Source organism: Phyllostomus discolor, chromosome 14 (genome assembly GCF_004126475.2).
Source record: "Phyllostomus discolor isolate MPI-MPIP mPhyDis1 chromosome 14, mPhyDis1.pri.v3, whole genome shotgun sequence".
Classification (NCBI taxonomy): Eukaryota; Metazoa; Chordata; class Mammalia; order Chiroptera; family Phyllostomidae; genus Phyllostomus; species Phyllostomus discolor.
This window is the reverse complement of record NC_040916.2, coordinates 46,574,526-46,646,047: the sequence shown is the minus strand read 5'-3', so window position 1 is coordinate 46,646,047 and position 71,522 is coordinate 46,574,526. Positions and strand designations below refer to the sequence as shown.

At 42.6% G+C, this 71,522-nt stretch overlaps 2 protein-coding genes, 1 long non-coding RNA gene, 1 other non-coding gene and 1 pseudogene across 4 annotated transcripts in view; 1 reads left to right on the top strand and 4 right to left on the bottom strand.

The window, feature by feature from the left end:
- Positions 1–21,701: 21,701 nt before the first annotated feature.
- Positions 21,702–40,642, bottom strand: LOC118498096. Its single transcript, XR_004900628.1, has 3 exons — positions 40,631–40,642; positions 32,813–32,818; positions 21,702–22,045 (listed from the first exon to the last, which is right to left on the bottom strand). It is a non-coding gene; the product is annotated as an uncharacterized LOC118498096 (long non-coding RNA).
- On the bottom strand, positions 35,439–45,420 carry S100A10 (S100 calcium binding protein A10). The gene is made up of 3 exons (XM_028502771.2): positions 45,268–45,420; positions 38,871–39,013; positions 35,439–35,797 (listed from the first exon to the last, which is right to left on the bottom strand). Exons 2-3 carry the CDS (start codon positions 39,000–39,002, stop codon positions 35,636–35,638), a joined length of 294 nt encoding a protein of 97 aa, XP_028358572.1. The 5' UTR covers positions 39,003–39,013; positions 45,268–45,420; the 3' UTR covers positions 35,439–35,635.
- LOC114489280 lies at positions 36,375–36,514 on the top strand. Its single transcript, XR_003683849.1, has one exon. It is a non-coding gene; the product is annotated as a small nucleolar RNA SNORA7 (small nucleolar RNA).
- A 17,289-nt stretch (positions 45,421–62,709) lies between the features above and the next one.
- Positions 62,710–64,085, bottom strand: LOC114489106 (annotated as a pseudogene).
- Positions 64,086–68,611: 4,526 nt separating this feature from the next.
- Positions 68,612–71,522, bottom strand: part of S100A11 (S100 calcium binding protein A11) — a 5,395-nt gene continuing 2,484 nt past the window's right edge. The window contains exons 2-3 of the mRNA XM_028502881.2: positions 70,408–70,560; positions 68,612–68,920 (exon numbers count right to left, since the gene is read on the bottom strand). Of these exons, the coding sequence (XP_028358682.1) occupies positions 68,768–68,920; positions 70,408–70,560 (306 nt within the window). The 3' untranslated portion in view covers positions 68,612–68,767. The remainder of the gene's footprint in view (positions 68,921–70,407; positions 70,561–71,522) is intronic.

Here is a 71,522-nt window from a genome sequence, read left to right as displayed (position 1 = left end):
AGATCTGTTTTCCTTTGAATCATGAAACAACTAAACCTAGCAAAAGGCTTTTGTGAGCTGCTGTTTCTCCCATGTCCTGCTTCTTCACACATATGTATTGGCCATAAGTTGGGCATGCTTAAACACGTGACTCAGCACTTTATTGTTCGCTGGGGTTAAGCACATGGGAGGACATTTCAGTTAGAAGTGTTTGAACCACCACAGGCATTGTAGTTTCAGGATGGAAAGTCTGTACCAGATGTGACTCCTCTGGGATTTACTAGCTGATTGAAATCAGTAAAACTGCATCAAGCAAGCTGAGAAGCAGGTTACACGCTGTCTCCTAACAGGATGTACCACAAGCCTCAAGTGGTAACTGTGAATTAATAATGCTCGATCGTCATCAACTACCCATGGCATATTGAGCAGAAGCAGAATATAGACATACCCTCTAAGAACAACATGCTAATAAAAGTCAACCTCTCAGTCCTTAATAAGACCTAGTTATGTCATTTCCAAGGCACTGTGCTAGGTCCTAAGCAGGGAAACACTAAAAAGCACAGCCCTTGCCTTCTAAGAGTTTCTAATCTTGGTGAGAGAGACAACAAACAAAAAACGAAACAGGGAACAAAAACTAGCAAAATCTGATGCACACGGTAATATTAAATGAATAGTACCAGCAGTGGCAATGCGTGTGCAGGGAAGGGAGAAACCACCATGGGCTACAGTGAAGGGAGGTGAAATTTGAGATGGGACGTGATGGATGGGTGGGAAGAGGAGAGAAGACAAGAGCGAAAGTGCAGAGGTTACATCTCAGCACTGGAACTCTGTCTGTGTAGGTATGTTAGGACAGGCCGAGGGAGGGTCAAGATGAGACACGGTGTGCAGTGCTGTTAGCACATAATTAGACCGTCAGCAGCACACAGCCTAGTGATTGTGGCGCCAAATAAAACCAGGAGAGCCATGTAGCGTCCAAAGGGGGCTATTTAAAAATTCATGGTAATGGCCCTGCCACGCTAGGAAAAGACAAGAAAAATACAGAACACAGTCAACTCAAATCATGCAGTAAATTACAAAAGTTTATAACTTAATTCTATCAGGCATGAAGGAGCTGATGAATTGGCATTGACTTTACAGTTACTTGGGAGCCAAATGGAAGGTCTCCTTAACCAGAAAAAAACTAAAAAGAAAACATGCACTAAATCCACAAAGTCGGTATTAACATATTTAAAGGCATTTAATTAATTTGTGAAGGCACCTCTTAAAAGTGATTATTGAGTTTTGCTTGATTGATACTAGAAATACTGGGCTTTTAAATTTAACTTTAAACTAAATATTAATCCTAAAAATCAAAGTAATGTGAATAGTTTTTTCCGTGCACAAGCACCACTGTGGAGAGCACCAGCAGCCTCACCTTGTTGTGGGGAAGGTCTCAGTGGCAGACCTCTGGGTCAGGAAGGCCCTGGCTGCTGCTGGAAGTCAGGGCACAGCGTGGAGGGTGTCCACGGTAAGCCAAAGGTGGTGCAGGCAGGCGGTGGGGAGCGCCAGGTAGAGGGCTGTCAACCATTGGGATTGCGTTTGGGGGAGGAACTTTAGTCCCTGGAGGCATGAGGAGGAAAAAGAAACATTGGCAGTGTGGGATCAATAATGTGAGATGCCAGAAATTCTAAGTGGCAGGAAGTTCTGTCTCATATGGTAAACAAACACAGGGAAAAAGAGAACTTCTTTTAGGGGAGACTATGTGGAAATCCAATGAAATATTTTCCTTTTACTTTGCATCTAACAAAGCATGTAGTAATCAATAAAATTGGTATTGTTCCCTTTTTTACATTGGACATTAATTATTAACCTGGACTTTTAAATAGAATTCAGCTTGCGCTGAGAGTGGGCTAAAATTCAAAGGCCTGGTGTAAAGCACATTAGGATAGAAGAGCTTTTAAAAAATAACACTGATTTGGGTCCCACCCCAGACTAGTTGAATCAGAATCTCTGGGTGTGGGCACCTGGCATCAGTGTTTTTTAAGAGGTCCCCTGGATTCTAGGCACATGCAGGGCTGGTACCCACCAATGTGATGGAAACCAGGTCCTGAACTGGAAGAGGAAAGACCAGGTTTGGAGTCCCAGTTCTGACACAGCTCACTGTGTGTTCCGGGGAAGTCATTTTAACTCTCTGGGCAACAGTTGTCTTCACTAAATAAGATGGGGCTAGATGACCTCAAGGCCCCAACTAGCCCTAACATTCTGTGATTCATAGAGGAGAAGCCGCTTTCTTCATTAGCTCAGATACTGATTTACCCACAACGACAACCCAACCAGCCACTTACTCCAGAGGAATTTCACTGAGGAAAGGAGGTGCTAGCAGTCACTCCAGAGAGATAGGTCAGGCAAGTAAGTAAAGGAGAAAACAAACAATAGTAACAGCAAAAGTAGGCTCGTTCCCCATGGCTTGCTTGTATGTTTGTTTCTAAAGTGAACTTGAATCCCGGCCTGGCAGCTCAGTTGGTGAGAGCATCACTCTGATATGCCCAGGTTGTGAGTTCAATCCCAGGTCAAGGCACATACAAGAATCAACCTATGAATGCATAAATAGGTGGAATAAATAACAAGTCGATATTTCTCTCTCTTTCAAATCAATTAAAAAAAAGAAAGTGAACTTGAACTCTCAGGTGGAGGCTTGTGTCTTGTATTAGTTTTCTGTTGTAGTAAAAAATTACCACAGACTTAGAGGTTTAAACAACATGTACATATTGTCTTAAGTTTCCATGGGTCAGATGTCTGACATGGACGGTATCCCAGGGCTAAAATCTAGGTGTCCACAGTCTGCGTTCCTTTCCAGAGGCTCTAGGGGAGGGCCTGTCTCCTTGCTAGTTCGGGTTGTCGGCAGAATTTAGTTCCTTGCTGTTGTAGGACTCTGATTCCGATAATTTGGTGGCTGTCATCTGAGGGATGTTCTAGGGACCACCACTTTCCTTGACCCATGGCCCCCTTCCTCCATCTTCAAAGCCAGCAATGGTAGGTTGAGTCCCCCTTGAGGACCCTGCTAACCTCTCCTTCTCTTCTCTCTGCTCTCTAGCCCAGCCAGGAGAGTTTCTCTGCTTTTAAGGACTAATGTGATAATACTGGGCTCACAAAGATAATCCAGGATACTCTTCCTATTTTAAGGTCCTTAACCTTAATTACATTTGCAAATTCTCTTATGTCAAGCAAGACACCGTTCACAAGTTCCAAAGATTAGGATGAGGACCTGGGGGGAAAAGTGGAAAAGAAGGCATAATTCTGCCTACCCTGTACCTCTAGGTAATGATTTTTTTAAACAAGATAAGAATCAGGAGTGGAGCTGGTGGTATAAGGTAGGTCTTAGGTATATCTTCAGAATCACCACATAATATCGACCCTGGGGGGATGGCACATATTGATCTGATATAGAAGGTTTCCCAGAGTAGGTGGAGGGGGATCCCAGATGCTGAGAATGCTAGGTCTGTCCTTTCCTTTTAGTTCAAGGATAAGAAAATATCATGTTTAATTCTATTAGCGTATATTCTGTGAGATCAGGCATCAATGCCTGAAAATACCCTCTCTTCTGGGCCAAAGTTTTTAACCTCCATCCATGGGATTCTCTGCTTTTCCAGGGGTCCTTTAGAAAGAAAGTCTGGCCCTGTTGGTTATGCTTAATTTGCTTCCAGTGCATCTTCAACAGTAACAACATTAGGGAATAGAATTCAGGGCATTAACAAAAATGAATGAGAGAAGACACTATAGACTCAATAAAGATGAAAATAAATTATATTTTTCAGATCCCCCACATACTTAGGATCTGAACTTCAGGGCAGATGGTGTTGAGCTCTCAATATAGGAATGGCAAAACTGTATTCATCCAATAAGCATGTCTTGGGCACCCACTGTGTGTAAGACAAAACCAGTCCAAAGATTTCTGAGAGGAAGTGACAGGGTGTTGTCCTAATCGACAACAGTCATGGAGCCAACTCCGTGTTCTTTTGAAAGGGCTGGCCTTGTTGATTTGGAGTCTGTGCAGCTCCCACAATTGTTCAATGATAGACAGGAACCCAGTTCTCCCAGGACTTACATCCCTTTAGTCAATTAATTATTCAAAAGATTGTTTCCACTTTCTAGCAGGAGGAAAAAATACACTGTCCTTTGACTTTTTCTTTGCTTTCTTAGGCACAACATTTTTTTTTCCTGGTAGAGAAAGGAAACAGGTTTTGTTTTGAAGAGGATGAGAGTATTGCATTCCAATGCTTCCCACTCTGGTGGCTGATTCTGATAAGCAGAATTTGGGAAATGTTGTTTAAAAAAAAGATTTTTTTCTGCCTCATCTTCTATCTTTGATTTGAGCAGTCTCTTTTCCCAGAGGGAAACATTTCAGTTCTGGGTGTTGCTGTGTGCTGGACTGGAAAGAACACAGACAGGAAAGATAAGCCAGCCTGGATCTAAGCCCTGTCACTCCTTGGTTACGTCTTATTCTGTGGGTCACTTAATCTCTAAAGTTTCAATTTCTTTATGGGAGGATGAGTAATATTCACTTGTATCAGTCAGGGTTCTTAGTTTATAACAACAGAAAACGACTGCACATTTAATTGCACACTTAAGAATAAAGGATTTTCCTGAAAGAATATTGGATAGCTCATGGAATCTTGAGAAAGGAAAATGCACAGGAACAAGGGCATCCAGGTAGCTGCCAGATCCACAAGGGAGTATGTTACAAAACTGGTCTGGTGGAGACAGCGATGCCTTGTAGCTGGACATTGATGCTGCTGACATTGGGCACTGGATGCCAGGTGGCACCCTTGCCCTCTCTGCTCATGGAGACTCAGGATTGCTGCCCTCCTGCCCTGCCACCCATACAGTGGGTTCTCCATAGCCTCTGCTTTTTAGTACCAATAACTTCCAATTCAGTGTGTCTGCTTGGAGAACTTAGGTCATCTGCTAGTTCCTAGCAGCAAAAGAGTCTGGGAAAGCAAGTATTAGTATTTCAGCTTTAATAGTGAGAGGTAGAGTCTTCCCATCCACCAAAAACTCCTAAGGCTAGAAAATGTCTAAACATAGGAAGAGGATCCAGATGCCAGATAGTGCCCACTCCCCCAGCCCGCAAAACTACTACAGTCCGTCCTCTTGGTCGTTCAGCATTGACCTACCTCAATTTTTCTATATTTATATTTGCAAAAAAAAAAAAACCATTTCTCTGACACAATCGAATGCACCCATGATTCGTATAATTTAAATACTCTTACCCCTCCCCCAAGGAGCATACATCAGTTACATCAATTACTGTGTTCATCTCCAAATCCAGGATCTCTAGATGGTGTCCACTCCTTCAGGTCAGATCCCATCTCTATGTTTTAGGATATATAGTCTGAGTTGTAAAGTTAATAATCACCAGCATCTTCTATACAAAAGAGAGAAAGAGAAAAATTGGTTTAAGTGTATACTTACATATATGACATAGCAAGAAAGAAAATATAGATAGGTACTATATTCCGTATTTCTGCACTAGGTCACAAGGCCAAAGTAAGTATTTTGGATTTCCCTCCTTCATTCTCCTTTCCCCATCCTTTTATCTTGGCAGACTGATGTTCTTTATACAGTGGTATGACCCAAACCTCTACTCCAGGGGGTCCAAGCCCTTGGCAATCCTATCTGCGTCTCTTCATTCTGACCATTGGACGTGGCAGTACTGAGCAGTTACCCCAAAGATCTCTTCTTCCCAGCCTCATTATGTGGCAGCATTTGTGTTTTCTCTTGCTATTCAAGATCAGTTATTTCTAACAACACTGTAATTAAGAACAAAGCTCGTTTCTCTAGTAACATTAGGATCCACAGGGCAGGCTGAGATCTACTTTGGCTGAGGCCCAGAAGCAACAAGTGGGCTGAGTGGGATATGAACCAGCTTCCCCTTGCACGGTGCCTCCCTCGAGTTGCAGGATCATCAGGGGATGCAGAGGCAATTTCATGGGACAAGGAGGGTCTGGCAGCTTTGGTTGATGAGGAAGACTCAGTGAGAGTTAGGTTTTTGAATGCTCTGAGTGGGCCAAGTGCTATCATATCTCCCAATTCCATTGGGGCTAAATTATTTCTGCTCAGTGCCCTAAATCTCACACAAAAGATCTTGCAGGGCTGTGGACTGAACATATAATTTGGTGATCCACAGAATTAAACTTTGTTGTTTTTTTACTATCTCAGTCTTGTAGTCCTAAGAGATAAGTTTTATGTTTAAGTTGTTAACATTTTTTGTGGTAAAATACACATAGGAGAACTTTATTATTATTGCTATTATTTTTATTCTCACCCGAAGACATTTTTTCATTGCTTTTAGAGAGAGAGGAAGGAGCATCAATTGGTTGCCTCCAATAAGTGTCCTGAGTGGGGGACTGAACCTGCAACCTGGGTATGTGCCCTGATTGGTATGAAACCTGTCAACTTCCGGTCCATAGGACCATGCTCCAACCAACTGAGCCACACCAGCTAGGGTGAGAAATTTATTTATCTGTTTATTTGTTTGTTTGTTTATAATCCTCACCTGAGGATATGTCCACCATTTTCTTTTTAGAGTGAGGGGGGAGAGAGAGAGAGAGAGAGAGAGAGAGAGGGAGAGAGAGAGAGAGAGAGACATCGATGTGAGGTAGAAACATTGACTGGTTGCCTCCCATACATGCCCTGACTGGGGATCAAACTGCAAGCTAGATATGTGCCCTTGGGAATCAAACCTGCAAAATACTGGTGTACAGGATGATGCTTTAAGCAACTGAGCCACCTGGCCAGGGTGAAAACTTTATTTTTTTAAGTTATATAAAGTTTTGAATTTTAGTCCATGTTGTGCAGGTAAAATGTAAGAATTTGAGCTTATTATTTTCTGTCTTTATTCTGTTCAGGGACATTAGAAGAGACCACTGCACTCCACAGTCCTTGGAGAAAGGCATTCCCCATACTGTTCATCTTGGTCTGTGACTGCTTTGTCTCTCAAATCTTCCCTCCAGTGGGTTCTTCCATGTAACCATATGTAAGAATTTAACTAGCAAAGATTCTTCATAGTTCCTGCTTCTCTGGGCACTAGCTTCTGATTCAGGTCTGGATCAGTCTATCTGATGAATGGCCCGGGCCTTCTGCTAACTTCCTAGTTGTAAGGGAGTCTTGGAAGGTGAGTACCTGGCTTTCCAGCCCTTTAAAGGGAGACACACAGCCTGCCAACCACACTCATAAAAGGAGATTCCTCAAACATATGCAGGGAGTTCAGGTGCTGGGCAGCCTACAAAGTGTCCAGAATCTACTGTACTTCCTTATGAGGTTCTGAGGAAAATTAACAAAGATTTGAGATATATATGGCATCTAACATAGCACCTGGTACATATTATATCCCCATGTTATTTCCTACCATCTTCCCAGTTAATAAAATCAATATGACTGAGTCATGAAGGATGGGGCTCTGAATATGTAGTTAAACTTAAGCACTGAAATTATAATTTATGAGTTAGATCAAAGTTTAATAGGCAGGTTAGGAAAGGTTATATTAAGTCATAGGCTTTTGATACTTAGAAAACTTCTGATATTTTTGATATAAATGATGACATTTTATTCATTTTACTCAGTTGAATTTTGTTTTTTTAATTATATTTTATTGATTATGCTATTATAGTTGTCCTGATTTTTCACCCTTTGCCCCCCTCCACCCAGCATACCCTACTCCCTCAGGCAATTCCCGCCCCATTGTTCATGTCCCTGGGCCATGCATATAAAGTCTTTGACTGCTCCATTTCTGATACTGTACTTTACATCCCTATGGCTATTCTGAAACTATCTATTTTTTAATCCCCTCACCTCTTCACACATCCTCCTCCTTGCCCCTCCCATCTGGCAACCTGCCAGTAACTAACTTCTTTTCTCTTCCTTTTAAGACTCTCTCTTTATCTTTAACCTTTGGCCTTTTAATAATGATGTGTCATGGACAGAGTGGGCCTCTTTGCATCCATCATAATTGGGACTCTGTGTTTCCTGACTTGCATGTCTATTTCCTCACCAAATTAGAGACATTTTCTTTCATTATTTTTCAAATAGATTTCCAATTTTTTGCTCTTTCTGGCACTCCTATGATGCAAATGTTGGACCTCTTCAAGTTGTCCCAGAAGGTGCTTATACTATATTCATTTTTTTTTTATTCTTTTTTTTCTTGTTGTTCTGCATGGTTGTTTTTTGCTTCCTTATGTTCCAAATCATTGATCTGATTCCTGGCTTCATCCATTCCACTGTGGTTTGCCTGTAAATTGTTCTTTATTTCAATTAGTTTATCTTTGTTTCTGACTGGGTCTTTTTCATGCTGCTGAGGCCCTCACTAAGTTCCTTGAGCATCCTTATAAACAGTGTTTTGAACTCTGCCTCTGATAGATTGCTTATCTCCATTTTGTTTAGCTCTTTTTCTGGAGTTTTGATCTGTTCTTTCATTTGGGCCATGTTTCTTTGTCTCCTCATTTTGGCAGCCTCCCTGTGTTTGTTTCTATGTGTTAGTTGGAGTTGCTTTGACTCAGTGTCTTGGTAGTGTGGCCTACTGTAGTAGGTGTGCCATAGGGTCCAGTGGCACAGCCTCCCCTATCACTCAAGCTGGGTACTAGAGGTGCACCCTTTATGTGGGCTGAGTACACCCTCAATCTTGTAGTTGAGCCTTGGTTGCTGTTGGCAGATCAATGGGAGGGATTTACCCAGGCCAGTCAACTGCAAGGACTGGCTGTGATCACTGACCACCAACCTTCACCCTCCATGGAGGATCAGCTGTGCAGGGGCAGGATGGTGGTACTCTGACATGGTCTGTAGCTGTCCACTGAGTGTGCTGGGCCTAGGGTTTCCTGGGTGGTGCAGGCCAAGGACAGCCCCCTCCTGTGTTTTTCCTGGGGCATTCTGCTTGAGCTGTAAAGCAATCTGAGATGGCTGCTATTTGTGCTGGGCTTGGAGGTTTTCAGGTGAAGCCAAGCTGTGACTCTGATCTGATTGCCACTAGGGCTCACTGAAGTCAGCTGTTGCTTGTTTGATAGGATTTAGGAGCCAAGATGAGCCATTCTTATGGAAAAGCAGCTTTGGTGGGTCCATGAGTTGAGTGGGGTAGAGCCTCTGTGGATTTCCAAGGTGGGTGACACAGTTTTAGCCAGGTTGATGGAGTCTCAGATATAGCACCAGCCTACCAGCTCAGTGAGGGGGAGGGCTCAACAAAGGGACAATGGCCTCCCCTCACCCCTGTGTCAGACACTTCATTCTCTCCCTGTATACCACGGGTGCCCTTCCAGCTGCCACCCCTGTGGTGGAGCTCAGAGTGAGCGAGTCTGAGTAGGTAAGTCTGTGTGTGTGTTTCCCCAGAGGAACTGCATAGGGCTCCAGCAGACTCCTTCACCGCCTCAATCCCTTTTGGTTTTCGCAGCTAGAATTTGTGGGGGGTTTTCTTCCTGGCACTGTAATACTGGGCTGGCAGCCTGGTATGGGTCTGGGACTCCTTGTTCCTATGATATCCCTTCTGAATTTTTATCCATGCCAGTGAGGGGCCAGGCTGTTCCATGTCTGGGCCCCTCCTGCCAGTCTGGATGCATGTGGTTTCTTCAATTTCATAGTTGTCAGACTTCCATTCAACTTGATTTCTGACATTTCTGAGTGATGGTTGTTCTATACTTTAGTTGTAATTTTGATGTGGTTGTGTGAAGAGGTGGGCCATGTCTGCTTACATTACTATCTTGACCAGAAGCTTAAATATTGGCATTTTAATTGAAAAAAAGAATTACTATACGGCTTTTCTTTCTTTAAACTTTCTTTAGTAAAACCAGCTCACCTATTTTTATATGGTTCATGTTATAAAAAGGACATAAAAGGTTAAACAGAATTTGTATCCATCTTCACCCATAAAAGTTGTTTAGACTGAACATAAATTCTCTATTGTATCAATTTCTCATTGGCAGGAAGTCTGCTCCTCCTTGCTGTTTTATCTGGGTGTCTGAGTTAGTTCTGTGTGTTTGGTTGAAACTTCTGAATACATATAAGAAAATCAGCAGAAATGAGAAAATATTGTTATGACATCCCAGGTGAATCTGAAATCAGAATGAAACTGTCATGAATTTTCTAGTCACAAGCTGCATTGAAATTGGAGGCCCCAGAGGCAAAGCAACATTTATTGGCTTCGGAATATTATCTTCATCCGTTGCCTTCAATAAACAACAAAAGAATGCTACCACTCAAGATTCACTCTGCATGACTTGTGATTCCTTCACATGTGTATACATGCATTAATTCACTCATTAAACATTTATTGAGTTCCTGGTATGTACTCAATATTATGTCAGGCTCTGGGAACGAAATAATGAAAAGACTTGGTCTCTGACCTTAAGATGTTCATAGTCTCATAGGTAAGACAGATGTTTAAGCAAGTAACTGTAGTGGAGTGTAGTGATTGATATACATACAAAGAAAGTGGTGGCTCAAAGAGGCTTCACAGAGGAAGGGAGGCTTGAGCTGAATCTTGAAGGAGAACATAAGTGTGCCCCAGGAGCAGGGGAGAAGGCCTTTCAGAAAGAGTCATGGCCTGTGTGCAGGCATGAAAGCGTGAAGTACAGCCTGAATCTTTGGAGAGCTGCAGGTAGGTAGGAGTGTAGAGTGGGAGGGGGATGGCAGGAGAAGAGGTTGAAGGGTTAGGCTGAAGCCAGAGCTTGGTGCGCCTTTGATGCCTTGCTGAGGAATGTCTACTTTATCCTAACGGTATCGTACTAAAGCACCACTGATGGGGCAGGTTTAAATTTAGAGCAATTATTCTAAAAGCAAACTGTATGATCAATTGGAAGAGGAGGCAGGGGTGAAACAGTGAAAATAGAGGCAGAGAGTCCAACAGGGCAGAGAATATGGCAGAGGTCTGTGAGAGGTGTGGGAAGCTGACAATATCCACCTTTGACTCCATCTCTATTCGACATGACGAAGGTATTGTAGCTGTACTCATGAGGAGTCCCAATTCTTATCAGATCACTTCAGTTTCCTAAAATGAAAGAATACCTATGCAGGGTGATAGAGGCAGCTAGCTGATCACCAAAGATTCATGTTCCCCTTTCATGGTGTAGATGTTCAGGAAGTAGATAGATGCCCAGCCAGGAGCTACATTAGCAAGCCCTGACCTCACAGTCTGGTCGGGCCATGTGGCTAGTTCTCCGCAAGGAATGCGAGTGGAAGGGCTGAAGTGGTGGAATATCAGATGTGAGCTCCTTCACACCGTCTGCCCTCTCTCCTCACCTCCTGCCCCTGGCTGCCTGGAAGTCCAAGTCGCCACTTGAAGGAGAGCAGCCAGACTGACTTGGACTCACTGTGCTGTTTGACTCGGATACAGCCTGTCTTCTGTTGCCGAATTACAGGAATCTATTAGACTTTGAGGTCTTGTTGCTAATGGTTAAGGTTCTAAATCAGTTTATAAATTATGAATTATTTTGACAGTGATACTATTCATAGACCTATGTAGTTCATGTCCTATGTATTGAAAGCTAACTCCACGGTTGCTGGAGTTGGAGGTTGGTCTACTCTGTGTTCCACAGAGTGACTCAGGTGGCAGCCAGAAGGAAGTTGAACCATATCATCTCATGCTGCTTCTCTGAACAGTCCTGCCAGTTTGGCTAAGTTATATGTAACTTGTTTTGAGTACTGTTTCGGTTCTTCTTTCCTTTTCATTTCTGCAAATATTTTTGAACTTTTCGTGTGCCAGTGTTAGTCCTAAAGTTTTATTTTGTGCCTGGAACTGTGCCAAATGGCTCTGGTGAGCAAGCAGGAGATGGTCTCTGCCCTCCTGAAACTTAGAAGGTACTGGTCGAAGCAGAGAACTAAAGAACCTTTTACAAAAATAATATAAGTGCTATCTTTAGGATGCCTTGAGAGCAGACAGAAGGAGCACAAAACCTGAACTTGGGAATTTGGGAAGGCTTCCTAGAGGAAGTGGCATTTGAGCAGACATATCAGGGTTGAGTAGGAATTACTCAGGTGAAGAGTAGGAGACAGTGTTCTAAGAAGAGAAAGTATGTGCAGAGGCCTGGAGGAGAAAGAGCAGGAAGGAACTAAAAGAGGTTCTGTGCACTAGGAGAATACAGTGCAAGTTGGGAAGCGATAAAGGCTAGTAGTGTTGGAAGAGGAGGCAGGGGCGCAACGACGAAGGGAATTGTAGACCAGATAAGTGGACTGTCTTAGGTTGGGGTTCAGCAGAAACTGAGGCAAGAGTTTGGGTGGAAGTAGTTTATTTGGAAGGTGGCTCCGGGAAGCATGGTGAAGGAATGGGGAAGTAGGACAGAGCAGGGAAGAAAGCCCATAAAGGCTGTGTCCACCAACCAGCAGGGCACTGCTCTGAGCAGCTGACGCTCAGTGCTACTGCAGACTCCTGAGAGACTGTGCGGGACTTGCCTCTTAGTTATCACATCGACCTAAGGGATGAAGCACATTCGTCCAGCACTCATGTCCCTCATTGGTTGAGGTTGTTACTGGCTCCTAAGAGAATGCTCTAAGACAGATGGAGAGACTGGGGAACTACTGCATGTACAGGAACAGTTTGTCAGTGATGTCCAAGGGGATGGGGACAGGGCACTCACAGCATCCCACAGGTGACTAAACTGCGTCCTGAGAACAAATGCAATTTATTGCAGGGTTTTCAGGAATGCGTTTTAGAAAGCTCACTTTGGCTGAATGGAGAGGATTGATTGGAAGGAAGCAAGACTGAATTAGACAGATTAGTTAAGTTACTTTAATAAAATTTCCTTTCTGCTTAAATAAGCCTGAGTGAATTTTGTTATACGAAAACAAGAACCTCAAAAACGTCAGCTTTTTATATTTGTGGGGTTGACTAGGGTGGGAAAGATGCTGAGTATAGTTTTTTTTTTTAAGACTATTTGCTTATTTTTAGAGAGAGAGAAGGGAGGGAGATAGAGAGGGAGAGAAACATCAATGTGTGAGAGATACGTTAATGGGTTGCCTCTCGCATGCCGCCAACCGGGGACCTGGCCCACAGCCCAGGCACACGCCTTGACTGGGAATTGAACCAGTGACCTTTTGGTTCACAGGCCATCTCTCAGTCCACTGAGTCATACCAGCCAGGGCTGATTTGCTAATATGTTGTTGAAGATTTTTATATCTATGTTCATAGAGATATTGGCCTTTTTTTTTTTTCTTGTAATGCCTTTAGAGTAAAGCTAACCTCATAGAATGAGTTAGGAGGTACTGCATTTTTGCTGGGCACATTTTTGGCCCAAACTATTAGAAAAAAACCTTTCATTTTATTTTTTTAATTCAGTTTTTGTTTATGTGTATTTAGATACTTGTTTTTTGTATTATAAAGGAATTTTTGCATTTATTTTTGAACATGTATGGTGCAAGAAATTTTATGTAACAAATAATTACAAAACACAAGAACATCTGTGTTTTGGTATTTCAGGTATTATCATGTATAATGCACAACCTTATTTTTCCATAAAAAATTTGGGCAAAAAAGTGCTCATTATACATGGCAAAATACAATATTCCTTTTACTTCTGTCTTCTGAAAGAGATACATGGAATTGATATGATATCTTTCTTCAGTATTTGATAGAATTCACCATGAATCCATCTGGGTTTAGTGCTTTCTGTTTTAGAAGGTTATTAGTTATTGATTCTGTTTTTTTAAAAAACAGACACATGCCTATTTAGATTATCTCTTCTGTGAGTTCTGGCAGATTGTGTCTTTCAAGGAATTAGTTCATTTCATTGAGGTTATCAAATTTGTGGGCATAGAGTTGTTTATAATATTTCTTTATTATCTTTTTGATGTCCATGGGATCTACAGTGATGTCCACTCTTTTATTTTTGATATTAGTAATTTGTATTCTCTCTCTTTTGTATGGATATTTTCAAGGAACTAGCTTTTGATTTCATTGACTTTCTTAAACATTTTTAAATTTTATATTACAGTTGATATTCAATATTATTTTATTGAATATTAATTCACGTGTACAGCATAGTGGTTAGACAATTATATAATTTACACAGTGATCCACTCAATAATTCAAGTATCTAACTGGCACCATACATAGTTATCACATTATTGACTCTATTCCCTATGCTGTACTATACATCCCTGCGACTATTTTGTAACTATCAATTTGTACTTGTTAATCCCTTCACCTTTTCTACCCAGTGCCCCAGCTTTACTCCACTCTGCAACAGTTTGTTCTCTGCATCTATGAGTCTGTTTCAATTTTGTTTGTTTATTGTTTAGATTCCACATATAAATGAAATAATATAGTATTTGTCTTTCTCTTTCTGACATTTCACTTAGGATAGTACCCTCTAGGTCCATCCATGTTGTTGCAAATTATGTTGTTTTATTCTTTTTAATGTGACAACTTCTTTTATCCACTGTCAATTGATGAGCACTGGGGTTGCTTCCGTATTCATCTATTGAAAATAATGCTGCAATGAACATAGGGGTGCACATATCCTTTTCAATTAGTGTTTTGGGTTCCTTAGAATATATACCCAAAGGAGGAATTGCTGGTTTATAATGCATTTCTATTTTTAATAGTTAAGGAACATCCATACTGTTTTCCACAGTGGCTGCACCAATTTATAATCCCACCAAGAGTGCACGAGGGTTCCCTTTTCTCCACATCCTCACCAACACTTGTTTGGTGATTTATTGATAATAGCCCATTCTGACAGGTGTGAGGTGGTATCTCACTGTGGCTTTAATTTGCATTTCTCTGATAGTGATGCTTAGAATTTTTTCACATGTCTATTGACCATCTGTACAACCTCTTTGGAGAAATGTCTATTCAGATCCTCCACCCATTTTTTCAATTGGATTGTTTAGTTTTTTTTTTTGGTTTTGAGTTGTATGAGTTCTTTATAACTTTAAATATTAACCCTTTATCAGATTTATTATTGGCAAATATTTTCTTTAATTCAGCGGGTGTTTATATGTTTTGTTGATGGTTTCCTTTGCTGTGCAAAACCTTTTTAGTTTAATATAGTCCCATTTGTTTATTTTTTTCTTTTGTTTTCCTTAACTGAGGAGTTATATCAGAAAAACATATTGCTAAGAGTAATGTCAGAGGTGCTGCTGCCTATGTTTTCTCTATGAGTTTTATGGTTTTGAGTCTTACATTTAAGTCCTCAATCCATTTTGAATTTATTCTTGTGCATGGTATAAGAAGGTGGTCTAGTTTCATTGTTTTACATGCATCTGTCCAATATTCCCAACACCATTTGTTGAATAGACTGTATTTATCCCACAGTGTGTTCTTGCCACCTTTGTCATATATTAATTGACAATATAGGCATGGGATTACTTGTGGTCTCTCTATTGTATTCCATTGATATATGTGTCTGTTTTTACGCCAGTGCTATGTTGTTTTGATTACTGTAGCCTTGTATAGTTTGATAGCAGGTAGTGTGATTCCTCCAACTCTGGTCTTCTTTCCCAGGATTGCTGTGGCTATTTGGAGTCTTTTATGGTTCCATACAAATTTTTGGATTACTTGTTCAAGTTCTGTGAAAAACACCATTGGTATTTTGGTAGGAATTTTGTTGAATCTATAGATTGCTTTGGGTAGTATGGGCATTTTAATGATGTTATTTTTCCTATCCACATGCCATTTATTTGATTCTTCTTCAGTTTCTTTCTTCAATGCCTTAAATTTTCTGAGTACAGGTATTTTACCTTTTGGATTATATTTATTCTTGGTATCTTATTTTTATTGCAATTATGAATGGGATTGTTAGTTTTTCTTTTGATAATTCATTATTGGTTTATAAAAATGCAACCAATATCTGAATATTTATTTTGTGTTCTGCTACTTTACTGAGTTAGTTTATTAGTTTTAGTAGTTTTTTAGTAGAATCTTTTTTAAACAATATTTTATTTATTTACTTTTACAGAGATGGGAAGGGAGGGAGGAAGAAAGGGAAAGAAACATCAATGTGTGGTTGCCTCTTGTGTGCCCCCTACTGGGGACCTGGCCCACAACCAGGGCACAACCCTGGCACAACCCTGGCATGTGCCCTGACTGGGAATTGAACTGGTGACCCTTTGGTTCTCAGACCGGTGATCAATCTACTAAGCTACAACAGCTGGGGCTGTTGGTGGAATATTTAGGGTTCTCTATGTACTGTATCATGTCATCTGCAAATAATGACATGAAGTCATTTTTTTTTAAGATTTTATTTATTTATTTTTAGGGAGGGAAGGGAGGGGGGAGAGAGAGAGAGAAAGAGAGGGAGAGAGAAAGAGAAAAACATCAATGTGCGGTTGCTGGGGGTTATGGCCTGCAACCCAGGAATGTACCCTAGCTGGGACTCGAACTTGGGACACTTTGGTTCCCAGCCCGCGCTCAATCCACTGAGCTATACCAGCCAGGGTTGACATGAAGTCATTTTTACAAGAAGTTTTACACCTTCCTTTCCAATTTGAATGCCTTTTATTTTTTCTTCTTCTCTGATTGCTGTTGGTAGGATTTCCAATACTATGTTGAATAACAGTGGTGAAAGTGAAGATCCCTGTCTTGTTCCTGATCTTAAAGAAAATGCTTTTAGCTTTTCCCTATTGAATATGACGTTAGCTGCACATTAGTCATATATGGTATTTTTTATGTCAACATATATTCTCTCTATTCCCACTTTGCTGAGAGTTGTTATCATAAATAGGTGCTGGATTTTGTCAAATGTTTTTTCTCCATTTATTGATATGATCATATGATTTTTATCCTTCATTTTGTTTATGTGGTGTATCACATTAATGGATTTGTAGATATAGAACTAACCTTACATCCCAGGAGTAAATCCCATTCAATCATGGTATATGTTCTTTTAGATGTATTACTGAATTCAGTTTGCTAATATTTTATTGAAGAATTTGCATCTATGTTCATCAGGGATATTACCTATACTTTTCTTTCTTTGTAATGTTTTTGTCAGGATCTCAAAAAACAAGCACAAGAGCACTCCCTCCTCTTTAATGTTTTGGAATAGTTTGAGAAGTATAGTGTTAATTTTTCTTTGAATGTTTGGTAAAATTCACCTGTGAATCCATTCAGTCCAGAACTTTTGTTTGTTGGGAATTTTTAAGTTACTAATTTGATTTTGTTGGTTGTAATTGTTTTGTTCAGATTTTGTTTTTCTTTTTGGTTTAGTCTTGGAAAGATTTATCTATTCCTTCCAGATTGTTCAATTTGTTGGCATATACTTGCTTATAGTATTTTCTTATAATCCTTTGTATTTCTGTGGTGTCAGTTGTCATTTCTCCTCTTTCATTTCTGATTTTGTTTACTAGGGTCCTCTATCTGGACAAGTCTGGATAAAGTTTTATTAATCTTGCATATCTTTTTAAAAAACTAGCTCGTAGTCTCATTGATCTTTTGTATTGTTTTATTAAACTCTGCTTTGTTTCCACTCTGATCTTTATTATTTCCTTTCTTGTACTAATTTTGGGCTTTGTGGTTTTTCTCCTAGTTCCTTTAGATGTTTGAGATTTTTCTCATTTCTTGATGTAGGCCTATGTTCCTATGAATTTCCCTCTTAGGACTGCTTTTGCTATGTCCCATAAATTTTTGAATTGTTGTGTTTTCATTTTAATTTGTTTCAAAATATCTTTTGATTTCTTCCTTGATCTCCTTGTTAATCCATTCCTTGTTTAATAACATGTTATTTAGCCTCTGAGTATGTGTTTTCTGATATTTTTTTCTTATAATAGATTTCTAGTTTTATATCATTGTGGTCAAAGAAGATGCTTGATATGATTTCAATCTTCTTAAATTTATTGAGACTTGTTTTGTGTCCTAACATGTAGTCTATCCTGGAAAGTGTTCCATGTGCACTTGATAGGTGTGCACTACATACCTATTTTCTGTCTGCAGGATCTACCCAGGGATGTCAGTGGGGTGTTAAAATTCCCTATTATGGCTGTATTTCTGTTGATTTTTCCTTTTATGTCCATCAATATTTGCTTTATTTATTTTGGTGCTCCTATGTTGGATCATAAATGTTCACTAGGGTTATATCCTCTCATTGAATATCCCTTTATCATTACATGTTCTTCTTTGTCTCAGTATAGCTTTTGCTTTAAAGTCTATTTCATCTGATATTAGTATTGCTACCCCAGTCTTTTTCTTTTCCATTTGCATGGATTATCTTTTTCCAACTTTTTACTATTAGTCTCCGTGTGCCTTTCAATCTGAAGTGGGTCTCTTGTAGAAAGTATATATATGGGTCTTGTTTTCTTATCCATTCAGCTATCCTATGTCTTTTGATTGGAGCATTTAATTTATTTCCATTTAAAATGATTATTGATAGGTATGTAGTTATTGCCATTTTATTATTCATATTTATGTTACCTTCCATCCCCTTCTTCTTAAAGAAGTCCCTTTAATATTCCTTGTACAATAGTACTGATTTGCTGGTGATGAAGTTCTTCAAGATTTTCCTGTCTGGGAAGCTCTTTATTTCTCCTTCAATTTAAAATGATAGTCTTGCTGGATAAAGAAATCTTGGTTGTAGGTCTCTTGCTTTTCATTACTTTGACTAGTTCATGCCAATCCCTTGTGGCCTGAAAAGTTTCTACTGAGAAATCAGCTGACAATGTAATGGGAATTTTCTGCTTTTAAGATTCTCTCTTTGTCTTTAACCTTTGCTATTTTAATTATTTTTTAAAATATATTTTATTAATTATGCTATTACAGCTGTCCCATTTCCCCCATTCTCTCCCCTCCACCCTGTACCCCCTCTCCCACCCATGTTTCCCCCCTTTAGTTCATGTCCATGTGTTATACTTATGAGTTCTTTAGCTTCTACATTTCCCGTACTATTCTTGCCCTCCCCCTATCTATTTTCAACCTACATTCTATGCTACTTATTCTCTATACCTTTTCCCCCCTCTCCTCCTCCCACCTCCCTGCTGCTAGCCCTCCATGTGCCCTCCATTTCTGTGGTTCTGTTCCAGTTCTAGTTGTTTACTTAGTTTCTTTTGGTTTTGCTTTAGGTGTGGTTGTTAATATTTGTGAGTTTGCTGTCCTTTTACTATACATGTCTTTTCTTTATCTTCTTTTTTTAGATAAGTCTCTTTAGCATTTCATAAAATAAGGGCTTGGTGATGATGAACTCCTTTAACTTGACCTTATCTGAAAAGCACTTTAACTGCCCTTCTATTCTAAATGAAAGCTTTGCTGGATAGAGCAATCTGGGATGTAGGTCCTTGTCTTTCATGACTTGGAATATTTCTTTCCAGCCCCTTCTTGCCTGTAAGGTCTCTTTGGAGAAATCAGCTGACAGTCTGATGGGAACTCCTTTGTAGGTGACTGTCCCCTTATCTCTTGCTGCTTCTAGGATTCTCTCCTTCGTTTTTACCTTGGCTAATGTAATGATGATGTGCCTGGGTGTGTTTCTTCTTGGGTCCAACTTCTTTGGGGCTCTCTGAGCTTCTTGGATTTCTTGGAAGACTGTTCCCTTTGCCAGATTGGGGAAGTTCTCCTTTATTATTTGTTCAAATATGTGCTCACTTTGTTGCTTTTCCCCTTCCCCTTCTGGTACCCCTATAATTCAGATGTTGGAATGTTTAAAGGTGTCCTGGATGCTCTTAAGGTTTTCCTCGATTTTTTGAATTCTTATTTCATCATGCTTTCCTGCTTGGTTGATTCTATCTTCCTTCTGGTCCACTGTATTGTTTTGAGACTCAGATTCCTTCCTTTCACTATTGGCTTTCCTCCGTGTATCTTCCTGCATCTCTTTTATGGTAACCTGCATCCTTTCATCTAATTTGTGCCTGAAATCAATCAATTCCATGAGCTTTCTGATCACCAGTGTTTTGAACTGTGCATCTGATAGATTGGCTGTTTCTTGGTCACTCAAAAGGATGAGTCCTGGGGGACTGATCTGTTCTGTTGGAAACATATCTATGTCTTTCCCTATCTCTCCTTTTTTTTTTTTTTTTCCCGGTCTGGTCGCTCTTGTTACGGTGGGGGGCGGAGCCTTAGGTGTTCACCGGGGCTGGGCACCCCAGTTGCTAGATTGTGACGTTATATGTGGGGGCGGGGGCGGGGGCGGGAGCGGGGACGGGAGGGAACGATGGCGGTAGTTCCGTTCTCCTGGGATCTCAGTCCCTTCTCTGGGATCCTGGGCTGTGAGCTCTGCCCTGTCTACAATTGCTGCCTCACTGGGTCCGCCAGCCGCAGCTTGCGTACTCAGGGTCCACCGCTGCGTTCTTGCGCCCCGGATGGCTGTCGCGCTGATTTCACACCAAATTTTCCCCGACCTCCGCGCGCCGCTGACCCACGCCAGCCCCGCACCCGCCTAACTCGTCATCTCCTACTAGTGTGGATGTACGGGTCTACTTCAACTTCTTGGCTGTCCGGCTTCCATTCAAATAAATCCTCTATCAGTTCTGAGAGTTATTCTGTCTGTAAATTATTGTTGTTCTAATCTTGGTTGTGCGAGGAGGTACGGTGCATCCACCTATTCCTCCATCTTGCCGGAAGTCCCCATTTTAATTATAATATGTCTTGGTGTGAGTCTCTTTACATTGATCTTGTTTCAGACTTTTTGTGTTTCCTGGGCTTGTCTGTCTTTTTTCTTCACCAAGTTCCAGACATTTTAGTCATTATTTCTTCAAATAGGTTCTTGATCTCTTGCTCTCTCTCTTCCTCTTCTTCTGGTAGCTCTATGATGTGGATATTGTTATGCTTGATGTTGTCCCAGAAATGGGTTGTGTTTTCTGTGTTCTCTTGTTGATCTCTCCAATTTAGGGGGCAGCAGTTTGCCCTGGGACCTCACTTCTCTAACAGATCTAACAAGAGTTGTTGATTTTTCAGTTTGTTCGGCTTTTTCTTGTGGTTAGGATGGAATGGTGACTTCCAAGTTTCTTAAATGTCAGACCAGAAACCTATGCTTATAGTTTTATGTTGAGTTTAGAGGCCTGTAGAACATCCAAGTAAGGTTGTTTTTATATTAATGGTGATTAAAGGGTGGGGGGTGTGGAAAGTGATATTACCCAAAGGTAGAGTTAATGTGGGAAAAGCAAAGGGCCTAGGCAATATCCTTGAGAAAGATCAACATTTAAGGGAGAAGAAGAGATGCTAACAAGAGAGAACAAGAATAAAACATGAGAGGCAGGAGGAAATTCAGAAGAATGAGACCTTATGGAATCCAAGGGAAAAATGTTTTGAAAGGGGGACTAGCCAACAAAAGTAAATCCTGCTGAGAGTTCCAATAAATTAAGAGCTAAAATTTGTCTATTGGAGATAGATTTTTGGTAGTTTGGGTGAAAACATTTTCAGTGGAATTATATGGGCAAAATACAGATCAGAAAGAATTGAGGAAGAGGAGGTGAGAAAATGGAGATAGCAGGTGAAAATTAATTTTTCCAAGAAACTTTTGGGGTCTGGATATGATGGTATATTTTTTCTTCTAACAAAAAGACTTAGGCAATATAAATATTAATGAGAATGAGTGGAATGAACTAGTAAAGGGAGAGATGGAATAAAGATATACTGGGTTGGTCAAAAAGTTTGTTTTTTTTTCTGCAAGATGGCTTTAGTAGCACTTCATTGTCTTTAACTTCATTCAAAACAACTTTGTTAGATTGTATTGTGCAGTTGTCATATCAGTGAGCATTTAAAAAATCTTATCTAAATTGGTGAATTTTTGTGTAGCCATTTTAATATTGAAGATAGAAGAAAATAAGCAACATTTTCAGCATATTATGCTTTATTATTTCAAGAAATGTAAAAACACAACTGAAATGCAAAAAAAAAGATTTATGCAGTGTATGGATGGAGGAGATGCTGTGATTGACCAAGCATGTCAAAGTAGTTTGCAAAGCTTCATGCTGGAGATTTCTTACCGGATGATGCTCCATGGTTGGGTAGATCAGTTGAAGTTGATAGCAATCAAATTGAGGCATTAATTGAAAACAATCAATGTTCTACCACGTGGGAGACAGCCAACACACTCAAAATATCCAAATTAATACAGTTATTGGTGAATATGAAAAAAATGTCTTTTATTTTACAGAAAAAGACTAAACAGACTATTTGGCCAACCCACTAGAAGAGAGTAGATGCCTGGTGGAGTGAAATCTCTTAGAAGTCAGGAAGGAGATGAGACCAGAGCACAGGATGAGGGATTAACCTTAGAAGAGGAAGAGGGATGTATAGTCCATTTTAATAGGAGAAATGCAGGAAAGAATCAATGTAGATTATTTATCACATCATTTAATCCTTACAAAAGTCTCTGGGGCTGAATATTGTTTTTCCTAAATTTCAAGTGACATAAAGGAGGCCCAGAAAAGTTAAATAAAACTTGCTCAAATTCACAAAAGAGAACCTAGGAAATACCCAGCCCCAAGGTTGCTTTGAATCTCAGCTGCAATGGTCATTTGCTTGTAATATTTTAAAAGCTTAAGTTCCTCATTGAAAGTGCCCTGAAAGTGACTGAAATGTGGTTGTATCCTTGTTTTATGACTTGATAAGCCAGATGGAAAGAGCTTTTACTGGAAGAAACATGTGATGCCATTTGGTAGAGACGTAGTAAAAGAGGCTGCTCATAATTAATGTTTCACCAACTCAGTACCAAAGGTCTGACTTTTCTTCCTGAGCAAGACGTTGCTGGAATAAACAACCTTGCTTCTGTTTCTGTGTGTGATTGAGAAGCACCAAAATGCATATTTTATATTATTGTCTTATTCCTTCATGCAGTCTTGCCACATGGGTAATTGTGTCTGTTACAAATGAGAAAACTGAGGCTCAAAGAGGTCAAGTGCCTTAGCCAAGGCCACAGAGTAGGGGGTGAAATAAGAATTAAACCCTAGTCTTTCTGACTCCAAAGTTCTTGCTCTTTCAACAAAGCATCGCTTTACATAGCTTAGAAGTAGGGAGGAGCCTGCTGGTTGGAAGATGAATTATGGGGCTTTATAATACCCCTGGGCATATAACCTACCAAGATTTTGTCTTTCTCCTTTCAACTCCCAAACTTAAAGTGATAAAGAGTTGTAGGACTATTATAGTCAATATTTATATAGTGCCAATTGTATACAAGCATTATTGTAGATAGTATAGATACAGTAACAATCCTGGAGCAACCTTATGAGGTAGGTTCTATTATTGTCTCCATTTACACAGGAGAAAACAGGCATTGAGAGCCTGAGTAACTTGCTGAAGGCCACACAACATGCCAGTAGCAAAGCCAGAATTTGAATCCAGAATGTCTGGTTCCAAAATCTGGGCTCTCAAACAACAGGTGGGGACTGTTGGTCTCTGATGAGGAGAATTTGATTTTGTGCCTTCTTTCTTATCTACTCAATTTAGTTATTTGACCAATGCCATAGAATTTTGAGTCAGATCCAGATGTGACTCCCAGCTCTATCAGTTAAAAAGCTGTATGACTTTGGATAAATTACTTAACCTCTCAATAGCTCAGTTTCTTCATCTGTAATGTGGGAACAATAAGAATACAATATTTGACTCAAAGAGTGGCTATGAGGATTAAATGAGATAAAGCATGTTAAGAGCTCAACAGAATGCCTGACCAATAGAAAAATGGGCATTAGGTGCTATCTATTCTTATCAATAGGTCCTAAAGTTGACAATAACAGGCCAAATTTGAACACAGGACTGCATGACTGCAGACCCAACGTTAACTACTATACCAACTACCTTCCTAGCATCCTCATCACTGTGCTCGGCAAGCCCCTCCTCCAGACTTCTGTGATCTTCTGAGTGGATCTCAGCATCTCTGTCCACTCAAGCAGCTCCTTTGACCCCTCCCTCTTCCTGGATCACTGTGATGAGTGGTTAGTGGTGAGAAGGCCCACCAGCACCAGACCGAGAGCTGGAGGCTAGTGGAGCAGAGATAAGAAGACAAAATCTGGTCCATGAAGTGTAAGTGGAGGCCACAGCCATGGCCACGGTCACAACCTGCCCCACCCACAGCACTGCCAAAAAATCCCAGCGGGAGTGTACAAAATCCATGAGCTAATAGATCAGAGCCAGGATTTGGTTTAGGCAGATCCTTGTATATAATGATTCATTGCAGTCAACTTCTTTTGGAAGTCTGCCACTCCAGGCCCAGGGGTCAAGCATGCATAGATTTTGAAGGTGCCTCTAATATTTACATTTTCCACCATTTTTAATTAGCCGTTGAGTACTGTTACATTTTAAAAAAATTTTGTGTCCTGTCCCTTCATCTGTGACCTGAGAATGCCTGGTGAGAGTGCTGCTCCCCAGAAGGCTGCAGTAGTGTGGAAAGGTCTAGATTTCTCCGGGCGGTCTGAGAAAACATTGATTAGGGAGACTGTGTTAACGAGAGAAGTCAGGATTGTTATTATGTGAACTGCAGGAGTGCTTTAAGTCCTAAAGGTGAAGTAGGGCCATAAATAAGTATGGACAAAGAAGTCAGACACTGGGAGCACCGAGGCTGCTCTGAGAGTGAAGAGCCCGGAGGGGAGGGGTAAACGGTGTGAGTCTGAAGGCAGGAGGAATGTGAGAATGCTGGAACCTTGCCATGTGTGGCATAGGGCGAGCCTGGCTGTCTAATGCAGATTCTCAAATGGGTCCTCCAAAGTGCTACTCATAGCACAGGAATGTGAACACCTGTCCATGAGTGTGTGTGTGTGTGTGTGTGTGTGTGTATGCACTGGGGGGAGGGTGTCCAAAAAGTGCAGCCCAAAGGAACACCTGGTAGAAGGAAATTTTCTTTAGGTCCTATGTTTTATGCTGGAAATCTGTTTGTTTTAATATAAAACAGTTTTAAATGATACCATCAAGTAAAATGGGTACTCTAGAAAAGTGCTCCCTATGTATGCAATAACTTGAATAAACTCCATCACTGCCCATCACCCCAAAATGCCTAGTGACAGTGTGAGAAGCACAGGCTTAATGGACCCTGGAGATGAGATATTTTGCATCCACCTCATTCTTACATTCCTGCCTCTACTGCTCTAGTCCAAACCTCAACCTCTTGTACATGGGTTATTACAAAATGCACTTAAAATCTTTAAAAAATCATGTTATGATGTAATTATTAAAACAATACATGTTTACTGAAAATAGAAAAATTATTAAGATATTTAAAAAGTAATGAATTATTTTTTAAAGTTTTATTTATTTTTTAAGTATCTTTACATGCATTCAAAGTTTAAAGAGATAAAAAGACACATTTTTTTCCTTCCTACTTCCTGTTCCCCTAGCCATCCTGTTTCTTCTGGGAAGCATCCAGTTTTATCAGTTTCTTGTATATTTAAATAATTATGTATATATTTCTCCCCTAAATATAATTTTCCTCCAGTGGTAGTTTGATAAACATAGTTACAGACACACACACAATTCTGTACTTTATTTTTCCTTTAAACATTGTGTCTTGGAGATTATAACAAATAAGCACATTGAAATCTTCCTGTTTTCATAACTACCCAGTGAACAGTAGACTTTTTTTAAAATCTTCACCAGAGGATATGTTTACTAATTTTAAAAGAGAGAGGAAGAGAGAGAGAAAAGAAAACATCGGATGTGAGAGAGACATTGATTGGTTGCCTCCCATACATGCCCCAGCTGGGGATGGAACTGACAACCTAGGTATGTGCCCTGACCCGGAATCAAACTTTTCCGTGCATGGGGAGGATGCTCCAGCTGACTGACACACCTGGTCAGGGCTAGACTCTTCTTTGACAGTCTCTCCTATGTCTGTCATTTTATGTCACATTAATTGTGCCGAAATATCAGTCCCGTGCTCAAACACCTTGCTCATACCTGCCTGGGTCCCCACCCCACCATTAGCTATGATGAAGTCCATACCCATCCCCCACCTGGCAGCTTGGCTGGCCCAGCCAGGCCTGGCTTCTCACTGCTCCTCCGCTAGCTCTGCTCCCTCTTGCCTTTTCCATGTTTTCTATGTATTCCTCTCCACTCTCCCCACCCTGCTCTGCCCCTATGGATCTTCCTTTGTGTCCGTTTCTGCCCAAATCTTCCTCCATGAAAACCCCAACCTTCAGAGCTAACACCAGCATTTTACTGCACACCACCCATGCCCTTTCTTCACCTTACACTGTCATGTATTGTCGCTTTGATATGCATGGCTCTCGTTCCACCAGGCTAAACTTTGCTCAGACCAGTGACTACATTTTCTGTGTCATTTGCTACTTCTTGTGGTACTTTAAATCTCTGAGTTGAAAGAAAATTTCAATATTTGTAAAATTGTTAGAATGCCAAGAAACCTGGCTCAGTGCGCTGACTCATCCAGAGTGGGGTAGGAGAGAGACCAAAGCTGAATCATCTCCCTCCTCCCTGTGGAAAGCCAGGCCAGAGGCTAAGTGCTGTTAGTGCTCGTCAGAGCCCTGATGGGTTTGCCTAAGAGAGGTGGAAAGGAGCAGGCTGAGCCTTTGCAGGAAGAACTTGCAGTGCAGGGGCTGCTCATTGATTAGTTGTTTGGGGTAACATGACAAATGGGACTTCTACATTGAGCAGCACAAGTTCTGTGTCCAGAGAGCTAATTGAGATGATTTTTCCCCTTTGGTCAATTTTATTGAAAAGATGATGCAACAGTACTAAAGACAACTTTAATAACATGACCATTTTTACTTTTACATAACCCATTCCAGATTTTGCCCACTCATGCATTTAAGAAATATATAGGGTAGCTACAGTTTGGGAGAACATGCCATTTTGCAGGTAAGTGGTAACCTTGGTAGGAAATGAGAAGAATTTGTGATCTGTGGAGGCATCTTTCTCCCCTAGACCCACGGCCCTGTCATCTGGATTCCCTCCCTCTCTGGTTGTCATGACTTGCCAGAGGTTGATATTTCTTCTTTCTCCTCTATTCTCAGTGCTTCTTAGGAAGATAAATATGGATCCCCACCCTCCTTACCTTATGTAAGCCAGAATGTGATTGGAATGTGAGTGGTGGAGGAAAGTGAGTAGAACATTCTTAAGTGCATATTTACTGGCAATTAACTTCTTTTAGATGAGATGGTTATCCATGGCACCCCCAAAAACAGAGATAACCAAAACCTTATCTGGTGACCTCAGCCACCACACTTCATATACTGCTTACTATTTCCCAGTTATTGTTCACTATCGCCTCCTGCCTTCCCTCTCACACCTAAATGCACTTGTTTATGTGACTCCACTCCACTCTGGCTTGCTGGATACACAGGGCCTCCAGGTACTCTGTGCCCTGGAAGTCCTTGGTGGCATCAGTACCATGTCTGGTGAAGCCCCACAGGCTTGATTACACCTTGGATGGTTTAGATTCAAATTCTGCCTCCACCACTTACTAGCCCTGTACCTTGGTCAAATCACCTGTAAAGTGGGATCAGTAATAGCACTTACCTCATAGGTTGTTGAGAGAAGCACATGAGTTAATACTTGTAAAGCATGAGAACAGAACCCGGAATGTTTAAGAACTTAATGAATATTAGCTATTATCTGAATTTCTTCTAATCTTCAAAGACTGGACCTCCTACCTCTTACCTAAAATCTTGTCTGACTAGTCTTGCCCAGCCCACAATGATCTCTTATTCTTTTGTAAGTATAACACATTTGATACTTATTTTACTCAAATAGCACCTTGAGACAGCTGTAGAATAGAAGGAAAGAAACAGTACTGGAGTTCAAATCTCTACATTGTTACATACTGTGGTACTTTGAGGGAGTTACTTTTGAGGCTTAGTTTTGTCATTTGTAAAATGCAATTACAATAGCTTAACAGGGTTATCATGAAGGCTAAATAAGCTAATGCTTAAGAAGTATTTCATATAGTTCTTGACTCATGCTATCCTCAATAAATATGCACACTTTTAAAATATAGTTATATAAGTATATTTTATTGATTATGCTATTACAGTTGTCCTGAGTTTTACCCCTTTAACCCGTCCACCCAGCAACCCCCTACTCCCTCAGGCCATCTCCCCACCATTGTTCATGTCCATGGGTTATGTATATAAGGTCTTTGGCTCCTCCATTTCTGACACTGTACAACTCTGTGGCTATTCTGAAACTATTTGTACTTCTTAATCCCTTCACCTCTTCACCCAGTCTCCTCCTCACCCCTCCCATCTGGCAACCTTCCAGTAACTAACTCTTTTCTCTTCCTTTTAAGACTCTCTCTTTATCTTTAACCTTTGGCCTTTTAATAATGATGTGTCATGGATTAAATGGGCCTCTTTGCATCTATCATAATTGGGACTCTGTGTTGCCTGGACTTGCATGTCTATTTCCTCACCAAATTAGGAAAGTTTTCTTTCATTATTTTTCAAATATATTTCCAATTTCATGCTCTTCCTCTTCTCCTTCTGGCACCCCTGTGAGGTAAATGTTGGACCTCTTAAAGTTGTCCCAGAAGGCGCTTATACTATCATCATTTTTTTTGGATTCTTTTTTACCTTGTGGTTCTGCATGGTTGTTTTTTGCTTCCTTTTGCTCCAAATCATTGATTTGATTCTTGGCTTCATCCATTCTACTGTGGTTTGCCTGTAAATTGTTCTTTGTTTCAATTAGTTTATCTTTGTTTCTGACTGGGTCTTTTTCATGCTGCTGAGGTCCTCACTAAGTTCCTTGAGCATCCTTATAAACAGTGTTTTGAACTCTGCCTCTGATAGATTGCTTATCTCCATTTTGTTTAGTTCTTTTTCTGGAGTTTTGATCTGTTCTTTCATTTGGGCCATATTTCTTTGTCTCCTCATTTTGGCAGCCTCCCTGTGTTTGTTTCTATGTGTTAGTTGGAGTTGCTTTGACTCAGTGTCTTGGTAGTGTGGCCTACTGTAGTAGGTGTGCCATAGGGTCCAGTGGCACAGCCTCCCCTATCACTCAAGCTGAGTACTAGAGGTGTGCCCTTTATGTGGGCTGAGTACACCCTCACATTATAGTTGAGCCTTGGTTGTTGTTGGCAGATCAATGGGAGGGATTTACCCAGGCCAGTCAGCTGCAAGGACTGGCTGTGATCACTGACCACTAACCTCCACCCTCCATGGAGGATCAGCTGTGCAGGGGCAGGATGGTGGTATTCTGACATGGTCTGTAGCTGTCCACTGGGTGTGCTGGGCCTAGGGTTTTTTGGGTGGTGCAGGCCAAGGTCAGCCCCCTCCTGTATTTTTCCTGGGGCATTCTGCTTGAGCTGTAAAGCAATCTGAGATGGCTGCTATTTGTGCTGGGCTTGGAGGTTTTCAGGTGAAGCCAAGCTGTGACTCTGATCTGATTGCCACTAGGGCTCACTGAAGTCAGCTGTTGCTTATTTGATAAGATTTAGGAGCCAAGATGACCCATTCTTATGGAAAAGCAGCTTTGGTGGGCCCATAAGTTGGGAGGGGTAGTACCTCTGTAGATCTCCAAAGTGGGTCACACAGTGTTAGCCAGGTTGACAGAGTCTCAGATATAGTACCAGCCTACTGGCTCTGGTCAGGAGAGGGCTAAACAAAGGAACAATGGCCTCTGCTCGCCCCCATGCCAGACACTTCAGTCTCTCCCTGTATACCACTGAGGTGCCCTTCCAGCTGCCACCCCGGTGCTGGAGCTCAGAGGGAACAAGTTTGAGTAGGTGAGTCCATGTGTGTGTTCCCTCAGAAGAACTGCTTAGTGGTCTAGGAGCCTCCTCCACCAACTCAATCCCCACTAGTTTTCTCAGCCAGAAGTTGTGTGGCTTATCTTCCTGGCACTAGAATCCTGGGTTGGGGGGCCTGGTGTGGGTCTGGGACTCCTCACTCCCAAGATATCCCTTCTGAGTTTTTTATCCATGTCGGTGAGGGGCCAGCCTGTTCCATGCCCCTCCTACCAGTCTGGATGGGTGTAGTTTTTTCAATTCCGTAGTTGTCAGACTTCCATTCAACTTGATTTCTGATGTTTCTAGGTGATGGTTGTTGTATATTTTAGATGTAATTTTGATGTGGTTGTGTGAAGAGGTGAGCCATGTCTGCCTATGTCACCATCCTGACTAGAAGCCCAATATGCACACTCTTTTAAAAATATTATTTTTGAGTTTTGTTTCCCAAATTATAAAAGTACAATCATTGTAAAACAAACAAACAAACAAACAAACAAACAAAAACAGATAGCATAGCAGTGTATAGTGAGGAAAATTCGAATAAACATAAACATCTTTCTGAGACAACAATTTTTCCAAACTCCTGCCTTAGAAACTAATACACAATTGGGTGTATTTCCTTTAGATTTTTTTTTTTCTCTGTGTGTGTTTGCAGACCCACATATTTTTTAAAAATTTGCAATCTGCTTTACTTTACAGAGACATGTCTCATCTTATTTAACATTCTTCGAAGTCATGGTTTTCACAAATTTTATAGTGTCCCATATACATCTATTTTTAACCATAACCCTATTGCTAGACATTGAAATTGTATTCAGGTTTTAGCTATTCTAAAGAATGGTGTATCCATCCTGAGAAAAAAGAACAAAGCTGGAGGTATCACACTTACTGACCTCAAGCTATACTACAAAGCTACAGTCATCAAAACAGTATGGCATTGTCAGGAAAACTAACAGACCAATGGAACAGAATTGAGAGCCGAGGAATAAACCCACACATATATAGGTCCCTGATTTTTACAAAGGGACCAAACATGTACAACAGAGAATGGAAAGTCCCTTCAATAAATGGTGTTGAGAAAATGGGAAAGCTGCATGCAAAGAATGAAACTAGGCTGGTGTTTGACACCATACACAAAAATGAACTCAAAATGGACTAAAGACTTGAATATAGGAGCTGAAACAAAAGTACATAGAAGGAAACATAGGCACTAAACTTATGGACCTTGGTCTCAGGGGAGTCTTTGATGCCAAAGGCAAGGGAAATAAAAGCAAAACTAAATGAACGGGACAGTATCAAATTAAAAGTTCCACACAGCAAAAGAATCTATCAACAAAAGAAAAAATCAACCAAATGGAAGATGATATTTGCCAGTGATACCCCTTGGTAAGGGGTTAATATCCAAAATATATAAAGAACTTATACAATTCAACCACAACCCCCCCCCCCCCCAAACAATCCAATTAAAAATGGGCATAAGACCTCAATAGACATTTTTCCAGGGAAGAATACAAATGGCCAACAAATATACGAAAAGATGCTCAACATCACTAGTTACAAGGGAAATGCAAATCAAAACCACAATGAGATACCATTTCATGTTTGTTAAAATGGCTATTACTAATAAGACAAGAAAACAAGTGTTGGAGAGGGTGTGGAGAAAAGGGAGCCCTGGTTTACTGCTGACGGGAATGTAAACTGATGCTGTCCCTGTGGAAAACAGCATGATGGTTCCTCAAAAAATTAAGAAAAGAGCTACCATATGACCCAGAAATTCCCCTTCTGGGTATCTACCCCCCAAATTTGAAAGCACTTGTTTGTAAAGATGTGTGTACCCCTATGTTCATCACAGCATTATTTACAATAGCCAAGACATAGAAACAACCTAAGCACCCTTTGACAAATGATTGGATAAAGAAGACATGGTGCATATATACAATGGAATACTACTCAGCCACTAAAAAAGACAAAATATTGTCATTTGCAACTTGGATGCATCTTGAGAGTATTATGCTAAGTAAAATAAATCAGACAGAAAAGGACAAGAGCTGTACGATTTCAGTCATATGTGGGATATAAAACAAAAAATAAGAAATGAACAAACAAATCCCCTCCACCCCAAACAAACTTGAAGATAGAGATGACAGAATCCTGGTTACCAGAAGGGAAGAGGAGAGGGTGGGGGGAACATGAACAGGGTAAAGGGGGCCAAATATGTGGTGATGGAAGGAGACTAGACTTCAGATGGTGAGCACACAGGGTATACAGAGGTTGTGTTATAAAGTTGTACGTGTGAAATTTATATAATGTCATTAACCAATGTCACCTCAATAAGTTTACTTTTAAAAAGATTTATTTTAAAAAATGCTACATCAAATATCTGTGCACAGTAGTACTCCCTCATCCCCAGTTTTGCTTTCTGAATGTTCAGTTCAATATTATCAACTGAGGTCTGAAAATATTAAATGGAAAATTCTGGAAATAAATAATTCATGAATTAAAAATCAGTGCCGCTCTGAATAGTGTGACGAAACACCGAGGCATCCCATTCAGTCCCACCCTAGGCGAGAATGCCTCCCTCGCCCAGAGTGTGTGCGCTGTAAGCGCTCCGCCCTCCAGCCACTCAGGACAGGACCCGTCTTGGCAGTGCTTGTGTTCAGGTCCGCTTTATTTTACTTCATAATGGCCCCAAAGCCATTCTCATAACTTTTATTACAGTATGTTGTTATAATTGTTCTATTTTATTAATAGTTACAGCTGTTAATCTCTAACTGTGCCTAATTGATAAATTAAACTTTATTATAGGTAGTGATGTATAGGGAAAAACATTGGGTATATAGGGTTTAGTACTGTCCATGGTTTTAGCATTCACTGGGGGTCTTGGAACACGTCCCCTGAGGGTAAGGGTGGGGATCTGCTCTATATGAATCTTTGTAATTATCTTTGGTTACTTTGTTCAGATGGATTCCTAGGAATACAAATATTAGGTTAAAGAAAATACATAAGGATCCTGGTATATATCGCCAAGTTTGGCTCCCCCAGAGGTTGTATAAATTATATTTCCATTAACACTGATCAAGGTCGTCCATCACCTCTCACCATTGCCAATGTTCTGATGTGTTATTTAACTTTTTGTCTGCTTTATCTATTATCTTTCAAACAGATGGTCATCTCCTTAAGCAGGTGCTGTGGGCATCTGCATGCTTATATCTGCCACAGAATTTTGCTTGGTGTCATTCATATAATAGCCCTCATAAATATTTGCTAAACGAATGAATTTCTACTTACTACTATCTCTCTGGGGTTAAGAACTGGAGAAAGCACTCTAACAATCAATCACTCTCACATTGGTCGAGAGAGAGGAGTGTATACTTGCTCATGTTCCAGGGATTTGGATAAGGGAATGGGTCCAAGAGAGAAAAATGGGGCGTTTTTTAGGGTCATCTCTGCCTGCAGCATGTTTGGACTGACTTTCTGCACTGCCATCCGTTTTCCCTTCATAACTGGGTGTGGAGAGGGGTGGGATCTGTTTTCACAACTCAGCCGTGTAGCAGAATGAGTGGAATTTTCCAGATGGATCCTCTCAATGGTCATTGGCATAATTACAGCTTTGCCTTCTGGAGGCCGTTGGGCTGCAGCCCCCGAAGCCTAGACGGCTGTTTCAGCAGGTCGGACTGCGGGATCTCGGCGTTGCTGTTGGCATGGAGAGCCACGAAGGATTTCAAACCACGAATACCATTTTTATTTTTTTGTAGTAGCTCTAAACTAAATGCTTTCAGCAGGGGCTGGAGTGAGGAAAGTGTGTTATTCTCCCCACCCCCTCCTAGCCTTAACACACACACACACACACACACACACACGCCTCAGATGATGTGTGATCAGATGATTCCCTGGCATTGAGCACCTTTCTAAATGCCAGAGCCTGGGGTCATCTTCTGGGAATAATACATTGCGTTAGCATTTTTTTTGTATCTGCACACCCACTGTGAAGACGACTTGACATTCCCCCTCCCCTGCTTCCAGGGCCCTCTGTCTGGCATAGTTCTTTCTGTTTTCAGGTAAAGAGGCTTGGAGTGTGAAAGCTTGTTATGGATTTGGGGATATCTGAGCCCATAGTATCTCTGTGTTACAATTTCACCTGCCCATTTGAGTTGAACACTTTATTTTTTAAAAGACTTTATTTATTTTTAGGCAGAGGGGAAGGGAGGGAGAGAGGGAGAGAAACATCAATGTGTGGCTGCCTCTCGTGCATCCCCTACTGGGGACCTGGCCCACAACCCAGGCATGTGCCCTATACTGGGAATCGAACTTGTGACCCTTTGGTTCACAGGTCAGCACACAATCCACTGAGCCACATCAGCCAGGGTTGAACACCACTGTTACCATGTCCAGTGAACACAGTTGTCCCAGGAGGCAGGCGGTGTAAACTGAAGGGGGAAATCTGGGCTGATCCACATGCTCATGGACGGAGGTGATTTGCTTTATTGTGATGAGCCAATTTGCTGCCCTGTTCCCCACAGCTGTCACAGGTTATCTTTTATAGTCTCCTATCCTTAGAGATCATAGTTTCTCTAACCCACAGGTTAGATGACTTCCTTAGAATTAGTAATCGTCAGTGTGGCAGATATGGTGGTGGATCAGCATGCCACTTACTAGTGTGTAGAGGTTGGAAAATTAAAACATTATTTCCCAGACTCCCTTGCAGTTAGGGTTTTGATGTAACTAGATTCTGCCAGTTAGATGCACTTTCTTGTGACTTGGATGTGGGAGCCAAATCTCGTGTGGAAAGAGGCAGGGACATGGGTATCTGTATTTGCCACTGTGCCATGGGCTGTATGGTTCTGGAGCTGCCAGCTGTAGCAATGGTTTCCCAGTTCAGCAGGCAGCTTCCTGGGCCAGCAACTCCCTAGACAGCCCAGTCCTCCAATGGATTTGGGAGTCGATCCCTCTTCCACTTAGTATCTTGTAATGAATCCCTCTCCTTTATAAAGTTGCTAATAGAACCCCACAGGCTGCATAGCTATGAGTTGCTTTACCTTGTGTATTTGATGGTTGAGACAAAATTGTATGGAATTTTATCTTTGACCTTAATTTTATTGGATTTATTTTCCCTAAAGCTAGTTTTGGATTATCCTTTTCCCTTTTGCACGTTTTTCCTTGTTATAGTAAATGACCTTACTTTTCACTTTCCCCAGAACTACGATGTGTCCAAACATAAAAATAAATGTTTCCATCGTCACTGACCTATTTAAAAATTTCATGTGCCAACTCATACATCCTCTCTCTCTAAAGAGTATTGTATTATTAATAAGCACATAATGCATATTTGCTGAAGCTTGGAAACAGGCATAGAAAGGGCTGGGAGAAATTTGCGTTTATCAAGATATCAGTCCTAGCACTTTAACAAACAGCACTAGCCCAGGATGTAAGTGATGCTTGTCTGTTTCCTGACATTTCATGACAACTCAATGTTATTGTGATGTTGTTACTGCAGTATCACACTAGACTCTTCTTTTTTTAGTTGCCTTATGGCAACTGGTTTTTACCATAGAGTTTGCTGAAACTTTGTTCTGAAAAATAGACTCAAACAACTCAGGCATTTAAGTGCTGGTTGGAAAAGCACTGATTTAACTGGGCAAGACTGTGTAACTATAAAATTAGAATATATTCCCCAGTGCCTTCTCTTCATCCTTGGAGTATTGGGCCTTCGGCTAGACACAGCTGTTAGGGCAGATCACTTAGAGAAGTCAGACTCCAAGCCTGGGTGGAGAGTGCTCTCCAATTGTGTCGCTTCTGTGTTGTTTGAAATGAAGCAGGGAACAAGCATTTCTGCAGTAACAAACGTTCTGTCTCAAAAATTATCAACTAAAAAAAATTTTGTTTATTGAGGGCAAAAGGATGCAAGCAATATAAACATCAAAAGCTTATCTGGCTTTAATTGGCTTTTCTTTCTCTTGTCAAATGGGGGTGGGGTTTTATTTATACATTTTCTAAGGGTCCCAGTCTGCTCATGAAATCCTCATACAGGGGGAAGCTGTGGAGCAGAGATTCCTTAAGCGACCCATTGGGAGACCTCTTTCTCGGGGAGGAAGTAGCTGCTCAGCTGCCTACTTCTTCCCCTTCTGCTTCATGTGCACTACAAAATAGTCATTGCACGCGATGGTGAGCCCAGCGATTAGCGAAAAGAAGCTCTGGAAGCCCACTCGGCCATCTCGGCATTGGTCCAGGTCTTTCATTATTTTGTCTACGGCCAGAGGGTCTTTTTGATTCTGAAAAAAAGAACAAAGGCAAGAAATGTCAGTAAGTGGTGGCAATGACTAGCTTCTTTGATTTGTACTGCTGACAACCATATATATAATCTCTTAATTATCTGAATTCTTACTTTAGGTCATAAGTGATCTTTGGAGGTCATCTAAATGGATTTTGTTGCCTTGAGGGAGCATTTTAGTAAATTGATACTTATTTTAAACTAGGAAAGAGGTTTCCATGGCATTTTTTCATATAATTATAGGGATCTTAGAAATGACCTATTCTGTGCTGGAGAAGGTACACCCACACCTCCTAACTCGCAATCCACTGCTCTTGCCAGATGGAACCCACATGGACTTCTGACCTGCTCGGCTTCCAGTGCAACTCCTCCTGCAACTTTTAAAATCACAAGATTCTGCTTAAGAACTACTTGGAACTCCTCATTTTGTAGTTTAAACTTATATTCTCTTAACAAGCTTTTATGTCTGATAGTTAAATCCTATGAATGTGAAATTCGTAGGAAAATATCTTAAAAGATTATTTAGGAAATAAGTTTCAGATCACTGACCTAGGGGTTTTAAAAGAGGGGCTAATGGTAACTTCTCAGGATTGCGTCTGGAGAATGGCTAATATTCTGCCAGCTTTGGAGACAGGAGACAAAACAAGCCTGGCAGAGGTATGCATTCCATTCCCCACTTGCTCCGGAGCTGGTGATTGGAAGACACTCTGCAACGATGTTATTAAAAAAAAAGGGGGGGGGGGAAGCTACTGATGTCATGGGGTGTGTTAGGTTTGGAGAGTGTAGGTAGATTGCCCTCATTTCCCTTCATTTCTTGGCACGGGCGGGGCAAACTAGTGTGGCTTCATTTTATATGAGCCATGTAACAGTGAGTAAGTCACACTTAGTGAGCCTTCATGCGTCAACTGTGAATGGAGGAGGCTGGATTAGAGTGCCTCTATTATTGCTTCTATTCTTAATGAACCGGTAAATCTATGCCATCCTATGCCATGCCTACTCTCTGCTGGATTCTTTCAAAAGCAGTATGTGTGATGGAGCCGTAAACTCCCTGAGACTCTCAGTGTCTGCTAGGAATGCATGGAACCAAGGTGGACAGTCAAGATCCTTTTTGCTTTTTCTTTCATCTTGCTTTTATGCTGACTGGCTTGATCACTCCTTTTTGTAGTGATGATGGTGAGAAGTGAGAGAGTGTGGCCTCTCCCATCACACCCAGAGGGAAATGTGGCCTTTCAGAGGTGTGAAAGAGCTCGGTGAAGTGTTTATGGATTCCACTGATTGTGCGCATGACAGGGCACTGACACTCAGTGTCTGGGGTGTGCTGGATGTGTACAAATCGCACTAAAAAATCCCTTAAGGTAAAGCGGCCACATTTCCTACACAAGGGATGCAAACACCTACCCTAAGCAAACAACAAAAACCTGCTCTGTGTAGCCGCCTCTGCTTTAGGTGGGTTTCAGTTAATTCTGACCTCACCCCCAGCTTCCTGGCTGCGGTCAGAGGGAGTAAAATTTGGATGACAGAGGAGTCAACTTTAGAAACAAAATGCTCTGTTAATGCAGCAAGAGTGGGTGTGCCTGGAATTATGACCCCATGCCTGGAATAAATTACACTGCTGTGTTCAGTACTTTGTGCATCTGCCCCTTATGCTTCTCCTGCCAGAAAGCCTTTAGGGAGGAGGGGTCTGTGTCTCATGTGATATTCACCCTGGCTTCTAACTTATGCAACAACATGCCTAATCAGTATTTAGTGTACTGAGAATGCCTTTGTTCATGTCATGGGTGGGTTTACAATGAACTTATTTTATCTTTGCATTTTATGGTTGCCTTGAAGAATCACAGAAAGTGAAAGTGATCTCAGAGGTAATTACATCCAGTCTTCTCATTTTACAGAGGAGGGAACTGAGGCCCCACAATCTAAAGCAACCTGCCCAGTGTTAACTAACTCCAGGTCCGGGGCTATATCACAGAACTGTACAAAAGCAGTGTAACAGTATATTCTAACTCATTCTGGGACAGCATTGTGGTAACTGCAGTTCTGAGAGACCAGGCAGGCTATTTAGTTGTGTATTTAACTGGCATTGACATGTAAATCATAGAGTACTACAAAGCCCTGTGTTTACTGAGTCACCAGTCAGGGGCTTGACTAATGTGTTATTGTGCAAGCAGATGATAAGAGGCAGGACCCAGCCTTTTACCATCATCTCTCTTCACCTTGTAGAGGCTAATGCATTATTCCATACGTAGCACAGTAACAATCCTTTCAAGTGACTCCAGTTGTGGCAAGGAAAGAAAGACTTGCATTTCCAGCTGATGTTTTGTCAAGCAATGCCTCGCCTTCAATGAAATGCAATAACCATCTCCTGAAGGCCTACAATGTAAAAAAGGATGACTGGGCCTCGCAGCCTAAATAAAGACCCGGCTGATGGATCTGAGCCAATGGCAGGGTCCTCTTCCAGGCTTCACGATCCCTCAGTTTGATAAACGTTGAGGTGTAAACTCTAGCTGTGCTCCTATGTTCTCAAAGCATTTTCAACATGAAAAGCAATTATTTCTGGAGTGATGCTCGGCTCTCATTCAGCAGGTGTTTTGACACCATTTCTTTAGAGCCAATTTTTTTTTTTAAAAACCTTTATCTGGAAAGATTTAAGAAAGGAGATTCAAGTGGCTGGAAGTGAGTGTGAACAGAATGTGGCACATCCAGTGCCAGATTGACGGACCAAGGGCCACCAGCCAGTCTTGTTGGTGACGCTTGTGAAAGGCCTTTCCTGCAAGTCAGTCTCAATGGACGCAGATGATTCTGGATGGACTCTTTCGAACAAACACCTCGGAATACGGTTATTTGTGTGTTGTCTTATTTTACCTCCCAACTCTAAGCTCCTTGAGGGCAGAGCTATGTCTTCTTTACCTTCTGTTTCCTCGGTAGTATCTTATAAACAGGAAACACTCGATAATAAATAAATGAAAGCACCTTCTAGTAGTGACCTCCACAAGGAAGGGATGAAAGGAAGGAAAGGAACCAGGACCTAGAAGCACAGAATTTCATGTCTGAGTCTTTCTGAGCCTTTCAAGACTTACTTCCAAAAACCCAGGGAACTCCTTTTCCATGAGCACTCTCAGGTCCTCCTTCGTTAGGTAGCCTTTATCCCCAGCAAATTTGTGAAACGTGAACATCATCGTTTCCATGGCGTGTTCCATTTGAGACGGCATTTTGGTGAGGTCTGTTGAGACATATTAAAGGATATAAAGAAACAGAATTTACATTAACTTTTAAACTACATGTTTTGCCAGTCTTTTGAGAATAACTGGAAGGGGGGGTTAAGTAGGTCATGCATTTGATTCTTTCCAGCTGCAAAATTCAATGAATCTAAGAATCCACTCGCCTCTGGTTTTGGGTCTCCTGCTGATGGGAGTAGGCACCAGAGGTATCAGTGCCCTGAATGAGGAATTTATCTAGTTGCCCACTAATTCCACATAAATCACCTCATGAAAAATAAAACCTATAATCATTTGGAAAAGCAAGAGCAGTATCTGTCATTTTAACTGACAAAGCACCTATTGAAAGAATATGTGTCTCATCATTTCTCTTGGCGCTGGTAAATGGGGCTCTTAGATACAGTGGAATACCAGCCACCCACGCAATGAAGCCTGGTGACTACGAAAACTTCAGCCTCCGAGCATAACTGGCTAACCTGGTTCAGTCTAATTCTAGGGTTTAGAAATCTGCTTACAGATAGATTTTGTCTGCTGTGTATGTATTGTTTACTAAAGCTATAAACTTGTTAGTGATTACAGCAAAGACATTTATTTGCATCTTTGGTAGTAAAATGCAGTTTTCCTACTGAATGAAAGCTACCCATGGCTCATTATCCAGTTCCTTGAGGAGGAAGAAGTAACAGTATATTCTAACCCCTCTGGGGACCTGATCTATTTGGGATGGCAAGGACAGAAGAGTTCCTGTCAAGTCTGAGGTGCAGTGGGAGAGCAAGAGCTTTTCATCAGGAGATGAAAAAAGTTTGAAGGAAAGGAAACATGTCAGAATGTATTCAAATATAATGATCTGGGGGTATATGCCTCATCAAGACCCAGGGCTTAGTACTTGATATAAGCTCAGTGGATTTTGGCTTAATTGGAAGGAATGCTTTAGCCAGACTAGAGCAGCTTTGGCTAACATCACCTAAAATCACTCCTGTATAGGAAACAGGTGAACTTGAATGGAGACTGTAATATACCGTTCTCTAAAACAACAACAACCAACAAAACACAAGAGTGGCTTTTGAGCACAGGTGGAGGAGAGGCTTGCACCTTCCTCTGCTAGAGAGCACCAGCAGGAACCTGAGATACGCTTTCAGTCTGGTTTCTGCTGCTGACAGGTTCGTTTTCAAAACAGATCCCTCAGTGCTATCTTTTACAGAGGAGACGGTGGAGTTGGTAAGCATGAGGATTGAGCAATTACACTTAAGAATAGTAAACTCTACCCCTTAATGCCCACAAAAGCACAGGAACCAGCATGCCAAAGAATGTGCTACTCTGGAGAGTGCTGTAAACCAGAATCAGACGTGATTCATCTGCAAGGCAGTTCTCTCGGAGGGAGCAGCAAAATAATGCTCAAGGTCCACTGTGAGATGAGTTCCAGGGGGTGCAAACACCCCCTTTCCCCTCTCTTCCTAAACCGTCAGGTCTGGCTCACTGCCGTCTCCCGTGAGTTCAGATGGCAGTTGGCTTAGATGGAGTCAGCCTTGCCTGGATAGTTCTGGAAGGCCAGCAACTCAAGAGAATTCAAGTGAGTGTCACCTATGTGAGAAGGATGTGGGATCCCACTTCAGTTCTGAAATAACTCAGGAAAGGGGTCAGTCTCCACAGAGGTATAAAAATACCCATCCCAGGCTCTCAGAACAGCAAGAGTACTTTGTGACAAATTCCCAAAGTTCCCAGAAAATGGAACTGGCTGTGGGAAGCCTATTTTACTTTCTTCACAGGGCAGAGCAGAAGGACACTGCTCTGCAAAGTCAGAGTAAGGATGCTTCAAATAGGAAACCAGAGTAATTTAGGAACTTCTAAGAAAAACAGGCTGTAAGTCGAGGAAAGTTTGGCCACCCAGAACATCTCCTTCAAGAGAATGAGTCCAGTCTTCCCTCAGTCAGCACCCAGGTCTCAGGTCACTCCAGTCCCACTCCCTCCTTGTCCATGTTCGTCATGAAGTGACAGAGCTTTGCTCTCTGAAGCCACATCCCTGCCCCACTGGGCCTCCCTTCCCCTCCTGTTTTGTTCAGCAAACTGGGTATGAATACAGCAGCCAGCTGACTCTCTGCTTCTCTTATATTTGTGATGAGAATGCAGAACAAGGGCCAGCCACGAGATGTTAGGTTGGGAAGGTAAAAATAGCTTTGAAAACCAGATGAGATGCCCATTGTCTCCTCAGTGACCCTCAGAGGGCACTGAGCAGGACTGCTAGCCGGTGAACTCTGTCTTGAAGGAGGAGCCAGCGCACTGGTTCCACAGTAAGATAAGGGGAAAGGAGAAAATGTTATAGTTAATACTGTTCTCTTGGTAGTGGATGAATCACGTAGTTCTTCTCCAAGAGTGGCGGTTGGTTGCCCCACTGAGTCAGTGCTGCCAGCCCTCTCATCTCGGGTGGGGCTGACCATAGCACTGACAGTTGGTTGCTAAAGCAGCAAGCAGTTCAAGGACTTGAACCTGGAGTTTCCCTCCCTCTACCCTCCCCACATGCTCCGCACCAGGATGAGGGTGGGACTCTAGCTTCTAGCTTGGGGACACTTTTCACTGGAGGGCCTGGGGTGAAGGGGCCTCAGTGCCCTCTCTGTGCCCCAGACAACCTCCTACTGCACCTGAAATACGCGATCCATTTAGGTATTCGTTCACCTGTCTGTCTCTCTACCTGGGAAGATCTGTGAACTATTCTGTTCTAGCCAAGAAACAATAACTAAATGTTTGCTTTATAAATGACTGAATGAATGATTCAAACAGGCTTCTTGGCAGGTGTGCGGGGCTGAAAACCTGGTAGCTCAGGCTCAGCAGGAGGACAGGCCAGCAGGGAAGGGCCGGAGAGGGGCTGCCTGTGAATGGCGCAGTGAGCCCAGAGGAAAGCACATTCCACAAGTGCAGGAAAAATGTGTGTCCTGCTAAACAGGTCTGGTCAGACCCTGATGTGACTGCTTTCTCTTCTCACTCTGGCGTTTTTTTTTCCCATTTGTGTGTGTGTGTGCATGTGCTTTGGTCCATCCCACTTTCTATCTCAGGCTTCTCACGCTCTGCTCTCTCACTCTGAGCTCCATAGGATGTAACCTCATTGTTTACTCATTTTTTTAAATTAAATCATTATATTCTGATGTCTGTGTATCTCCTGTTTGCCCGAGTCTTAAGGCTCAGAAGTCCATAGTCTTTCTCTGTATAGTTTTCTCTACAGAAGAGAATTCTGGACTCCACAGATGCAGCCACAGTGGTTACATTTTCATATCTCCTACCCTTTTCATGTCCTGCTCATGTGTCAGAGATACCTTGTAGTGCTTGCCTTAGGGAGTTCGCCAGGTAATGGCATACTGTTTAATAATGTGTCATAGCATTGTGTTTGTGTCTTTCCCCACTAGACTGCGGGCTCCTAGAGCCGGGTTTCTGTAGTTAGACTGTGTCCTATTAGAGCCTGCTTAAGGATCAGTTAAGAATGGAATTGATAATAATGTCAGTTTTGATCCTCCTAGGAGCAGCAGGGAAGCTGAGGCCTCCTTACAAAAGTGCCTGCTCCTGAGCAATCCCAAATGTTTGCTTTGGACCCACGCCCAGATCTAGGCCGTAATTTTAAAAGGGACCCTGCTAAAGGGCAAGAGGTTTGTTTGATTTACTTTGCTCCTCCATGCCGTAGTTTTTTACAGCCCACCCAGAAAATAATGGCAAGGTGTCAGTAAAAACAAACATCTGTTATTAAAATGTGTTTGAGGTTTCCTTCCTTTTTGAAAAGAAAAAAAAAATTTTTAAATTAAACCCAGAAGGCATTTTTGAACTTCATCCCCAAAGGAAATTAAGAAAAAAATGGCTTGAGGCAATGGATCTGGGTCCAGGCTGTCTCTCCCACATTTTACCAAACCTAAAAAAAGTGGGCAACAAAGGAAAAGTTCCAAGTGCAATTCAACAGGAAGAAAAAATGCAGAAGCCTTCTCTACCCCACAGTGTGCATCTGCCCTTCCTTGAAGAAGGGTCAGGCATCAGCCCGAAGTAGCAGACAATAGCCACCGTGGCAACTGCTGTTATGTTCATTGGTGCGTTGGTGGGCTAGGAAGTGCTGAATATTGTTAAAAATAAGTCAATTCATTCTTTTTGCTTTTGATGTAATATTCCTAAATTGTTGAGTCCCCAGGAATAATCCCAGCAGTCTGAGTGCTAATTTATACATGATAACCCTGAAAGGATTCCACTGTTTTCCTCAACTTTAATAGACTGGACTGTAGCCAAGGGCATACCAAGTGGGCAGTGGTCTAAAAAGTCAGTTTCGGAACTGTCAGTGGAAATCGGAGAGGCATCCCCAGTCTCAGCTCCACCCAGGCCCAGGCCCGATTTCACTGGGGCTGCTGCTTGGGAGGCTGGCTGGGAGCCAGGCATGGGAGGAAAAGGGCCCATCGGATGTGGTGTGCAGGAAACATCAGGCAAGAGCGTCCATCGCCTAGAAATCAGGGGCCTTTGTGCCCATTGGACTCTCATAAAATGTGAGGAACTGAAATAAACTCCAGATGGTGTATCAAGCACCATGATGAAGGAGGGAACTGCGGGCTGTCGGGGAAGGTATATAGCATTTAGAAGAGATGATTAAACAGAAACTGGACAGGAATCTGTGGGGGCAGGGCTGATGAATTTCGAATGAGTTATATGAACTAATTCCTGCCCCAACTCCTGGCATTATCTTTTGCAATTTGCGAAATACATTGGAAGCAAGGATCACTGATAGGGTGTTTCCAGAGCCTGGCCTCACCTGAAGCACAGGATATACAAATCCACTGCTGCAGGTTCAAAGTCAAGCTGCAGGGGCTCAAGGGGCAGGGATCTGCAGCAACTGCAAACCTCTTAACGGGAAAAGCTACCTTCCCAGCAAAGCTGAGGCAGCCTGCCAGCAGGCCTAAGGTGGATAAGCCAGCAGTAGTTTCAAGATGGCCTTGACAATCTAATTGCTGCCTTCACCCACAGTTCAGTCAAGAAACCTTCTCCCTGTAAGATTGCCGGCCAGTCCTAGTGTGACTCACTTCCTCTTGGAAAATGCCCTCTAAGATGGCACAGTTCCCCTTCCCCTTCAGGGAGTGTTCAGACTAAACCACCTGCAGAGAAGAGCCAGAACCATCAGGGCCACACCCACATGGTCTCACAGCTGAGTCACAGCCCTCCGCTAGGAGAATCCCAGCGCCCTTTGTGCTAACCACGCCCTGCAGAATGCTCCCAGCTCCCCACAGAGGGAAGGGCCGTGGGTGGGCTTCTGTGTTCCAGAGTCTCAGCCAAAGCTGTGCAGGGCCTGCCCACTAGCCCTCTGCATTCCTCACTACCCCCAGGCAACATGGCAGGGGCCTGGTTTCAGATAGGTGGAGCCCAGCTGAGGCGGGAGAGTGCAGTATCCAGGGCTGGAGGAAGTGCCATTCCTTTGGCCAAGTTCTAGTGTGAGGAGGTACCCAGCACATCTTTGCCTCACTGTACTGGACCAGACTTATCTGGTTTGGAAGGTCCTTCTTCAAGCCTGCTCTCCCCCTATTTCTTTTTAGTTCCACTTAATTATGGTAGCAAGAGGGGAGAACCCTTTCAATAGAGAATCACTTAATATAACAGTCCTCCCTCCCCCGTCCCCCTGCAAAACTGCTTTATAAAGAAATCAAATAGACCTTCCTCCCTCAATAGCAAGAAGCTTCTGGTCTAGCAGACAAACAACAGGAAACCCAACCTGAAGCATCTGGGCCAGGAACTGAGGAGTGCCCTTTAGGGAGGGTATCAGCCAGCTGCCAACACGCCCAGCCGTCCCCGGCGATTCCAACCCTGACCGGGCCTGCTCTGGCCCTCCAGCTGGAAGGAGGCTACGAACAGCTGGACAGAGGTCAGCATGCAGCTGGAGCCCACAAAGAAACGTGCCGTCAGGACAGGGGGCCAGAAGCGGGGGTTCGCATAACTGGGGAGACTAGTCGAAAAGTAGGCAAGTGTGAGTAAAGAAAGAAACAGAAAGGGAGGAGACATCAGACCCCAGGGCACCAACCCCTAAGTCCTGTAATAAGGAACAAGGACCCCCTCCTCCAGTCCCCGAGGACGGGGGAGGGGTCGCGCCAGGACGCTGCTCGCCCAGCTGGGTGTGGCCAGAGTGCGGATACCCCCCAACCCCGGGTGCTGGGACACCCTGAGACACCTGGACCGTGGGCCGGAGCAGCCGATAAGGGGCTTTCCCAGGCTCTGGGTCGGGGCAGGGGAAGCTGGGAGCGGCGCCGGGGGAACTCACCTTGGCCCGAGGCACAACAAGATCGTTAGGCTGGCTGGGACCGGCGGCCAGTGAGCGGAGCGCAGCTTGCTGGGCGCCTTAGTAGGTGGGGGTGGGGGGGAGGCAGGAGGAGCTTGGGAGGGTGTCGGGCCTCGGCTCACCCCACCCCTTCTCCTCCCGCCTCTTCCTGCCCTCCCCACCCCACCCCAGGCGCGCGCGCTCACACCCTACTCGCCACGAGGGTGCGGAGGGACCTCACTCCTGGTCTCCACCCGCTCCCAGAGACATGATTATCGTAAACTTCTCATCCTACACGAACACTCGTGAACATTTAAGGACATACCCACCCTTGGCCATGCCTTTCCTCTCGGGTTTGGTTTTAGAGAGTGAGTTAGTGAGGAAATCAAAGAATCCAGCGGTTCTATGGGTGGGGCACGTTGGCCCAGAACCAGAAGTGAGCGGCACTTGGGTAACCTACAGGTCTAGGAATTATTTTCTAGATGACACTGCAGGGAAGGGCACGTGGAGTCCTAACGACTAGGCCCTAGGAATCCCTCCCTAGCGTTTTAGCTCCTGCGCCCCAGGTCCGTGGGTATTTCGCAGAGAAGCCAAGTTTATCCGCCCCCCCCCCCCCCCCCCGTTGCTACATGGGGGTGGGGTAGCGAGGATGCTGTGGGGTTTGTCAGTTCCACCGGACTTTGTTGAAAGGGATTTACTCCTCCTAGTGTGTGTGGCTTCACTGGGTCGGTAGTTCAGCTACCGTTGTAGTTGACACTGTTAAAACCTACCTTTCAAAGCTTCCTTTTGTCCTGCAATTGGCCTATTGGGTCCTCAACGCCCTTTAGAAGAAATTTCTTCCAGAAATTTAGAGGAAAAACGTGTGTTTCCTAGCGGATGGATAAGTATCACTCCATTTATTTTAATTGTGGTTTAGGGTTAAATGCAAACTACTAGCAGCTGTTTGTGGAAAAGGGCCCAGTTTCAAGGTCTGGGTTTTCCTTTGTTCCCGAGGGAGGTCCTGGGAGGAGTGAGTGATTCTCAAGGAATGAGCAGACTCAGGGAATCCTTGAGTGCTGCTATGTGACTAGCCGTGGCTCTTGCCAGGAAAGCCCCACTTGTATTACAGCTCTCACTCCTGCTGGGCTCCTGCAACCATGGAGCTGACTGTTCTGGGGAGCAGTGCTTCAAACCCTTCCATATGCTTCCAAGCTCCTTCCAGGCCCCGCCTACAATCATGAGTGGAGAAGGTCCTGGATTTCTTTAGTTCTAGGGAAGATACACCTGGATTTAGAATAAGAACACCCATACACCTTATTGGATTTCTTCATTTGATTCACAAACCTTCAGAATGCTTAGTGTGTGTGCTGGGCCTTGGGGATTCAGAGGTGAGAGAGTCAGTCTCTCCCCTCAGAGAGCTTTGAGTCTTGCTGGTGAAACCAGAAAAGTCGGTGTTCATGCTGCCTATCACTACCAAAACCATTAGGTGGAGACAGGGATTGAATCCTTATGGGTGCTTTATTCAGATGCTGGTGATCTGAGACGATGGCGGGTTATGTACCCTAAAAACCATTTTAACATCTCATCTCAGGAAAAGTAGGTAAGGGGGTTGGAATCCAGGGGAAAATGTTAACCAGTTAAAAGTTTCAGTCCTGTGATTTTCCTAGCAGCCCGTCACTGCTGACATTCGTTTTGTGTCCTAGTCAGCTGGATGTTCTCTCCTGGAGCACAGTGGCTCAGGTACCATCTCTATCGCTCGCTTGCAGTCCTCCTGGGGCACAAAGGTTGACTTGCTTGTGGGCCTCCTGGAGTCAGGGGAGGCCCAGTCATACATTCCAGTTCCTGGAACAACAGCTTTCTACATGTATTAATCAATAAGCTTATTAACTACAACTGAAGCTAAAATTTTTTAACTCTTGAGTTCTCCCATCGTTGGAAGGCAGATTAACAAATAATTAAAGTCCACCAGTTCAGTGAATGGCAAAGAACAATATAGGACACTATGAAAAGGTTGAGGAGGGCCCTCTAAATCCCCTTGGAGTGGTCACAGGACAGTTCCTTCAGGAGGTAAATTTGATGCATGGTTTAAAAATAACAATACCACTAGTCATGACTTTTAAATCTGACTGTAAAAAAGGTTATATTCTTAGCATAGGTTTGGATGGTATAGCAATGTATAAAAAAGAAAGTAAATTATTTGTAAATGCATGAACCAAAGATTAATACTTTCATGTATTTCCTTCTACTCTTTTTATGCATATATAATATATAAATTTACATAATCTGGGGGTTTAGGGGAATTTTTAAAACAAAATGACCACAGGAGGCATTCTTGAATTTGATCCCTACAGGGAATTCAGAAAAGTATGTTGAAGCAATGGATCCAGGCTGTCTCTCCCACCTTTCACCAAACATAATACTTGCTCACTGAAAAAGTGGGCAACAAAGGAAAAGTTCCAGGTGCAACCCAATAGAAATGTCACGGGAGAACCTCCTAGAAACTTGGTTCTTCTCACCAATGCAGTAAAGAATTACAGATCAGCAGAGTCTGTTATCAGGCAAGCAGAGCTTACTGGTGATATGGTCTCAGGGAAGACAAGGGGCCTTGCTGAGGTTGGGTAGAAAGGCAAGGGCAGGGGTAGCAAGAGAGAAATTTTTTTGCTCTGAGGACTTAAGTAGTTGGCCAGATAGGGGAGAGTAAAGAAGTTACACATTGACTAACAAGTAAAGGTGGCGCTAGCTTTCCAGGAGGGGAGACGGTGTGAATACCCAAAGGTGTCAATGGGCTTCTTCCTTTAGGCACTATGGGCCTTTTCTGGCCTTTCAGGCCTTGGGGTGACAGTACAGTCTCAAAGGCTTTCTTTCTCAGATTATGGAAAAGATACGAAGAATTTCAAGGACTGCTGAGTCATGGGTGGGACATGTATCCCTCCTCCTCCCTGTCTAGGTTGGCTATCTACCCTACCTAACATTAATAAAGGACTCAACAGCCTTCTGTACGCCAATGGTGTACATTCACTTTTCCTCAAGGAGTTTTTAGGCATCAACCTCAAGTCGCAGACAATAGTCATTGTGACAATGGCTATTAAACCCATTGGTGGGTTGGGTGGTAATTACTTAGTAAAGGGCTTAAGTGCTGAAAATTGTTAAAAATAAGTACATTTCATTTTTTCTGCTTTTGATGTGATTCCTAAATTGTGATCACACTGATTATAAAATTATGCTTTCTATTTTGTCCTGTAATACTTTATATTTACTATTTTTGTGTCATTAAATATTTATCAAAAGAATGAATGTTCATTTATTCACTAATTCTTTTTATTTTTTCCCATTCAACAAATAATGAGTCACCTACACTGTGGCCTCTCTACTGTTTTCTCCAGACTGCCAGCCAGAGACCCCCAGACCCTAGTGGCTTCGGTGCTACAAGACAGAAGGGACTTCGGTTCCTAACACACTGTGCTAAGTGCTGAGGATAGTGATGAAGATGGTCGGCACAAGTTCTATCTCTGCCAGCAATTTAATTAGCATAGGTTTGCTGTGGGAATTATAATAATTTCATAAGTCAATAGCGTACAGGATAATATCTCTTAATAAGCCAAAAACCCTATCCCTGGCTGGTGTGGCTCAGTGGATTGAGCACCAGACTGTGAAGCAAAGGGTCACCAGTTTGATTCCCAGTCTAGGGCACATGCCTGGGTTGCGGGCCAGGTCCCCAGTAGGGGGTGCACGAGAGGCAACCACACTTTGGTGTTCCTCTCCCTTTCTTCCTCCCTTCTTCCCTTCTCTCTAAAATTAAATAAATAAATAAAATCTTTTTTAAAAAAGCTAAAAAACTCCAAACAAATGACACATTAATCACACTATTTTCCTAGGCCATATGAAGTGTATCTTCTTATGAGAAGAGGCACTTGGGACAGTTGGTGATCAACCTACCAGGGCAAAAATAAAAGTCCCAGTTGCTAGAGCACATTGCTAGGAAATGAAGACTCTAGTGTTGGTATAGGGTGGCGGGGGCTGATCTCTTTCATAGGCTGTTGTGGGGAAAATCTCAAATAGTCCTCACGAACTCTCAGTATTTATAGTGTAAATGTCCCCTTGCCAATGTTGCTTCTCCACATGTTCTTATCATAAGCCCCTTGTGGGGCCCCTTAGCAGCTGGACAGCAGACTGCTTATCAACAACAGATGAAGAATAATAACATCCTGGCACGACTTACTTCATTCTTATATCAAAACAACTTTTTTTGGTCTTTACCATAAACAAGTAGATTAAAACAACTTCACCTAAGTCATAAACAAGTGGATTCAAAATCATATTAAACCAATACACAAAGCACTGGTAGGAGGTCTATAAAGCTCCAAGTACCAGACGTGCCTATGATCTCTCTCTAGGAGAAGGGGTCCCAGGCAGTTCTTTCTCCAGAAAGTAGTGAGGCCTTATAAACCACATGCATACGGTGGAGCTAGTAGCTCTGCTTCCCTGTGACAACTTATTGAACTAGGGACCATTATGTGAGCCAGAGCTCCATGGCGAGGCTGGGAGCCTTGGGGTGGGAGGGTGGCTTGGCAAATACATATGGATTCTTAGTTTCTTTCTGTGTATCACGCTGTGCCCTGCACCACACAGAAACCATGTGCAGTCTGGCTCAACAATCTGCCCAGACATTGTGTTCACATGCGAATCACAGCTGCAGCAAAAGGTAGCTTTCTCTGACATTCAGGAGCCCTGGTAGGGAGTCACAGTGGTCTTCCAGGGCACTCCAGTTGAGAATCCTCAAGTTACAGTTGCTGGCTAAGGATTTGGCTGGCAAATCAAAACAGAAAACACACTCCCTAAGTGTGGCTGTACCTGTACACCCCAAAATAGGGGAATATAATTTATTAAACATTTCCCATTTTTTAACATTTAGGTTATTACCATTTTTTACTGTCATAGATAATAATTAGATATAAAAAGATTACTTTTGAATAAACATCTTTGCTCACATGTTTATTTTCTTAGGATAGATTCCTGTTGGGGGCTGTCGTTTGGTTTGTTTGTTTGTTTGTGTGGATCTTAAAGGACAAGTGGGGATTAGCCATGCTCTGTGGGACACAGGCAGGAACAGCATGTGCCAGAGCATGGAATTGTGGGGGAGCGTGTCTGTTCAGGAATTGCCCCAGTTGGAAGGGGATGAGCCTGAGAGGACGTGTCTTTCTTGGGGCACCTGGATTCTCTGCCAAGGAGCTTGGAGCTGGTTTCTGAAGGTAAGAAGGAGCCACTGAAGAATGTTAAAGAGGGAGGGAGTAACTTTTCCACTTACCAGCTGTGTGGCTCCAGGCCGGTCATCTTCCCACTGTGAACTTGAGTGTCTTTGTGGATGAAATAGGGAAAGACACTTATCTTCAGGGGTGATGGAAAGAAGGAACCATCTAATGACCATCAAGGCCTCCCTGGCAAGCTCCCAGCAGGCAGCAGGTTGCAGATAGAGGATTAAGCTGCTGTGTGATCCCTCACTGCTGAAAGCCTTCAGAAGGCAGAGCAAGGCCTCTGGTGTGTGATTTGTGGGTAAACACCTCTGAGGAGACTTCACTTTAGGGCGGGGGTGGGGGTGGGGGGTGTCCACGGAAGCTAGGCTTGCCTGGCTAACTTATCTCTTGGAACCGCGGAAGCTGAAGGGCTACAGTCTTTTTTTTTTTTTAAAGCATGAGAACTCCTAGCTTGGGTTACAGACCATCGCCTTCCTTCTGTAGGTGAGCTGAAAGCTGCAAATTCTAATGGTTATAATCTATCAAATAACTTATTGAGTGCCTACTATCACCCAGCATGCTCTGAGTACTGTACAAGTAAAGGGGGAAAAAACCCATGATCGAAAAAACAAGGGTCTGAATGAGAGAAGAATTGAAGGGAAAGAGCAGAAAGTCAGGGAAGACTACACAGAGGAGGAGACATTTGAACCCAGACTTAGAAGAAGAGGAACTAGGGTTGCAAGTAAAGGAGGAGCTAGGAGGAAGCTTTTCTAGTGGAGGGGAGGGCACGTGCAGAGGCTGGGAGGGGCCTGGGCTGAGAGGGGAACTGCAAAACCGCCAGTGTGCCTGCCGCACAGGGGAGGGTGGCAGGAGATGAGGATGGACAGGCTCTTAACCACTACTTTACATAGTGGTTAAAAGCACTGGCTTGGGAAAGAATCCTGTTTTCTCTGCCATGTCACCTTTCCAAACCTCAGTTTTCTCATCTGGTAAACGGACTTGATAGTAGTAGTACTTACTCATAAGGAGGTTGTGAATATAAATGAGAAAATGCATGCAAATACTTAGCAGAGTGCCTGGCGCATAGTGAGTGTCCCACTCACATTAAATATAATAATTATTAATACGTGGGGTGTGGATTGGAACCAGACAGGCCTGTGTTGAATCCTGGCGCTGCTGCATGATTGCTTTGCACCACAGGCAACTAAGTCTCTGCTCCTTTGGTGTCCTCATCCATAAAGCAGGGTTCAAATTCCTATTCTGTGGATCAGTTCATTGTGGGAATTATATGAAGTGAGTTATGCGGAGCCATCCTGAAGATTGGAGCCAACCCACAAGGTGTTTTAATTATTTTAAAGTGTTTTCCTGAATATGTTCGGTCTCTTAAATACTCAAAAAAGAGGCGAGCAAAACCTTAATGAAACTGGTCATAAATTGGTGGGTCAGTCTCTGTTATGGGTTGGAGTGGTTGACAAAGCAAAGCCTGGGGATTTTAGCCCTCCTCGTCCATTTGCTTGTCGTAAGGAATCCTGATTTCCCAGGTTTCTTCCAAAGATAAAGAAAACAAGATCCTGTCCCTCGAGTTAAGTAATTAGGCCCGAAGAGAACACCGGATTGTCTGAACCCTGGGAATGCTTGGTGTTGGGGAAGTACCCTGCAAGACAGCACCCGCCCACTGTGGGCTGTGGTCTGCCAATTTCACGTGTGGCTCCTTTTTCTTCATTAAAACTTAAGAACAAGTGGTGTTCCAGGCAGAAATTCTGTGGGCTGCATCAAAGGACGTTATTTAAGCCTAGATACTCTAAGTTTATTGATATTAGAATGCCGCTGGGGAGGGCTCAGACCCACAGAAATGAGACTCCATGGAGCCTGTGACTCAAACCCCTTGTGAAATGCTGGCCGCTTGATTTGAATTGGTTCCTCCATGGTGTTAGCCAGCAGTGAGCTCTGAGGTTTCCTGGCAGTGCTGTTTCCGGGCTGGAAGCTGCTGTGAGGTGCTTTGTACCCAGGGAGAGGGTGTGTCCTTTCTTCCTAGCTGATGCTGTGGGTCCCTCTGGTGGCTGCAGAGTGAGTAGCTCTGCGGCGGGCTTCCTTTCTCCTGAGTGGCCCTGGCAGAGTAAGGAGCAGGAAGTCTTGTCTAGAAGCTCATGGAATTAACATGGGGCTGGGACGTTTACCCAGCTGGCGTGAGAAGGAGACTATGATTTAGGTTGGCACTTTGCCCCCTTTGCTCATGCCTTTGGTGGCATTTCTCAGGACTTGGGCTGTGGGAACAGCAATGCTCTGTGTACAAATCTGTGTACAAATGATCAAAAGAAATGGAGATGTTGGGCTGAAGTAGTGTTTGGTGCCACATAGATCAAAACCTCAATTAGGACATAGAATTTAACCAGTTTTACTGGTTGGACTTTAAGTGAATTCATTCCTACAGTTTTGAGCACAGATATTCTGAAACCCAAAGTGCCCGGGTATTGGAGGATGTACTTGCGGGCAATCAGTGGGGCTCTCTTTGAGGTCATGCTGGTCATACAGATGCATGGAAATGTACTCCAGCTCTCACTTGTTAAAAATTAACACCATGATTGTAAAGTCTGTGTCATATGTTGTCTTCTTTGTTCTGCATAATTTCCCCCAGAAATAGTTTAGATTGATTAGTGTTATGACTATAGTAATAGTTTATTGTCTCACAAAAGACTTGTTAGATTCTAAGTCTGTGTTCAACTTAACTGAGGGTATAAGCGCAGCCTCGTTAGAACCCAGACAAGTCTAGTCTCCAGGCCTCTCTCGCCGCCATCTCTCTCTGCCTTTCTTTGGGCAGAGCAGGACAGCTGCTTAGGAGAATAACGAAATCTAGGCAGGAACATGAGGCATGTTCACAAACGGCTCTGATGGAGCCGGTGTGTGTGGCCAGTGCTGCCCAGGTGTAGACAGTAAGACCAGTAGGAAAGCAGAACAGCAGGCTTCACTGGGCCAGGATTCTTAAGTAAAACTTCATGGGAGATATGAAGTGGGTCTCAAAGGCTGGGTCTGATTTATGGACTGATGGGGTGTGTGGAACTGGTGCTGAGAGGAGGGCAACCAGGCGAGGAGCAACCCGAAGGAAAACACAGAGGGGAGAGTGTGCAGGACACATTTGGAGGAACAGCAGATGCAGGTAGAACAGAGGTTTCTGTGAGGGATAAGGGCTAGGTGATTGATGCTTTTGAATTCCATGCTAATGATTTAAATTGCAGATGTGACTAAGCCACAGAAGTTTGAACCGCTGAGGACTGGAGGTGGAGAAAATGCAGGCCAGCAGATGGAGAAGGCGAGGCTGGCGATGGTGCAGTCCTGAACTAGAGCAATGGTAGTCAGAGTGGACAGGATGTATGGATCTGAGGGAAATTTGCAGGAAGAATCCTCAGGGCTCCAATACTGAGCTGCAGGGCAGGAGGGAGAGGAAGGAGCACAACCACTGGGAATTACCAGCTGGGGCACCTGGAGCACTGAGGCGCTTGCCAAATGCAGGGAAAAGACACTGGTCTGGGAAGGAGGGCACTGAACAAGCTGCTAGAGGGATTTCTAGGCAGCAATGACCTGCTCTGTGATTAGTCTTATATTGTCCCGCCCCTGGCACAGTGACCTGCAAGGGAGAGTGCATAGACAGTGGCTCTGACCGTTGTCACTGCTTCCCTGAGTGATGCCCTGTCGCTCCCAGTGCATGCTTTGTGGTCCGGCTGGGATCCTGGCAGGACACCTGGCTCCAGCAGTTTTTCCCAGCCAGGCTCGGCCACCTAGTGAGGAGAGAATCAGACTGGGATTTGGGAAGCTGGGTGCAGCTGCTGGGCTGGCTGCTTCAGGGAATGCAAAGATGAAGATATACTCCTTGTGCTTGAGGAGTTCCCACTCTAGCTGAGGAGCCAGGCTGTAACAAAAGGGAGGCCAGAACCTCTCCTCCCCTGGATTGGGCAGCTCCCTTAGCACCTCATGGTCCCCAGCACAGGGTGTAGACACGGTCTGTGCACTTGTTTGTCTCCCTCAGTGCCTGCGGTTCCTTGGGGACAGAGATTTATCTTGGCATTGAGGGGAAGCAGAGTTTTACTCCAAAATATGCCTTTTGGGGTATTGATTATTTTAAGTTGGTTACTTTTTAAGAAAAGAAAGACTCAGGGAAAACCTTTAAGGGAGCTATCATCATAGATAACTATAGTTTGATATGAACTAGAGTGTCATAGACAGGGAAGAACCTAGCAAGGCCTGTTTGATCAAAGGGGCCTGTGCCTCTTGTCAAAGATGACCCAGCAAACATCTGTTTATCAAACATTTACTTTTCCACCTCCATGTGAATTGCCTTTCTGCCCTTTCAAGTCTTAAACTACAACCTCCCTCCCTTCTCCTTCACTTAAGATGGCATTTAAAGCATTAACTGCTCCGTTGGTCCTTGGGTCTCATATTCTTATGGAACTCCCATTGTACATACATAATAAATTTGGTTATTTTCTCCCATTAATCTATCTCATGCTAACTTTATTATTAGATCAGCCAGAACAACTTAGAAAAGTAGAAGGAAATTTTTTTTCTCCCCCATAGTGTGTGAGCAGAATACACTAAACATTGACCCTCAGTGGATGTTGGCAGGAAGTATACATCCCTGGTCAATACAGGTTGCTGAACAGAATGATCCTGGCTCAGAATGGCATGTGCTAAGTTTAAGAATCCTGCTGGGGAGCTGAGGGGGGAAGGGTGACTTGGTGGAATTAACCCTCTCAGCCTGAGCATGCACAGGTTCTCTTTTAGAAAATGTAACATAAAAGCTATCATTGATTCTAGCAAATAAATGAGTTAAAACTCTCCATACTTTAAAAGACATTCAAACTTTTCAGCATAACCTGTTTTTAAAAGGCAACAGTAGATGCATAGCTCTGGGTTGTAAAGGTTTATTAGTGACAGAAATCTTCCTTTTATGAAACAGCTGCCCATCACCTTGACTGAACACATAACATTTTTTTCTTCTTAGTGGTATTTAACGGAGTAGTGAGGGAGAAAGGTTAGAAAGTGGGCGTTTGAGTTCACGTCCTCCCTTTCATTAGCTGCAGTCCGGGGCAAGTCACCCCACCTCTCTGAACCCGCTTCTTCATCTCTACAGTGAGGAAAATAATAAGCCAAATTTAGAAGATTGGTTACATTTGAGGAGTCATTTTTGTACATTCATTCAGATACTTACTGAGTGCCAACTGTATGCCCGACACTGTTAAATGCTGTGGATACAGAAATGAAGACACAGTCTCCCAGACAAGGAAAAGCTAAAAGAGTTCATCTCCATCAAACCAGTATTATAAGCAATGTTAAAGGAACTTCTTTAGGGAGGAAAAGAAAAGAATAGATAAAAATATGAATAATAAAATGGCAATAATGACGTATCTATCAACAATAACTTTAAATATAAATGGATTAAATGCTCCAATCAAAAGACACAGGGTGGATGAATGGGTAACAAAACAAGACCCTTACCCGTGCTGTCTGCAAGACTCACGTCAGATAGGAAGACACACACAGACAAAGTAAAGGGATGGCAAAAGATATTATATGAAAATGGAAGTTAAAAAAAGCTGGGGTAGCAAACTTATACCAGACAACATAGACTTATAAAAAAGAAGGCCATAATGAGAGACAAAGAAGTGTCCAGCAATTCTACTTCTAGTTATTTATTGGAAAAAACCCAAAGCACTAATTAGAGAGGACATGTGCAACCCATGTGTTCATTGCAGCATTATTTACAATAACCAAGGTATGGGAGCAACCTAAGTGTCTACTGATTGATGAGTAGATAAAGAAGTGGTGCAAATCTACAATGGAATATGACTAAGCCATAAAAGGAATGATAGTTTGCCATTTGCAACAACATGGATGGACATAGAGGGCATTATGCTTAGTGAAACAAACCAGACAAAGACAAATATCATATGATTTTACTTATATGTGGAATCTAAAAAACCAAAATAAATGAACAAACAAAATAGAAACAAACAACTCATAGATACAGAGAACATTTTGATGGTTCCCAGACTGCAGGGGGAGTTGAAGGGATGGATATGAAAAGGAAGGGGATTAAGAAGTATAAATTGGAAGTTGTGAAATAGTCATAGGGATGTAAAGTATAGCATAGGGGAATATAGTCAATAATATTGCAATAATTATTTATGATGTCAGATGGGTCCTAGATTTATTGGGATGGCCACCTTGTAACTTATATAAATATCTAATCACTGTGTTGTACACCTGGAACTAATATAATATTATATATCAACTGTAATTGAAAACTAAAAAATGATTTAAAAAAGAAGTAAAGACATAGTTTCTTCTTCTGAGAACCCCAGTCTAGTGGGGCGAACAGACAAACAGAATGACATGTAAAGCTGAAAACTGCTGAGGCTGAGGTGCCTCTGACTGTAGAGCCGAGAGCGGACGTGGGGAGTTAGGGGAGGTTTCTTGCAGGGAGAGCCCCTTGACGCTAATCTGAAGGGTAATAGCCCGGTGAGGAGGGTTGGGGAATGAGAGAGAGAGGGAGAGAGATCCAGAGAACTACAGAGGACTTGGAAGGTTTGGTGGGAACGTGGGGTGTGTGTTCAGGAGTTGCAGGAGATCCGGATGTAGAATCCATGAAGTGCCAGAATGCAAAGAACCTCCAGTACTGAGTGAAGAAATCTGAATTTTACTTTGAATACTGTGAGGACTGTTGCAAGTTTAGCACTTAGTGCTAAGGAGTTGAGGAGGTTTAGTGGTGAGAAAATGAACAGAGGGTGAGATAGCATTTATGAAGCAACCTCTGCCGTCCAGCTGGTGTTAACTTACACCTTACTCATCTTTCACATTTGGGTCTCTTCCTCTGCCAGTTCATGTATTTACAGGCTGGGTTTACAAAGTTCCTGAGTTTTTTGCTTTTGTTTTGCACTCTTACCCAATGACTCTGCAGCTCATGTTTAATGATAATGTTGCAACTGAGTTGCTGTAAGGATAAAATATGAGTTTGGTGACAGGAATATTTGTCTCTGTTTCGGTTGTGTTCTCAGCAGAGAGAGGGAGGGCTAGGGCTGGGATTACTGTTGTTCTCACTGCCTGTTCTCACAGGGTGCTCGAGTTAATCAGAACCCAGCTCCCAGCCAGTGCAGACTTGCCGTTCCCTCCCAGAGTTTTCTTTCTTGACTGTGGTCATCCAAGAATGAATGCATTAGGTGATGACTGGGGAGATTGAGGAGATTAGGGAGAGCAGAGAAACAAAGCATGAATTATCGCAGTTGCTGCACAGGTGTGGTCCACTCCATCTCTCTGTCTGAATTCCAAACACACCTTTCACCAGGTTCACAGACAGTACAATAGGGTCATTGTGAGGTGGGCGGGGGTGGTGAGTCAAAAGGTCTTCTTGAGGTGCAGTGGGTGGGGAGAGATCCTCGCTGCCATCACTGGAGCTGGGCCCAGAGCTGTTGGTGGAAGGGCTGGCTTCACGATCCTTTATATACAGGGGCGGGCAAACGTAGGTTTACAGTTGTGAGGCCGAGAAACACAGAGTAGACCATAAGAAGGTGAATAATGAAGGCTGGCAGTTTGAGCACTTATTATGAGATTGTACCTAGGTGTATTGTGTCACTGTGACATTCTTCTGAGTTAATAAAGCAATTGCAATGATCATAACTGCATGTCTTTTTCCATATGGACAACAATAAACCTACTTTTGCCCACCCCCTTTGTTTGCGTGGCTATATAGTTCATTGATGGATTCTCTATTTGCTTATTTTTCTCTCTTCATGTGCTCCAGTTCTTGTTTTATATATCCTATGTCTTGTTTTATATATTTGAACATTTTAAAGATATATTAAAGTCTATTCCCATTTCTCTCTCCTATTACTTGGGTGCAAAGTCTCTCATGTGTTGCGTTTACTCATAGTCCCCACGTGCAGTGTACTGTTTGTCTGTGAGCCCATTTTAGGGGGATTTAGCTTCTGTGGAAATCCTCCATATGGCCAGATGTGTCTCCATAAGGTGATTTGCATTTCCCTAGGGTTTTATGGTGCTTACTGCTCCATAGTAAGTGCTCTGGAGCACTTTTTAGGTCATTTCTTAGCCTGGGGTTTTGGTACCAGGTAGCAGTGTGTGCGTGAGCCTGTGCCCCCAGGAAGCACAAGGTCAGTGCTCTGATCTCTATCAGATGACTTTTCCCTGCACCCCTCCCGTGATCATTCTGAGTCTTGTCTGGGATGGTGGACTGAGTTTTCCAGTCTTTGTCGCTGACAAGGCAACTCTTTAGCTTGGAGTTCAGATCCTGTTCTCCACTATAGTCCGGGGACACATGGCCTCAGCTCGGGCATGCTGTTCCAGCCGTGAGCTCCCTTTTTGCTTTCAGCATCTGGACATTTCTCTTTCTGCTTTGAACTGACCAAGTATTTAAACTCTTTTTTGGGGAGTAGGTGTTCCATTTTATCCAGCAGTGGAAAAGGGGGTTTGCTGTATCTACTCCATGCTTGATCTTGACAGAATTCCTAGCATCATGGTCCAAATCTTTATTAAAAGAGATGGATTTTTCCTTAGTAAAAAATAAAATAAATAAAACTACATTGGGGGAAAAATAGGGACAACTGTAAGAGTGTAAAAAATAAAAAAATAAAGTTAAAAAGGGAAAAAATTGGCATTTGATTGAGCAATGATTTCTTGGCTATAATACCAAAACCAGAAACAATAAAAACATAGATAAATTATACTTCATCAAAATTAAAAACTTTTGTGCATCAAAGGATGCTATCAATAGAGTGAAAATTTGACCCAGAATAGGAGAAATATTTGCCAATCATGTATCTGGTATATGATTAATATCTAGAATACAAAGAATTCCAACAACTCAATAACAAAAAAAACCCCAATTTAGAAATGGGCAGCCACCAAATTATATACATAAATTATGTATAGTTGTTTTATATACCAATTATACTTTGATAAAGCTGGAAAACAATGGGCAAAGTTCTCAAATAGATATTTTTCCAATGAAGATATACAAATGGCCAATAAATACATGAAAAAATGCTCAACATCACTAATTATTAGGGAAATACAAATCAGAAGAACAATGAGATACTACTTCATGACCACTAGGATGACTATTATAAAAAATAAAATCAAACAAAAACACAACAAGAAGCCCCAGAAAATAACAAGTGTTGATGAGGATGTGGAGAAATGGGGCCCTTGTACTTGCTGGTGGGTGTAAAATGGTGCGGCTGTTGTGGAAAATGATACGGCGGTTTAAAAAATTGGACGTAGAATTTCCATAGGATTTGGCAATTCCACTTCTGGGTGTTCATCAAAAGGATTGAAAGCAGATATTTTGTGCACCCACGTTCATAGCAGCATTATTCCCAGTAACCAGAATGTGGAAGCAATTCAAGTGTTCACTGATGGGTGAATGGATAAACAAAATGTGGCACACAACTATAATGGAATGTTATTGAGCCTTAAAAAGCAAGGAAATTCTGCCCTGGCTGGCATAGCTCAGTGGATTGAGTGCTGGCTGCAAACCAGAGTGTCACAGGTTCGATTCCCAGTCAGGGGACATGCCTGGGGTGCAGGCCATGACCCCCAGCAACCGCTCATTGATGTTTTTCTCTCTCTCTCTTTCTCCTTCCCTTCCCTCTCTAAAAATAAATAAATAAAATCTTAAAAAAATAAAAAAAAAAGCAAGGAAATTCTGATACACACTACAACAGTAGTCAAATTCACAGAGATGGAAAATGAATGTGGTTCCTGGGAATGGGAGAAGGGTGAAAATGAAAAATGATTTTTTTTATGGCCTTCCTCTGTATTTGGCCTGAGAATATAGGATTTGAATCTTTTTAAAATTTAGCTGATAGTGTTCAACAATTAATACCTGTAATTGTGGGGTGTTTTTATTTGCTTAGGGAGCTTTAAATACATTAATGTGGAATTATTAATATTAAAAAAATCTGCCAGGTTTCCTCTGAGATATACAAGGTTTTACCTACATTTCACACCACAAATTCATGCAGAATTTTTATCTGCAAGGTAAAGTTCAAGAAAAACTAAAAGGACCCCTCTATTCCAAAGTGGAAACAAAAGAATTCCCTTGTTTTGGCTTTGCCTCTATGAAAACATACAGAAAATTTAGGAGTTAAGGGGGGATGGCATTTATAGAGTTCATTTATGTAAAACTTAAACTCCACATTCACAAAGATAGTTTGTCCATTGCAGGTATTCCACAAGGAGGATAGGGTGCCGCTCTATACCCATGGTATTTCTAACCTCTTTGAGACCCATACTGAAATTCTTTTCTGTATGAAACTTTTTTTATTGTTTATGCTGTTAAGTTGTCCCAATTTTCCCCCCTCTGGCCCCCTCCACCCAGCCCACCACCCACTTCCGTAGTCAGTCCCCACACGGTTGTCCAGGTCCATGGGTCCCTCATATATGCTCTTTGACTAATCCCTTCACCTTCTTTCAAAGTCCCCAACTCCCTCCACCCCTCTTATACCTGTCATAGCTGTCATTTTATTATTCCATGATTCTATGCCTCTGGTTCTGTTATGCTCATTACTTTATTTTGTTCATTAGTTTCCTCTTGTAAGTGAGATTATATGGTATTTGTCTTTCATCAACTGGCTTGTTTCACTTAGCATAATAGTCTCCAGTTCCATCCATGCTGTTGCAAAAGGTAGGCGCTCCTTTTTTTTTCTGCTGCATATTTTTCCATTGTGTAAATGTACCACAGTTTTTAATCCACTGACCTACTGATAGGCACTTAGGCTGTTTCAAAATATTGGCTATTGTAAGTAGCACTGCTATGAATTCTTTTGAATTGGTGTTTTGGGATTCTTAGGGTATATCCCCAGCAGTGGAAATGCTGGGTCAAAAGGCAGTTCCATTTTTAATTTTTTGAGGAAATTCCATACTGTTTTCCACCATGGCTGGATACTGAGTTCCAGTCAGGGAAGATGAAAAAGTTCTGGAAATGGATGGTGGTGATGGTTATGCAACAGTGTGAATCTATTTAATGCTTCTGAACTATATACTTACAAATGGTTAAAATGTTAAATTTTATTTAACCACAGTAAAAAAATAAATAAAAAATTTTTCAATAAATTAAGACTATACAAGGTCTGTCCAGAAAAAGTCCAGCCAGGGAAATCAGACTGGAATGTACATTTGTGAACAATGATGACTTCACTGTTCTAGTTAGTTGGAGCAGTAGAGGCTGTTGAGTGAGCATGTATACTGTGTGGCTGTTTCATTCAAAATGACTGAGTGAGTAGAGCAATGAATCTGCATCAAATATTGCATTAATCTTGAACATTCCTCCGTGGAAACTATTAAGATGATTCAGAAGGCCTCAGCTATGTGCAACTGGTGACTGGCAGCTTCATCACAACAATGCACCCACTCATGCATCACATTTTGTGCAGAGTTTTTGGCAAAACATCAAATCACTCAAGTGACTCAGCCCTCCTATAGCCCAGATTTGGTGCCCTGTGACTTCTGGCTTCTCCTAAAACTAAAATCACCTTTGAAAGGAAAGAGATTTCAGACTGTTGATAAGATTCAGGAAAATACAATGGGGCAGCTGATGGCAATTGGGAGAACTGTATGAGGTCCCAGGGTACCTACTCTGAAGGGGACTGAGGCATCATTGTCCTATGTACAATGTTTTTTGTATCTTATATCTTCTTCAATAGATGTCTCTATTTTTCATATTACCTGGCTGGATATGTTCTGGTATCCAGACCTCAGATACTAAAAATAAGTCTACCCTTAGTAGTGTTGGCACTTTACTCTGCAGCAGGAGAAGTAACTATGTGGTAGGAATATACTGATCTCATCTTTCTACAGTGAGATGGATATTCTCTTTGCTGCTCCAGGTGCACTGTCTTCTCCTCTTCCTCCTCCTCCTCTCCTTCTTTTCCTCTTTCTCCTCCTTCTAATGTTTCTTCCTTTGGTTGGCTTTGCTATTTGGGAATTTGGAACCACTTGGAAGATGGACTTCTCTGCAGAATCTTAAATATTTTTCCTTTGCCACAGGGCTTACATGGTCAGTGAGGCCCTCAACTGGAAAGAGAAGACAGGTGTTTAATTTGCTTTGTTGAATGTGGAATTTAAATAGCTTTTATTTTTATACTAACTGAACTTCACCAAACTGGGTCCTGCTTATTACAAGAAAGAGTTCTTGGTGATTTTCTCTGTCCCTAATTTCCTGTGGAGCCAGGCCAGCATGAGGAAGGGAAAAGAGGGTAAACAGAGCCAGGAATGACTCCAACCCCTTCCTATCTCCTGCACTCCCAGGAGCATCCCATATCCAGTCAGGGAGAGAGGGAGAAAATTTTTCCTTCTTCTTTATATTCTTGGTCCCACTAAAACACACCAAGGCAGAGAGCTTGGCTACTCCTTCACCTTCAAGGGATGGCAAGGGATCTTTCCTATTTCTCAAACAAAAAAGGCCATTGATTTTGGGTTTTGCTAAGGAAGGAAGAAAAAGCTTAAGGAGAGCAGGAAAGAAGTCAGAAGGAGCCAAAGTCTCATAGAAGGGTGCTGGGGTTGGCTCAAGGATCCTTCTGACTCTGAAATTTCATTGCTGGCCAGACACCAAGGGTCTCTGTAAAGCTAAAGAAGAGCCCAACACCCCTCTCCCCAGGATGTTCAGGGCTTCATCTGAATGCTTAATACGTTTTTCTCCACACACCTGGCATGGGGCATTCCAGTTCTTACAGATTGCAGTACAAAGAGCATAATCTTATTGATACAGGGTTGTGAGATTGAATAAGCTACAACAATCAAAACTTTTTTCCACTTCATACCAAGTCTGTTTGCTCATGACCCACCAAGAAGCTGGATGATATCTGTCTATTTGCTTTGGTTAATAGCCAGGCATCAACAAGAGATCCCAAACTGGAAGACAAAGACCAAATCAGAGGGGATCATGTAAAAGAATAGCAGCACTCAGTAGTGGTTGACAGCACCCACCAGTCTGGCCACAGCAGTGAGAAGGAAGACTCCCACAGCAATGACTCCTTTAATGACGTGGATGCTGGACACCAGGCCCCATGCAGCCACTCCAGTGAGCAACAAGCCTGCCAGCTTTAGCTTTATCTGTCACTGAAGTTCACAGGAAGGAGGGATGGGCCTTTGTGCTTACAGATCCACGCTCATTCTCCCAACTCCCAAAAAAACCCTTGGATCACCACAGATCCACTTACTGTGCTTCTTTGCCCTGCTCAGCCTTCCAGATGGGTTGGTCCATGGGAAAAATTTGCAGAAGATTAAAAGGTAGGAAGAGAGAAAAATCAGTATCTATTCCCGTCTCCCTTCTACCTCTTGTGGTCTGAGAGTGGCTACATTTCTATACCCAAGACCACAGCTTCTCTGAGGAGCCCCTCTCCCTTGCCTACGGCTCTTGCTGGCTTCCAGTAACTGCTCTGTTGCTTTGCCCGGTGAGGCCTGGCCCAGCTAATAGCTTCTTAATTTTGCTAGTCCCTAGTGTTCCACCATCTCTTTGTTGTTTCTGTTATCCCTGTCCAAACCTTTGTAATATGCTCTTTTTCCCCCAATAAAAGTTGAATTTTAAGAATACAAAGACTCAAAGAGCTGTAATAGCCTCTTTATTAAACTTTCTTTATTGACCATGCTGAGTGTGCTTGTGTTTCCTATGGGGCCCTGACTGATACACCCAGTGCCCCAACTCTGATTTTACAGCATTATCTATTTTTCCAGACCTATTATATGCTGGGCACCACATTAAATACTAGTGATACAATGATACATTTAACTGATACCCTGTTCTTGGGTTCAAAGTCAAACTGGGGAAGACAAGTAAAAACACCACGATAATACAGTGATCACAGTGATAAGTGCTATGATAGAGGAACAGAGTGCTGTGGAAACATCAGATAAGACCATTAAAACTAGACTTGAGTTGTGGGGACGATGAGGGGAGGGAAGGCTGTAGGGATGACTTCCCGTGCGAGCTGACACTTGTGCTGCTCTATAGGACAAGTAGGAAGAGGTAGAAAGTGTGCAAAGGGCTTTCAGGGCAACAAGAAGAGATTAGGAAGGCACAGAGGCACAACACTCAGCTATCAGTTCAGGAGTGTTTGACTGGAGAGAAGAAGCAGTCGTGGTGAGAACGGGAAGTGAAGCTGGAGAGTGGGGCAGGGACAAGGCCGTGAAGGCTCTCGAGTGCCCCAGGACTAGTGTAGATTCCACCCTGCAGGTCTGGCACAGCCAATGTCTGGTTTTAACTGTGGGAGTGACACCATTAAGATTGCCTTAAAAAACTCCTTTGTCACAGGGTGGAGAAAGGAGTGGAGGAGGTCAAATTGGGGACAGGGAGGAGTCAGAGAGCTGATTGCAAAATGGTAGAGGCTGTCTTTTCTGAAGGGCAGGGTATGATAGTTGGCTGGTTAGAAGAAAAAATCCATTGATATGGATATTCATAAAAATGATAATATTTCAAATATTTACTTAAACTTAAAACATGTACACTTATCAATATTACTAACTTTCTTGAATAAATTACATTCATAAAGACTTTTTTTTAGTTGGAGAATTTAAAGGTACTTGTGAGGCAATCTGAGTGAAAGATACTCTAGATATTTATGAGTTTTCCTTAATTTGTTTACAGTTATCTTAGCCACAACTACGGTGACCTTCAGTGAATTTCTCTAATCAAGTCTCTTTTTTTTAAAAAGATTTTTATTTATTTATTTATTTTTAGAGAGGGAAGGGAGGGAGATAGAGAGAGAGAGAGAAAGAAACATCAATGTGTGGTTGCTGGGGGCCATGGCCTGCAACCCAGGCATGTGCCCTGACTGGGAATCGAACCTGCAACACTTTGGTTTGCAGCCCGCGCTCAATCCACTGAGCTACGCCAGCCGGGGCTAATTTCTCTAATCAAGTCTTTAAAAAATTCAATTGGCTTTCATCAAGATAAGAACTATCTTTCTGTAGCCATGTTTTATTGGTATATAGACTACTTAATTAAATTGCAGGTTACAAGAACAAGTACAACTGATGCAAACAGGTTTGGGAACAAACACAAATGCATGCTTAGTGAACATGTGATTCCACTGATGGGGTTATAAGAGTTCTCCTGTCGCCTTGGGCATTGGTGGTTCTATGGCATTTTTTGATAGAGGAAATGGAGAGATGGTTAAATGGGTCTGTTAAAAAGAAAGTCTGAAATAAAGCAATGAGGGTGGAGAGGAGGGGATCAATATGCAATAAAACCCAAGAAATGGTTTTTGGATATAGTCATGAGAGAGAAAAGTCTAGGATTATCCCCAGGTTCCTGGTTTACACAGTTGGGTGGATGGTGGTGCAATTCACTGAAATCAGGAATGAAATAGAGGATCTGTTCTGAGAGACAGATGTAGAGTTCAGGTTAAAACATGTTGTGTTGAAGTGTGTTTTCCTTGTGTGTGTTTGTTCCTTATTTTTGAAGCATCCGTTTCTCATGCCTGATCCACTCTTCCCAACTCTTGGTTCTCATAGTTTGGGTAAGGGTCCACCCCAGTTCTGATAGTCATGTACACACCCAGGCCTATGTTAAGCAGTGCACTGCATACCTCCATACCCACTGATTGGCCTGGGATGGTCACATGATTTAAGCTCTTCCAAAAAGAGGAAATCTCAGTATTTTGTTGGGAATTCTGGGAAAAGCAATTGCTTTTCCCCCTTTCAGTGGATTCTCATCTGAGAGGTTGTAGTCCTAAAAATTCTGATAGCCATCTCAAGGTCACAGGAAGGGACCTGAGAATGGAACCAACATTAAAGAACTGAGAAAAGAATTTAGAGAAAGGCACCAGCTCCTAAGGCTGTGTAAAGCTAAACCTGCCTTTACTCTTCAGTTACATGTGTCAATAAATTCCTGCTCTATTTACAACAATATAAATTGAGTTCTTTTATCACCAACAGCAAGAAGAATCCTAGCTGTGGGACAGCCAGGTAGAGATGTTAAATTAAATAGATGAGTTGAGAATTCCAGAGAGAGATTTGGCCTGGGGATATAGAAATGTAAGTTATTAGCATACAGATCAAAGCCATGAGTTTGGAGAAGTTTATTTAGAGAAAATGCATAGTGTATGGACAGCCAATTCATGTAAGCACCATGGAAAGGGAGGTACAGGGTGTGATAGCACAAGGGAGAGATGCCTCATCCCTACTAAGGAGTTTAGTGAGTTTTCCTGGGGTATAAACCATCTAGGCTGAGATGTAAGGGTAAGTGGGAATGTACATTATGGTGAGGGTGGGTGAGGGCTCTGGGTAGAGAGCTCAGGCTAGGAGGTGAGAGAAGCCCAGTGTGTGGAGGGAACTATGCAAACTCAGCATGGCTGGAATGTAGAGGGTGGATGTGTGAGGGGAAGGGCAGAGAAGTGGAAGTTAGACGAGATGGTACACAAAGTGGGGGTGCACTGTGCCTGACTTTACATGACCAGAATATTGGGGAACCCACTGAAGGGCTTTACACTGGAGAGTAACCAGATCAGAGGCTTCAGGAAGGAGAAAGGACTGGAAAGGGCAAAGCCAGAGAAGTGGGGCCCATTAGGAAACTACTTTAGTGTCTAGATGAGAGGCAGTGATGACGTGGGTCAAGGGAAGCCTGGGGATGGACTTGGATATTTGAGTGGAGAATCAGATGAACTTGGAGATTTGATTGGATGTGAGAGGGACTAGGAGTCAGTGCCGATTTTCAAGTCTCTGGGTGGGGCACCTAGGTAGATGCAGGGGCCATTTCCTGAGGCATGGAACAGTGGAGGAGGAGCAAGCAGGCGGGTAGGGAGGATAGTAGGTTTAGTTTGGGTTATGATGAGCCTGGGAATGCAAGCTTCTTGATGGCAGGAATGTTCTCTGCCTTACTGATTCACCTAGGCCTGGTACACTCACCTTGCATACGAGGCACTGCGGTTGTTGAATTGAATCTTGAATTAGAAGCTTGGTAGTGATTAGATCTTACTTCTTATCAAAACTTGAGGGTGCCATGAAAGTAAAGATTTCCCAGCTAGATCCCCGAGCATGGTGTCCTAAAGCCAGGGCCTGTGATTTCATGGTAGAATAGCAAATGGGCCAGTAACCTTAGGGTGCTTGCTGTTTTTCCACTTCTTCCCTGGCTCAGTGTTCTTTGGGATAATACCACTTTTTAATAATATTTTTATTTTTATATAGGATGCACCAGCAAGGGAATGATTTGGAAACTTCCACTGACTACAGATTCTTAACTGCCCTCTGCCTTCACCCTGTGTTGCTAATGAATTAAGGAACTCATTGAAGAGGTAGCTACAATTCTACTTGAAAAATTTGGGGACTTGCTAGTCTAAGCATTAGCCTTCATTCTGTAGTTTCAAAGTGGATCCCTGCTTCCCTCCAAAACCAACCAAACAAAATCAGCCTCAGAAAAAGTGGTCTGATTCATTCTATCTACTAATTTCTGAAGGAAGGAACTGTTTCAGAAAGATTTTTACTCAGATGCTAAAAAACTCAGACAGGTAAGGCATCAGGTTCTCTGCAAAGTGTTTTTCCGGTATTGCTTATGGATGTGTTGTTCCTTCAGACATGCTTCTCCCTTCCTCTAGTCTGTTGTCTTCAACCCTAGGTCAGCCTATTCACCTCTTTAGGCTCATTCCCTGCAGCTTTGCTAGAGGGCTTAGAAAATTAATGTTAACATTAGTCCACAGCCAAACATATAGACCTTGACAACCCAGCCTCCTTCCTATTCTTACCACACCCCACTCCTCAGCTCAGGACCTTCGCCCTTCTTGCTGTTCATTCTTTTGAAAGGCCCTCCATCTTTCTGAATATTTGCTCCTTCAGATCTCAGCACAAATGTTATCTCAGAAGACTGCCCTGCTCCCAGCCCCCGTTTAATGTAGAACAAACCACCTTGTAGTTTTTCCTTCGTAGGATTTATCATACTCTCCTAGTCCTGTTTACCTATTCATTCACTGTTTTTCTGCCATTGGAAAGTAAGCTCAGTGAAGGCGGGACCTTGTCTATCTTGTTGACTGTACCTCAGAGCCTGTCAGTGCCTGTAGTAGGGGCAAACAGATACATTCTCCCCACCCCGCCCGCCAACTCTACTCCCTCCCTCGAATTAATTTACTGACTCTCCAGCGTGTTTTAAAAAATATGTTTTATTACTACCAGCAGGAGGGACATGCATGGGGTGGGGGGTGCACTGTGCTCAGCGGGTGTGTGGTCCATGAGGAGGTGATGATGACTGGGAAGCTGGAAGGGAAGGGGGTGGTCTGGAGGCCAGCCCCACGGGCTCCTCATGTGTACTTCTGGGCACGGCTAAAGGACTCATGGCAAGCTACCGCCAGGCCGCCAATAAGATTAAGAAATTCTTGGAAATCTAGCTGCCCATCACTGTTCGTGTCCAATCTCTTCATCATGCGGTCAAGGACACTAGGGTCCTTCTGGTTCTGCAAAGGTAATAATAACAATAATGAAATGATAATATGAATAGTACCTTTATATTATAATTTCTAAAACGCTTTCAAATATGCTGCCACATTTTATTCTTACAGAGTGTATAGCTAGGGTAAGGATTCTAGTATTCCCACTACTTAGACACAGAAACAGACTCAAAGAGGCGAAGCGACTTGCCTAAGGGGAAGATCTGAGGTTTCCTGGCTCCTAGTCCAGGGTTTTTTATGTGACAATCAGAGGTTGTTCAATTTTATAAGAATAGTGGAACATTTTTTTAAAGTTTTGCATGCAATTCCAATATACAAACTACTGGGTTGGCCAAAAAGTCTGTTATGTTTTTTTCTGTACAAATGCTTAGCTGTCTTTAACTTCATTGGAAACAATTTTGTTAGATTGTTTTGTGAAAGCTGTCATATTGGTGTGCACTAAAAAAAAAACAAACCACTTATCAAAACTGGTGAATTTTTGTGCAGTCATTTTAATATTGAAGATGGAAGAAAATATGTAACATTTTTAGTGTATCATGCTTTATTATCTCAAAGAAGGTAAAAAACACAACTGAAACAAAAACATTGATTTGTGCAGTGTATGGAGAAGGTGCTATGACTAATCGAATGTGTCAGAAGTGGTTTGTGAAGTTTCTTGGAACTACTGACATCTGGGCCAAATAATTCTTTGCTGTGGTGCTGTCTTATCCATTGGAAGATGTTTAGCAGCAACTCTGGCCTCTACCCAGTAGAAGCCAAAAGTGGGGGAGATAGCTGACATACTCAACAATATCCAAATCAATCAAGTTATCGGTGCAAATGAAAACTATGTTTTTTATTTTACAGGAAAAACTAAATGGACTTTTTGGCCAACCCAATACACAAAGGTAGAGTGACTTGAAGTAAAAACAGGATGCAGGCCCTATCTATCAGCCTCATCCTCCACTCATCCAAGCCCCCGGTGCATATGCACATTTACAGACACTGGTTATATATGGCTACTCAAATTAATTAATTTAGAAAGTCAACAGGCACATGTGGCCAGTGGCTACCATATCGGCTAGTGCAGATACAGAACATTTTCTCTATCATTGCGCAAGGTTCTACTGGACAGGACTGCCCTAGAGGCTTTGGGGTGGAGGGACAAAATTAGAAAACTCTGTTAGGCCATTTACCATTTTCCAAGTTCTTTTCCCTAAATGGTAGGGAAGTTATCCCTAAGCCTCGTAATTTGATAACTTTGATTTTTTTCTTATTCAAAGAGCAGGAGGAGAAAAGATCCTTTACTAGTTGTTCAGAGCTCCCTCTTGAGGCCTGGGAACTCAGCCTAGGCTGGTACTTGGACCCCTGGTCTAGAGTGCATGAAAAGGAGGCAGGAGTGTGGGGGTGGGGGTCAGATGCTAGCGCTTCATTCCTAGCTATTCTACCAGTCTTGTTTCATACTCTGGGTAGTTTGGTGCTGGGTGGAGGGTGGTGAGGGCTGGGAACAGTACCTTTGTGAAGGCAGCCAGTTCTGTGTTCATGAAGGTTAGGAACTCAGTCTTGGAAAGTGTAGAGCTGTTCCTGTCCTTTCCAGCATACCTCCGGAAAACAGCAATCAGAGACTCAATGCAGCGCTCCGTCTCCGTAGGGCTGGACATTTTTGCCTTTGGAGAAAAAGAATTCAGGGCTCAGACAAGGGCAACATGCCAAGGCATGAATGTTAGAGAACACTCCAGAGAATCTTGTTTCTTCATTTGGGTCAAAGCAGTTTCCTAATGAGTGGATCATTTTTTTTATGGGGCTTAAGGGCCTAAGATATGCACAAAAAGTCATATTTGGTGAGCCTCCCTCCCATATCCCATCACATTTATTTCAAGGGAAACACAGAGTAGGCATGGAGCATGTGGCTACGTTTGGTGAGAGTAAGGGTGACAGGGCCCGCTGATATTTTTAGAACTCGTGGGAAATATGTACAACTATATGTCTGCAAACCCATGTGCATACCAACCACTGCCTACAGATTTAAAGTTTTCCTGTTTTCCAAGAGTATATAGAGCCTGTTGTGATGAATGAAATGGCAGTTCTTTTTAAAGAAACACTGAATTCCTGAGGCTCATGAATTTTCTAGAAGAAAACTAAAAGCACCACTATTATTGTGTATGGGGTGGGAGATCTGAGAATTTTTTCGATGTTCAAAACCAGCTTTTATATTTGAATATTAGCAATCATGTATTTTACACATGAGGAAATGGAAGCACGAGAAGGGAATGGACAGAGCCACCCCTGGTGCCCCAGCCTCTAGGTCCCTTTCTGCAGTCCTCCTTCTACTTCTAGGTGCCACGAATTCCCACAGGAATGGCCAGTGGAACCTCTCTGGTCATTTCAAACCAGGAAGGTTGAAATGCAGGCTCGCAGGTTTCTGCTCACACAACTCCTGTGGCTTATACAGAGCTGAACCACGGCTGAGGCTGCACCAGCAGGAGCAGGAGGTTCAAATCCTGTGCTGGACCCAGCTTTCTCTTCAACAGAAATCTTTTAGTGAATTCTGTGCTGCTGAGTGTGCTGTTCATCCTAGTGGGTACCTCGAGCCCCAGAAGTGAGGAACTGCTGTTCTCCCCCTGGTGGA

Excerpts from the sequence above, each read along its gene's own strand:
- S100A10 (XM_028502771.2), bottom strand. The coding sequence starts at position 39,002 with ATGCCGTCTCAAATGGAACACGCCATGGAAACGATGATGTTCACGTTT. Across the intron at positions 35,798-38,870 it reads AGTTCCCTGGGTTTTTGGAA|AATCAAAAAGACCCTCTGGC; the intron begins GTAAGTCTTGAA and ends TCTTTTTTTCAG.